The following is a 71,739-nucleotide window of genomic DNA, read 5'->3' on the forward strand; positions in this document are numbered from 1 at the left end:
TAGAGCGCATACCTTCGCATATCACAAGATTGGGCATTAAATTATGAACATTTTGGCATTAGTTGCATGCCAATTGGATATAAATTGACCGTGCTATGGTAAAAAGAAGATTTTGACCTTTTCATGACCTTGACCTTTGACCCGATCGATCCCAAAATCTAATTAAATGGTCCCTGGATAATAACCAATCATCCCACCAAATTTCATGCGATTCAAGAAGATGTTGACCTTTTTCATGACCTTGACCTTTGACCCGATCGATCCCAAAATCTAATCAAATGGTCCCCGGATAATAACCAATCATCCCACCAAATTTCATGCGATTCGGGACTTCCCCTCTGAGCTCAGCAGCAGTCTGGAGGTTCATGCGGTTTGTGGTGGAGGTGATCACTCGTCTATAATAATGTTATCTCCCTCCGTCAGCCACAAACCCTCCACAGTATATTCTCTAAAGTGCAATTGTCCCAACTGTTTTGTGGGAAATCACAACTTGATTAGACTGCAAAGTAGTTCTCACCCAAAACATTGAATCTGTGCTCATTGAAACCCACATTATTGTCAGCAAATGAAAGGGAAAAGTTGTTGTGTCATTCATTGTGTGAACCATAGACGTTTGTTCACCATGGCAGCCAAGCCTAGAAATGTTTCTTATATTCTATATTTGTGTTGACACTCTGAGTGCTCCCATCATTGTGAAAGGTGTCTAGCTAAATGCTACAGGCTACTTTGTGGAGGATTGTGTTACATGTATTGTTAGCACAAAAAACAAAATCCGTGCCACAAAAAGAGGAAGAAAAGCTCTACAATGTATTCAGCCATCTCACTGAGTGTAGCCTATACAATCTGCAATATAACTGAAAAGGCACCTGCAGAAATCATAAATAAAGGCTTATCCTTATGATCAATTAGACTACCCTCTAGAAAACAGTATAGAAAAAGAGAATTATATATACAGTATATATATATATATATATATTATAGACCAAGGCAAGTGTATTGGCTGTTTGGCTAACTCCATGTAGCTTATCTCTGATCTATGAACTATAAGAGCGCCTCCTGGTTAATGTGAATGAAGTGAAAATAATGTGCACTGCAGACTGAATGGCGGTTTTGGTGGAATCTGGTGTCTGTTTGAACCGTATATGTGTGAAACACTGCCAGCAGGATCCAGTTTGACAATTCTGATTGGAAAAGACGTTTCAAGGGACTCCGCTAAGTGAAACCACATGCCGCTTCTAGCAGAGAGTGAAGTGCACATCTGTACACGATAAGGCGAAACAGTGTGAAGCGTGATGATAAAAGGCAACGCACTGATTGGTCAAAGCAAGAACCATTAAGGGCAATTTCCAACTTTACCAAACTGCCCTACAAAATATTTTTGATGGTGAAATTGAAAAGTAAGACGCATGTATCTGGGATATTTACCTAAAACATTGTCAAAAAAAAGACAAATATTTAATAAATGTACTTCTGGTGGCTGGCAAGACTCTCACCAGGAAATGGTTACTTGAAAGTCCTACTCTGAATACACGGATGGACGTTAATGGAGATTTACAACAAGCAGAAGTTTGGCTTCTGACTACAAGCTAGAAAAGTTTTGGCATATTGGAAAAATAAATACATGAATGTACAATCGAGAATGTACAATAGAAAATAAATCACTCCCTAGTTATATATTGTTCTCTTTTGTGCTGTTTATCCTCTGTTTCACACGCCTTTCTATGGACTAAAAATCTGCACGTGCAATGTCGATTGTTTGACAGACATCTGAGAGAGAGAGAGAGAGAGAGAGAGAGAGAGAGAGAGAGAGAGAGAGAGAGAGAGAGAGAGAGAGAGAGAGAGAGAGAGAGAGAGAGAGAGAGAGCGACTGCGTGCGCTTTTATTTTGAAAGCTGGCTGTATTTGTGTCTGCCGCCTCAAGTTGTCAGCCTGTTGCTGAGCGGCTCACTCAGACTGAGCGCACCTCGTCAATGGACGGAGCCATTAAGGATTTGCCTGACTGACTTTTATCGGCTTTTTATTTTAGGATGCTATCGGACCGGGTTTGCTTCTGATTCAACAAAGGCTCCTTTCAACGAGCCACCTCTGAGCCGCCGTTCCGCATCCCGGAAGCCGGGGCCCAGGGGACCTCCAGGTGCGTGTGTATCCACGTGTGTGATGAGTTGGCGCGCTCTGATGAATACATTTTGTATTTCGCAAAGTTTCTTCTTGGTTCCTATTAATGGTGACCCACGTGGCTGTGGCTACAGCTTTTGGACTTTAAGATATTTGTCCAGCAGCACTTTCACTTTTGTTCAGGTGCGTAAGTTGCTCAGTGCAATGGACGCTTTCCTTGATATATGTTGTATATGGATGCGCCGATGAGGTTTAGGTGTTGTTCAGCCTGCACAGAGTCAATGCAAACCCCAGTGGACACTTCACAGAGTTTGTATCAGCAGTCATAAATCATGCCCATAGGATTATGAGAACCCATCATAGGAGTGTGTGTGTGTGTGTGTGTGTGTGTGTGTGTGTGTGTGTGTGTGTGTGTGTGTGTGTGTGTGTGTGTGTGTGTGTGTGTGTGTGTGTGTGTGTGTGTGTGTGTGTGTGTGTGTGTGTGTGTGTGTGTGTGTGTGTGTGGGTTTCATAATTCAGAAGTAACCTCGCCATGCAGCTTGTTAAACAAGCTGAGACAAGCCAACACCGAAGCCAGTGGAAATCAGATAATCCTAAAATGCGGTTTAATAAATTGAAATCTACATTTTGGAGATTTAGGTTAATAGAAAAACATTTTCTTCATTGGTTAGCTCAAATGTCCACTGTATTTCTGTTTAGGATGACCCTGACTTTGTCAATGTCAAATTACAGTTTTTGAGAAAATGAAATGCAAATCAGCTTTAAGTGGCATGAATTCATAAAAATAAATCCTGAAGATGTTATAAGTGTGAAGTCTGAAACGGCTCTTGGTTAAGATGATTCCTGCTGTGTCCAGAGCGATTTTACTTCAGTTTTTGAGCCAATTAAAGGGAAAGTCAGCTCAAATTCTGCTATTCAGAATTTCCTCATATTTCAACATTGATTACATGAATTAATTTCACTGGATTCTTATGTATGATGACGCTTACTATATCCATGTCTATTTTCATGTGATTTTACTGTACAGTGTTTTTACAAAATCTAAAGGGAAATTCTTTAACTCTTTATTCTAACAGTATAAACGTCAAGCTTCCAGCTTCTCCTGCATTGTAATTGCGATATCAGCGTCTTTGGATAATACAGTTAAACTTAAAACTCTCCCAGTTAAACATTTACAAGTTTTCAGGTTTTTCAGCAGTATAGTGTAATGCTTTGGGGCTTTAAGATTTGTAAGACATTTCGGTATTTTCAGCCATGCTTTTTGATTCATTTCAGCTGTCGGCATCCTAATGCATTTTCTGCAGACAATTAAATGGGAATTTTGGGCTTGAATATGCAAATGCTGCCAGGTATTTTCTCTTGTCTGTGCTGCTGACTCTAAAAGGCAAAAGCCTTTATTACAGCAGAATTCGAGGTCCAGCCTATATGTGACTCGTATAGGCCCAGATCTGTTCAATGCCTGTTTCAGGCAACAGAAGGTCAAGAGGAAATTAGAGGAGAACCACATTGAGCCAGGCCAATTAGTGTTTGGAAGGACCAGTTTGAGGTCATTCAATTCAATTCAATTCAGTTTATTCTGAATAGCCCATTATTACAAATTCTCCTCAGAGGGCTTTACAATCTGTACACACCTCACATCGGATGAAGAAAAACTCCCAAGAAATAGAAAAACCCTTTCATAGGGAAAAAAGTGAAGAACCCTTCAGGAGAGCAACAGAGGAGGATCCCTCTGCAGGATGGACAGAACAATAGATGCCATGTGACCAGAAGGAATCATGACAGAGTTACAACACATTCAATGAGTATGACAGTGTATGAATAGTTGGTAGTAGGCATGGACCACGATCCAGACCTCCATGATTCATCAGGCAGATGGAGGTAGAGAGGAGTGGGCGGGGCATCATCAGCGCCATGGCATCAGACCCAGACAGGTCCAATGGACCTGATGAGACGTGAAGTCACAAGGAAAAAAAAGGTCATGACACTATTTCTTTTGGACCCAGGCTGCGTGCTTGGTTTCAGGGCACTGCTGATCGATAAGGTCATGGTGATAATAATCACCCTAAACTTCTCGTTTTCATTACCTTAAAATTAGGCTTTTGTATACATGAAGCGGTTTCTCCTCACCAGGTTCGCCGTGTTTCTACAGAAGGGACAAACCAAACACACTCTCTAGTAAGAGCCTTTTCAGCCTTTTCACATTGTACCTGAAGGCCACGGCCGTTGTCCGACACACTAGGAGATGCATTGGTGAGAGGAAGGGTGTTCAGTTCCTCAGCTGCGTGGCGAGGTGGCCACACACGCTGCGACGATAATGCACATACCGTTCCATTGTGGCCAGCTGTGAAAAACGAACAGGCGGTTCTCAGTCATTTGTTGATCTTTGCATCTCGGCTGGATGCCGCGCCATGACGTCACTGGTGGCACACTCACCAACCAGGAAGTGATTGAGTTTGTCTAATGACTGAGGCGCCATGTGCAGTTGTGGAGCGCTGAAATGAGCTTTCAAACGCTAGATGATAAGGAAGGTAAATATTGAGAGAGAAATAAACAGGACAGGCAGGGAAGGAATCACATATCATGAGATGGTTCGTTGTCTGGATGAATAAAGCATGTACGTATGAGGGAAAGACTTCACACGTCATCAGTATGTTGCTTTGACGTGTTCCCATGATGTTCTGTCCCGAAATAGACACTTTTGCTTTCAGGGGTTGTGACAAAGCGGTGCCTTCACTGGTGATCAGTCAGCTGACAGTAGCTCCTGTGTGTTTCCCACCACAACTTCAGAAGCATTGCTGAGCTGTGATTTGACTGGAGATTGGAACATTTTATTTATTTATGTTATTGATGAGACACGCGGTAGGTGTGTTGCTCTGAAAGTCTGAATCATCTTTTACAAGTCGCGTCTGGTGTGATCGGCCTTTTAGGCAAGTGGGCGTGAAGGACTTCACAGGATCCTGGAGCTCCACATTAACTTTCTTTGGTTATTTGCCCATAAGTCTTGTGGATCGAGCCTTTTCTGTTATCTTTGGTCAGCAGTGGCTTTCGCCTTGGAACTCTCCCATGGATGCCATTTTTGCCCAGTCTCTTTCTTATTATTAAATCATGAACACTGACCTTAACTGAGGCAAGGGATGCGTCTAGTTATTTAGATGTTGTTCTGGGCTCTTTTATGACCATGGAAGGCCGGCCCCTCCCTGGAAGTCTTCTCCATTTGTGGATAGTGGCTCTCACTGTGGTTTGCTGGAGTCCCAAACTCTTAGAAAGGGCTTTGTAACCCTTTCCAGAATGAGACATGTCAACTTTGTTTCTTATATGTTCTTTAATTTCTTTAGCAGCAGAAGTCCAACCGTCCTTCTTTGCTTTTTAAGATCTTCTAGTCAACCTCACTTTGCTGTTTAAATGATTATTGATTCAACAGGCCTGGCAGTGATCAGTCTGGGTGTGGCCAGTAACATTTTACTAAGCTTTCCAAGACATGTGGTTAATCAGATTCATTAATTCTCCCCATAGGGCTAGTTAGATTACCCTTAATAAATGAAATCATCATTTAACAATTGTATTCACATCTAATGTTACAATTTGTTTGATGATCTGAATCATTTCAGTGACAAATATGCAACACAAATAAAAATCAGGAAGGGGGCAAATACGTTTTCACACATATATATATATATATATATATATATATATATGCATACACTGTAAATATATATACTTTTGTTTAACTGTTGGCTTATTTATTTATCTGGCTCCCTGACTGGTTTGTGTGTCTTGTTTTCAGACTGTCAGCAACAGGGAGACAGCAGAAGAGCCACGAGAGCCATAAAACCCGGGATCTGTCTCTGCCGACATGTTCCAGAAATGCTCAACAGTGCAATGAAGACCTGATAAACCAATAACTCATGAGTGTCCCACCGAACACACACACTGGAAAGTTGCAGACATCAGTGTTGTGTGTGTGGCCGGCCCCGTGTGTTTGTGTTTTCACACTGTGCTCAAGATAAAGCACTGTGGAGGACTTGCGCTCAAGAGTATGGTCCAACTGTCCACCTCAGTCTACCTGCTGGGAGGCCTTTTGGGTAAGAAACACCTGCATGTGTTTGTGCTTGTGTGTCTGTGTTGTGGCTCCTCCCACTGCAGTTGGTGCTGAGCTGAATTTAGTTTTTGTCCATGGTGTAAAAATGTAATTGTATGTCTGAGTCGCTTGCATACATATATATATATATTAGGGCTGTCAGCGTTAACGCGTTAATCTATGCGATTAATTTGGCCGCGTTAACTCACTAAAATATTTTAACGCAATTAACGCAAGTTTTTTTTTTTTTTTTAAACCGCGGCAGTACGGTTTGACACTGTTTCCGTTTTTAAAACAATCATTTCTCCGCGAAAATAAGGAGCAGAAATCAGTTTAAACTCGTGGATGAATCAGTCGGGTTTCCTCCTGCTCCTCCTTCCTCCCGTCTCCCCCTCTGACACACAGAGGAACGGAGGGCGACGTGTCGGGTGACGCGGCGCGGAAAGAACGCGACACACGAAACCTTCAACGTGATTGGTCAATCCGTTTGTCTGTCAACATTTCGGGGGAAAAAAACAACCAATGAACACTCAGTAAATCACAAAGGACCTCCCACCTCACAGGTTAGGGTCATTTAGCAGCCTGTCAGTCAGAGAACCAGAGGACACGGCGCGAGGACAATGAGGCTCATTTCAGAGCTGAGATTGTTCTGGAATGTTTGATGTATAACACGTGGGGGTGTGTCACATGCAAAAGACTTTAAACGTTGAATTTAATTTATTTTGTAAAATGTATAAAATGCCCCCAGCCTCCAGAGGGTTAACGTGACATATTTGAATGTCAGTCAGTTACCAAGGCCACTGGTTCTGCTGTTCAGTGTTAAAGATGACAGGACCAATGGGGTCTCAATATACTTTTAAAAAAAAACTAATCTGATGTTTCACTGAAGAAACAATTTATCATCCACGATATTAAATACCTCGCTGGCACTGTATATGTAGGAGCCTCTTTGAAAACACAGCTCTGTGTGAAGTTTTGTCTTTAAAAAGAATGAACTTTTAACTTTGAACTTTTAATTGCGATTAATCGCAATTTCAAAATGTGCGATTAATTAGTTAATTTTTTTTAATCGATTGACAGCCCTAATATATATATATATACACACACACACATACATGCATACACAAATACATGCATACACACATACATGCATACACAAATACATGCATACACACACACATACACACATATATACATAGATTCACACACATACACACACATACACACACACACACATGCACACACGCATACACACATACACACACATACATACACATGCACACACACACAAACACATATACACATACAAACATATACATACACACACACACATATACATACATACATACGCACATTTTTACATCATTAAATTAATTGTCTTACATTGGCTACTGTATTATGGAAAAATCATTGAGGATGTCTGTGAATGATTAGTGCGGTCTGCAATCAGGATGGTAGATATTTCACCCTGCAATGTCCAGTTTGTTATGTATTCACATATTTATTGGTATTCATACTTCTGGCGTTTCTGGATAAGATAATTACCACTTCAATTTGACTTGAGCCACACGATGCCCATCTTACAGTAAGATAAAGTGCTACTGTAAAGGCAAAAGTGGAGCAGCTGAGATTACCATCCTCGTACCCGTCCTCGGGAATATTTTTAATCATATTAGTTTTCGGTGCTCTAAAGCTTTGGCCTAGTGTGTGTGTGTAAACCTAGCAAAAGATACGTGTTTTAAAATGGAAACGTAGTCGTGTGGACATGGCCTAAGAGTCAGAGTCAGAGCTTTGTTGATGAGCCCAACTGCAAATGGAAATATACTGTTTATGTTGCATTAGATGTTGGTCCTGATGGTCCGCAGCCTCCTGCTCAAAGCATGAAGTCAATGGGGTCATGGGGAATGGGCTCGGTGTCCCACTGTCTTTCAGAGCGACCGTTAAACACGAGTGTCGGGGGCTTTAGGCTTGTAGTTGGTTATCCGTCTGGGACCTCTCCAGACAGAAGCAGAGTCACTTGCTGAGAGCGGTTTCTCCATACGGTCGTTGAGTATCTCTCACTCGCTATTTAAACCTGTCCTTGTCCCCACTCCTAAATGCTCATTTTGCAACCGTAGCTGTCTGAGTTTCTGATGATACACAGCCATCTTTATCCCATTCCCAGCTCCTCCATGGGTTGGCGGTGCATCTTCCACCACAACAACGGTCCATGCCCCGCAGTCTAGGCTCCTTTACTGACCTCCTTGCCTCGTGACATAAAATAGTGCTGTTTTTCGTGGAGACTAATGGGGTTTGAATAGTAAAAATAAATTGTACCTATCTGTTAAGAAATGTGTCCTATTGATGATCACATACAAACACTGAAATGGAAAATTCCACTTAACACTTGTCTTTTTTTGCAAAATTGCTGAGAAGCCCTTTTATTTTGCTGCAGGAACCGAGATTAGGAGAATTCAGATTGCCTCTCAATGGCTCACAAAATATCCACGTTGAGCAGTAGCAGTGGCCTCGTCCACCACAACAACAAGAAGATCCTCATAAATGATCCTTACAAAGCTCATGGTGTGTTCTGGATTTTATACATTATTCAGAACAGTATCCTTCCTAAAAGCCAGCAGCACCGCTGACATAAACAAAAGCATTCTGAGTAGCAAGTAGTAGTTCTAAGAGGTCAATTAATACCATATTCCACAAATAAACAACAAGGAGGAAAGAGCAAGAGAACAATTTCTACAGCAGGAAGTGAAAGGACTGGATACCCGAGCCTCTCAAATGCTTCACAGACATGTTTGTGAGTGGGCTATAAAAAAAATGCTTTTTAAAAAGTGCAAGTGCATTTTTCTGTGACAACGCCGTCGGTCAGGACTGTTTTTAAACATAACAGTGACGTTATTAACAGGGACTATCGTCTCGCTAATGACATGTCTAATTAGACTTGACTTTCCCCTGTAAGTCATTGGCTGCAGTATTTCTTTTCTTTGTCCTAAGAACCTGCCTGGACTCCGCAGTGAGGCTGTAGGCCAGGGAATTAGATCCTAATTCTGTTTTATAAAGAACAGGGGAGTCATGAGACATGCAAAATAAACATGCATTCTTTTAGCAGTGTCACTTCCATACTTTCTTTCATTTGCAGATCAGCAACATAAACATAAATTAAACTCGTATCAAAACAGAACATCCTGGCTTTCTCTTTTACATGTGGTCTACATGCGATCTTAAATGCGATCCTGATATGCCCTTCTGCTCTCTTGCCAAACACACCTGGCTGTACTCAGGTGTCGTCCACATATAGCCAACGTCATCACCGCATCACCATCGTTATCATCATAAACATATCAACAGTATTGTAGTGGCCATTTGTCCAAAAAACTCAAATAAAACTATAAATCAAATTGCCACTGATGCACCGTGTGGTATTTTTTTTAGTTGACGCAGCCAAAAGAAAGTAATGTTTATTTCCGGATGTCATTATTCTTATAATTTATTTACTAAACAAACAAAAAGAACAAACAAAAACCCATAGGTCAGCCCGGTGCATGCTGGTCCTGAAGCTACCCACACCTACATGTAACCACAGTGTTATCCAATCAGCAACCCAATCCTAAAACTAAATATATTGAAACAACAATCACAATGAACTAAACTAAACTAAAACAATCATAAGAAAAAAGCTCTTCTAACAAATCTAAATATAAACTAAATAAACAATGAATAATCAATATCACTTTACAATAAAACAAAATACAAATGTCAAAATAAATAGCTCCAACAAGAATATCAGCATAATTTGATCTATGGGCAGTAGCACAATTACAATGTTCCCACATGGAGGAGATACAGTATCGATAAACACTAATCAGTGTGATGGCTTCTGCAGGTCGTGTGCCTGCTTCCTTCGTTTGGTTGTATTATTTACACACACGTGACCGGGACATCCCCATTGGGCAGTGTGAAAAGTAAAAATACAAATGATGGCGAATGCAATCTCATCTTCTGTGTCTTCCGGCTTGTGTAGGCCTGTTTCTGCCGTCACCTGTCCTGATGGCGCCGACACCAGCCAGCATGTGCACCCCCTTGAGGACGCTCAACGACAGCCTCAGCCACAGGCGGCGCTACATGGTGAGAGAACAATGGCGGCGGTGCACGCGTGTCTCAGTTGTTTTGGAGGCGAGCTTCAATACGCGCTCTCTAAATATCAGCGTCTGGCTCTGAAGCTTCTGTATCCGAGGGTCTTTTTATAGAAGCGTTGTCCACTTCTACGCAAGTTGGTGATTTCCAGCCAACGGGACATATAGAGAAGACAACAATAATCAGAAAACAAATAAACAGCAAGAGATTTTCCACAACAAATAAAACATTGATTTTTGTAACAATGCAACTTAACCCTCCCCCCGCCTTTGGGTCATTTTGACCCGATTCAATGTTTCACCCTCCTGTTACCTTTATATTTACTAACATATTTTACCCTTTGGGTTCAATTTGACGCCAGCAATTAAAACCTCCAGAAAATTATTAGAATTAATATTGTTTTCCAAGTTTAAGTGTGAGGCACTTTATGTTTGTTTGTTGACTACCGAAAGAACACCGACATTAAACATTGAATGGGGTCAAATTAATCCTAAAGGTAAGGGGGGTATTGATTCGTCAGGTGAAATGACCCTAAGGCAACACAAGGGTTAAAGGGACTCATCAATTCTATTTGCCAGATATTGTACTCGCCTGAGAGAGAAAACATAATTATATGTATTCTTTGCCAGTAGTGTGAGGTGCAAGAAGTGACAAATGTTTCACTGCAACACATGTCATATTCACCCATGTGGAGATCATTCGTAGCTGGTCCAGATGAGTCATTATGGTGATGATCATGACACATTAATCCCTTATTACCCTGATTCAGCATTTTTTTAATGTTTTGCTTTAGTTAGTAAATGTTATAGTCAATGAACCAAAGAAAAAAAAGGTATTAAGCTGTCAGAGTTAAGACATGTCTCTCTCTCGCTCTCTCTCCATTACAGAAGCACAACTTCCCCATCAACTACACCATCAGGGTTCATCATAAGGAAATCTTTAAACTGTCAGACATCAACAGAATGGTACATTTTCCTTTCAGAGGTCAAGTGTTCTCACATGGAGCTTTTTTTGTGCCTTAGAAGTCTCACAATGTCAGACTGTCTGACTTCATGAAAACACCAACACCTGGTCAGTTGAATGGGTTCCTCTTTGTCACAAAGTTCTGGCTAACTGCAATTGAACCTGCATAACCACAATGTACCTGTTGTGTCTTCCCTTTATATATATATATATATATATATATATACAATTTAGTGTTTGAGAAATCCAAATTAATTGGTCAATTTTAACATTTTTCTTCGTGTCTCACGTTCACATAACTGATAACATCTATCTCCTCTGCTTAACACATCAGAGGCTACAGGTGGAGCAGTTGGATGCCCTGGTTCTCCAGCGGTTGTGGTTCCAGGTCAACCAAGGCGTGTTAAAAAAGGTACAAATAATAGTACAAATGTTATTATTTTAGTGCCCCTTTTCCTTCTCTCCAAACAGTTGTCCAAATGAACTGCAGTTTATTGAGTGTGGCCATTGATATTTCTTAACATAAAGCATGTGTCGTCTGCTATAAAAAGTGTATTTAAATTGGTTGATGGTCATAAAATGCTCACGGCTGAAGCATAAGCACCACACAGCCGTTCACTGCACAAATCAAACGCTGTTCGGATAGAAAAATAGCTTTTGACATGTTATAAAATGCAGTTTTCAGTTGAATCAAAAGGACCACGCCTTAATGAAAAAGTGTTGCGGCACCCACACATGTCGTAGAATAGCATGTGCCGCTCAGCTGCTGACAACGACAGACATGTTGAATTAGTGTTGCTCTCTCAACTCTGTATGTGTCTCCAAACCCCCACAGGGCTTGAACATATGTAATCATTAGAATCCAGTGGGAACTGACTGCAAATAACCACCAGTTGTGTTAGTTTAACTGGGTTTGGTGTTGGCTGCTCTCTCCGGTGGGTTCTCCTGGTGCCCACACTGCATGCCATGAACACTTACAGGACGTGTGCTTTCCCACGATGCCAAGTAAAGTAGCACTTCCCAAAAAAATATCACCAGCTTTAAGCCACACTTCAGCGCACTTAACCTAATAGTGAGTGGTGCAAAATCATCATTAACCCCAGGTGACGCCAATTAGGCCTCCACCGGGCACCGCTCACTGAGCGCCCCCCATCCCCCCCTGCAGCTGAGCCTAACCACGCCCCACCACCACAGTGCTCAGAGCTGACGAAGTCACTCGATTCCTCCCAGTCTCCTGCGCCACACCAGTAGAGCGGTTGACAGCAATGCAGCTGCTTTTCCAAACACCAATAATCAACAAAAAGGTTGATTTCGTTAGATTCATCGCATGTTGTCAGGACAATGATTCCAATTTTTGTTTGATTTTTGTGTCTCACTTATTTGTTCTGTATCTTGTAATTTGAAAAAGAAGCTGAGCTTGAATAGAGAGACAACTATTTGCATGAGAGACAACCTTCCCAAACTAAAAATAATAAACACTATCGCCTCTCAGGTGTGTCACATCAGTGACTAATTGAAGGACGGCTCTTTTTAAAAACTTTTTTTTGTACTATGCTGATTGTATTAATTTAATTAAATGTTGTGAGATTTGTAGGCTCCACTGACTTTTTCCCCCAAATTTGTTATTAAATACATTACCTTATAGTGCATTTCCTGAATTGGGAATTCCAATCCCTTACCCGTATCCAAGTTTTTTCTCCTTTTTCACAACACATGTTGTATTGTCTAAATATAATCTGGAAAATGGAGAAGACATTTGTTGGGGTTGTCTGCGTTTTTTAAGTTTGACGGCATCCTTTTGTGTTTTTAATTTTCAGATCATCCGAGTGATGCCGAAGAGACATCCTTCACGGCCGTACACCACGGAGTTGGAAAGACGCTTTAGGGATGCAGAGGGGGTCTTTGTACAGTCACATCCCACCGAGGTAAGCTCCACTTCATACAGCTGTACCACAGCTGTATTTTATATATTTTCAAAAAAGTGAATTCCTCTCAGACGGTAGAATCTCACAGCACAGTGTATTCACATGTGTCTTCATCGACATGTGTTAAACCATGCTGGCCCAATAGTAGTAGCAATTTAAAAATGACATTACATTTTTAATCATTACTTCATTAAGTCTCCCCCAGACAGCTTACGTGGCTATTTTTCTGTGTGTGTGTGTGTGTGTGTGTGTGTGTGTGCAGGTGTTTCAGCGGGAGCTTCCAGAGACGATCCAGGACACTTGGGATCATTTAACAGAGGAGACCGACAGAGTGCCGGAGTCCAGCTGGCGGTTTGCTCCCCCGAAGTTACTTCTGGACAACTTCTGCCACACCATGCACTGCCTCTTCAGCGAGTGCTTCGCCGGCACAGAAGCGCAGCAGCACTGTGAGTACAACAAAGGTGACACGGCAGACTGTAACTTAAAATATAGAAGATGGTTTCTAATGTGACTGGACTATAATAGCAGAGCCTAACACACTAGAAGATAACTATTTAAAGCAAATAACAACAACTCTAAACACTCCAAGCAGAACATCCTGCTATCAAAGGGTCCTTCTACATGCTGGGTCAGCCATTGGCCAACACACACAATGATGTGCCTGGGGTCACATGTGGGGTCACATGTGGGGTCACATGTGAGGTCACATGTGGGGTCACATGTGGGGTCATTTCTTCATGCATGTCATCAGCAACCAAATAGTGCCGGATTAGATTTGACAGAACAGAATTTAGCTGACAGTCAGGACAGTGCCTACTTGTCTTGGAGGATGTTGTTAACTGTTTATTAGATTTCATTCATACCTGAGTCATCTTATAGTTATAATAACTATACGCATGTTATAATCAGCATACAGTTACAATAATGATACTCGTACAGTGATCATACATGACAGTGACCTTCTCCTTTGTTTTCCTAATGAATATTCCTAACTAATTATCATATATTTCTTTTGTATACATTTATAACATAGATATTTTTATTTACACGTGTGTGTGTGAGTATATTTATATATTAAAAAAACATTACAACTCTCCACCATGATACTTTTGTACTTTTACTGAGGTGGCATCCTCTGGCCCATCGCAAACAAGATGTCGTTTTCCCAAAGCTTCACTGCCTTTAAAACTTCTAACCCCCCCCCCCCCCCCCCCCGGACACAGATTGAATGTCTGAATGGAAAATACTGAAATGGAAATGTTATAACTAGTTCCAGACAAACATCCTACAACTATTTTAAAAAGCTCACAAAATGGGGCCCGTGCAGATTTCATTCTAGACTTCATCCTCTATGTATTTGGTGTATCTGTGTGTGTATGTTTGTTTGTGGTGTGCATGTGTATTTGTGTTATTTATTCATAAGGATTATTTAGTCATGTTCCTTAGTGTTCCTTGTGTTTTTTTTCTGTGTAAACAAATGTGCTTTACTAGCACATACAATTAGTCGGAAGTCTGCTTCTGGTATGTAAATTACCGAGATAACAATGCAATGCAGGGATCTACGTCTCTGGGATTTAGGCACAATATTGTAAACAACACCAAGTTGTGCAGTTTATCAAGAACAGCTGCGACTGCTTTTACTGTGACTCCTCAAACTCAAAGAGAGTAAAGTTGTGTTTAAGTGGAGGACCTCTGAGTAGCCCACGGTTCATATCCATAAATCATGCCAGGCATAACATAGCGAAACTAGAATGGGCACTCGGTAGAGCGCATACCTTCGCATATCACAAGATTGGGCATTGAATTATGAACATTTTGGCATTAGTTGCATGCCAATTGGACAAAAATGTATCGTGCTATGGTAAAAAAAGAGTTTGACCTTTCCATAACCTTGACCTTGACCTTTGACTCGATTGATCCCAAAATCTAATCAAATGGTCCCCGGATAATAACCAATCATCCCACCAAATTTCATGCGATTCAAGAACATTTTGACCTGTTCATGACCTTTGACCTTGACCTTTGACCCGATCGATCCCAAAATCTAGTCAACTGGTCCCCGGATAATAAACAATCATCCCACCAAATTTCATGCGATTCGGTTCAATTCTTTTTGAGTTCTGCGAAAGATTTTGACCTGTTCATGACCTTTGACCTTTGACCCGATCGATCCCAAAATCTCATCAACTGGTCCCCGGATAATAAACAATCATCCCACCAAATTTCATGCGATTCGGTTCAATACTTTTTGAGTTTTGCGAATAACACGCATACAAATAAATAAATAAATAAATACACGGCGATCAAAACATAACCTTCCGGCATTTTCAATGCGAAGGTAATGATGGAAGATTTACGAGAGTGACTCAAGTTTCTCTCCTTGTCTTCTTTTCAGACTGCGTTGTTTCCCATTTGAGGAAAGGCAGACAGACAGTCTTGCATACCGAGAGCTGAGAAGAGGCCCGTGGGTCCAAGGCGTCCCTGTCGATAATGAGGGGTTGCTATTATCCCTTGAGCAATAGAGGGAGGGGTGCCATTCTGATTTATGAACATCAACAAGTCTTTCCCAAATCCATCAAGATTTTCTTGATGATATGATGAAGACACTCTGCAACGCAGTATGATATTGTATGCACAGCAACGATAGTCGCAGTGATTTCATGAGCATATGGACTTTCTGCTCAAATGTGGTAGTAAACACTCAAACTCTAAAGATCTTCCAAATATCTGTCTTAGGAAGCTTAAGTTTGTTTCTTTCAGTGGCAGCTCATGATGCTTTCATACTTGGGTTTCAATTGTTGGACATCAATGAGCTCGAGCAAGCGCAATGTATATGAACTGGACTTCTACTACTGTCTCCTTGGTTTAATGTTTTTGAAATTACATTTATTTTGTATTATTCAGTGAAACAAGACTTAAATTAATACATTGGGAGACATGGCAAGATTGAAACATGCATTGGGTACAGTGTAGAAGTTAAAGCTCCAAACCCAGGGTGTGGGGTGTGTGTGTTGGAGCCGGGCGGTCTTTATCCACCGGTGTCAGTTGTTGACATTTCTTACCTGCAGCTCACTTTAGAGCGTTATTATCTGGATCTGTGCGTCGGCCCACATTGCATATCGAATAGCTGTCAGAACAAGTTGGAATTCATTTTGAAGTCATGTATTTTTTCTACTTATGTAAGGAGAATTTTTTTCTTCAAATGATTATTTTGATGACTAAATTACCTGTTAAAATCTTCAGTAATTATCAACAGCATTTCCAATATGAAGTGTTGTTACAGTCCCATTTGTTTAAAGTTTATAATCAGTTCCCAAATCTATTTGTTCTCTTAATTCAGTTATTCTCCTAATAAATACATTTGTCTTAAATATTTAAATTTTCTATTATATTCTATTGGTTTTGAGGGTTTTTCAGTTGTTCTTTAAAGAAGTTCAGCTCTAAACATGCTATAAAGGAAAGCTGTGAAAGTTTAACCGGAGAATCAAGATCCAAATCTATTTAACATTCAACATAAAATATTTTACTTCAAAGCAAATCTGTTTCTTTTATCGTGGTTTTCTGTAGGAAATTGCCTCTCAGGTTGCGTCAGCTTTACAGTTTTATTTATTTCCACTCAAGCAATTAAACTTGATGCCATCTTAGGGCTCGATCACACCAGACGCGACTCTAAAGAACGCAGCCGCACCAAAAATGCCTTGTCAAAAACCTGCCGGGCAAAACAGCGCGGTGCACCTGTGGAGCGGACCTGCGTGCGCAACCAACCGTTAATTTTGGGTTCGAGATATTTAAAAAAAAGAAAGGAAAGAGTATGGCGAACACCACCATCTATTCCATGAGTTGTGTCTCATGGCGAGGCTTTCAGTTGCACTTCCGACCCAGCAGGAGTCAGTTTGAGTCGTGTTTAGATTTAGAATTATAAAGATCTTCGTAATTAAATACCGCTAATATAATATATAATATGAGGTTCTCCACGGGAAAACAGGAAGGAAAGCCTCCTGCTTGATTCGATTGGCTGCTTTGGCCGAGTGTGACGTTGATGAGCTGTGCTCCTCCGCGCCTCGCGCTTAAAGTTGAGAATATTTCAACTTTTAACCGCGCCTGAAAAACGCAAGAAACCCGCCGCGTGGCATTTAAAAGGCGCGACTTTCAGACGTACCAGAGGGAATCAATGGTTTTGCGGGCGACGCGTTTTTGAGAGGCGCGTCTGATGTGATCGAGCCCTTAGGAATAGATTATATTCGTACATATCACATAGATCATACTTTAGTTTAAGAGGCACTTTGATTATGGCGCTCAACATATAAAGGATAATGCAAATCTATGAAAGAACTTGCGTCAGGCCTTGTGCATATGAAGGACACTGTAGGCCTTCTTTGGGTCTTTTGAACATTTGGGCCTCACGATTATTTGCTCGCCACTTCACGCCTGCAATGTGCCGACTTTTATCTTGATGTGTCTGGTTCAATGCCTGCAAATCCTGACTTGCTGGTTTAGTCAGTATATAGTGTATCGTTCAGGGTTAAGAGTACACGCATACTAAGTATTTCTGTTAAAAATGTCATTACATGGTAACTAACTACTATGTTGTAAGATGTCTGTGTTAGTCAAAAATAAAAGATAGACATTCAATCAAAAATCAACAACAAATAAAATGTACAAAGTAGCTGTAGTTGTATTTTGCATTCCATGAAAGAGCACACTACACAATGTAAATGTCATGTGGTGTTTCATGTATAATCTTCAGGTATTTATCGCAAATAAAGTCTTTGTGTCACTCTTCAGGGGGAGAATGTTTAATGATTATGTTACACAGCAATTGCTTGAGAAGGAACTTTAGCGGGGGAGCTTTAATGATGTCATCAATAATACAAGTATTGGTGTATTATTAAATGCTACCCATATATTTGTATTGTCCTTAATCATGGTTGTCTGTTTGTAAAGCGAAGAGCATTTAAAGATGTATTCAAAGAAACCTTATTGTGAACATAAAGTGCTATTTCCCAAAGCTGACTGCAACAACAGAGATAATAAATGCAAACACGTGAATGGTGGCTGTCTGTGGTCTTTAGAAACAGTTTTTGTTAATACATAAGATATTGAATGTATTTATTTTTTTAATGTATTATGCCATGTGATAATACTTTAATGAAAGAAATATTAAATAGCTATTTTTATCAACCAACCCTGTGTCCAGTCATTATTCAAGTGCTTCATTAAATATGCTGCCATCATTATTTGAATGTGTCCAATTATATTTTGCATAATAAATTCAGGTTTGATCTGTTTACTAATTAGACGAAGCTCTATTTTACTTTCTACCTTGGAGGTAAATAGAGTTTGGTCCTTAATTCAGTTTTGGCAGGAAGAAGAGATTTGTGTAACAACTTAAGCTTTACTGATTAAAGGGTGGGTCTGCTGTTGTCTTGAGCCCGCTTAGTTTCTATTGCTGGGTATTCCACTAATTTAAAGGTTTTTTAGGCGGCAGTAACATGACTTGGAGGATAAAGACATAGGAGTCTTGCGTTTGAGTCTTTCTGGGGTGGCTGAGTGAAATAGTCACTGCGAGCTAAACACTCAACAAAGTTTGCTGCTGGCTCCTCAATGGTGGAACGAGCTCCCCACTGACATCAGTACAGAATAAAGTCTCTATATTTTCCGTAGTTTCTTGATTATTGTTGTTTTGAATTTGTACTCATGGTTGAATGCACTCATTGCAAGTCACTTTGGATTAGCTAAACATGTAATGTAATGTATCATCTGTGAAATGTACTTCTTATGCAGCATATTGGACCCTGTCAGATCATATTATCTTGTAATAGTATTGCTCATGTATTAACATGTAAGTGACATTTTAATGGTGTATTTTATAAACTGATCTTTTATTTGTATGTACAATCTCTAAAGTACCAAGCAGCCTATGGACAAAATCTAGAAAACACAATAATTTCATATGAAATGTGGGGGATATTAGCAGGTACAAGTATCTCATCACTTGAAACAGAGCAGCATTACAAAAGAAAGGAAAGGAAAATAAAATCAGAAGGCTCATCTAACTCATTGGACGAATCGCAAATTGTTTTGCAGGAATAACGTAGTTTGTCCATGTGTACTTGCCGTAGCCTAACCAGAGTACACCAGAAGTAAAAGGCTGCCTCAGTAATAGCGGAAACATCCTAAATCTACCCTTTCGGAGTAAAGAACGGCGACTTTCACATGACTGGAGAAAAAAGAAAAAAAACACGTTTTAATTTCAGAAACAATATCCTTAAACCCGTGGGTCGTTTAAACCCGTAGTAAGCTCAATTACGTGTTTGGCTGGTCAGTGAGCCTTTTATTTTGAAAAACACGACGCGGAAGTCTTATGTTTACTCTCGCCTGGTCCGTTGGACTGCGTACAGGAGTTGTGTCATAGGCAGCAACCTGGTCCCTGGATACAACGGATAATGGCACCCGGCGGTGGAATCCAGATACCGAGCCGCCTCCCGCTGCTGCTGACCCACGAAGGGGTGCTCCTCCCCGGCTCCACCGTGAGGTTCAGCGTGGACTCTCCGCGGAACATGCACCTGGTCAGCCAGCGGCTGCTGAAGGGGACGTCTCTGAGAAGCACAATCATAGGAGTGATCCCCAACACCAGAGACCCAGATCACGACACCGACGACCTGCCCTCCCTGCACAAGTAATAACTACTCATTAAGTCAAATAACTCAAAGGTGGGGGGGGGGGCATACCAGGTGTCAGCTACAGGACCTCCAACCGGGGATCAGGACCCCTGCACCTGGTTTCTCAAATGTGCTTGAGAAACCTCGTCAGGCTTCTAATTAAATATATTAAATTAAACAATTTGAGAAGTGAAAGCAAAGCCAAAACCGAGACAGACATATTTTAGACATACATGTTTGTCATTAGGGAACAACTTGTCCCAGTTCAAAGTTCGAGATTTATAAGGTCTTAGGTCTTTAGCTGGCCTGTCAGAGGCCTGTCGGAGTGTAACATTATTTGGTGTGTGTGTAAAAGGACTGTCAGTTCACTTCATATTCAATCATATCTGTATTTTCCTCTTCTTCACAGGTCTTTTGTTTAATGACAGAACGTTTCGAATTTCTTAATTTGTTCTAAAAAAAAAAATCATGATACAGTCATGTTTGCCGATTGCAACCGATTATTAATGATTTACTTTCACATATAATATCTATTTATATGTGTCATTTTTAAAGACACACGGGGCAAATAAGTCCTTTGTTGGGCAGTTTATGAATATCTTAATGTTCGTGGATAAACAAAAATACAATGTTTGTATGTTAAAATACTCCATGTCCAGTATTTTATGTATTATATATTACAGTTTAGCAGTACAGTTACAGTTTAGCAGTGGCACAGCGAGGTGGACTTCAACCTTTCACCAGCTGTCTACCAGGTCAGTGTGGTTACCAAGTAGTAATTGTTTGTCTCTGGACAGTTTGTCTCTCTTTCAACCAACGTCACTGGAAAAGTACCGTTTGGCAACGAAGGCCCCCCAGGTTGGCATTTCATTGCTCCTAAATAGCTTGTTCAGTTCGATGAAAGGCTATAAGACTGCTGATGGGGGAACCTTTAAACGAAAAGAAAGGTGACAATCTGTCGCCCGTGTTCCTGTGGTTTACATTCTTGTGAGGGGAAAGAGGTTGAATGCTGGTTATCCAAATCCTCTGTTTCCTTTCAACAGTACGACTGTCTTCAAAAGGTTGTTACTCTCCGTTGGCTTCCACTTCACATTAACCTCAGAAATTAATGTCCAAACCACTGCAGGCCCATAATGGGAAACACATATTGCATGCTAGAAGTAGCATCATGTCATGCTCACACACAGCTGTATTTAAGGCCCTTGAGCTTATAATGACTATTTGAGCAGTGCCACTAAAAGATTTCCCAATTTTGTGTCAGTAAACCGTGGTAATCTCACATTACAGTGCTGGAGGCACATGATATATATAACGAGTCCCAAATTACAACCTATAGTTGGTTTTCCTGGAAGAGTAAAGAAAACAAATGCTTCACTTGGAGGAGAAATAAGCACTCTGCCCTTTGAGGACGTGGGACTCACATTAGAGACCACCACATACGACAGCACACCACTGGTTAGAATAACGTTGTCTGATCCGAAACAAGATAGATGACCTTGACCATCAGTTAATGCTGCTGTGAAGCCCGGGACAGGCTTCCTCCAATGAGTCGCCTGTCATGTCTCACTCTCACTTTCTCTGTTTCTGTCTCTGTAGAATCGGTACAGCAGGGATAGCGGTGCAGGTGGTGGGCAGCAACTGGCCAAAGCCCCACTACACCCTCCTCATCACTGGATTGTGCCGCTTCAGGGTGTCAAGTCTGCTAAAGGAGCGACCCTTTGTCCTGGCAGAGGTAGTAAACTTTATTTAAAAAATCAGACAATAGTTCATTTAATCGGCAACCCCATCATTCTTATAATGTCTCACGGAAAACGCCCTGTGGGGAACAAAACTGGGACCCGTTCATAGAGAAGTTGGCCCATAGTGTACTTGATGTCTCCTAATCACTTCTTTCCATCTAATACGAGTCACCCAGTCAAAGTCGGTAAATCTGATCACCGCAACTTGTATTAGCCGGTACTTAAAGGTGCGCTGTGGAGTTTTTGTGCGGGCAAAAAACAAACAACCAGCATTTGTCGTGTCCTTTCACTCCCTTTCTTGCACGTGTACATATGCGTCTATGTGCGATTCCATGATGCAACCTAAGCGGGACCCATTTTGTAAAAACAATCCTAAAAGGTACCTTACATCTCCTCATGATGCATTTTCCAATAAAACAGAGACGCAGGTTCATTCCTGTTTTTGTTTTGGGGGCGTCCTGACTCACAGCTTCCTTTTCTTTGCCAGTATCAGACAGAAACACCTTTCACGCAATATGTAACATACACAAGTGGATGATATTAAAGTGTGCCTCTCTAATTGTAAAATGAATTGCAGGTGGAGCAGTTGGATAAACTGGAGCATTACATAACCCCAGTAACGGAGCGGGCCACGGCCGAAGATGGAGATCTCGGGGAGCTGTCCTACAATTTCTACCAGGCTGCTGTAAAGGTGTGTGTGTGTATGTATGTATGTATGTATGCATGTATGTAGGGCTGCAACAACGAATCGATAAAAATCGATTATTAAAATAGTGGCAACTAATTTCATTTTCGATTCGTTGTGTCGCGTGATTATTACGGCACTCAATAAGTCGCGGAGTATTAAAAAAAGTTAACTTGATCGCAGAGCGGCGCAGGAGAAACCAGAGCGGAGCGGTAAAAGAGGACAGAACGCTGCGTTGTGGGATCACTGGTCCCAAAATAACCAGTAATGGATTTTGTATTCCTTTCCAAAAGCCCCTTTGTGTTACTATTGGACATCTGTCCTTCAACCCTGTCCTTATATGTACGCTTACCCTGTTTGACTATAGCTTGTAATTACTTTTGGGTAGTTTTAATCCTGTCTGTCTTAATTGCCGCTGAGAAAAGCAGTTTTCTTTTTATTTATAGCAGCTTTAACCTCCCTCGTCACCCGAGATTTATTCATAGGAAACGTTTTTATTTTTTTACAGGGTATGGTAGTCTCCACACAGTAATTAATATAACTGATGACTTTGTCAGAGATGCTGTGCAGATCCTTGTCATCCTCGAGAAGCAAAGGCCAGACCGTGCAATCAAGGAACCCTCTTAACATTTCACACGTAGCCTCCATCCATCTAGGGATGTCATAAATGTGTGTGTGTGTGTGAGAGAAATTCAATAACTTGTCATGATGTGTGTGTAGCTGTTAGGTATGTTGGACATGTCCGTTCCAGTGGTGGCTAAGTTCAAGCGTCTGTTGGACAGTCTGCCCAGAGAAACTCTTCCTGATGTGGTCGCCTCCATGATCCGCACCTCGAACAAGGAAAAGCTCCAGGTGAGGTGAACGATGGGATCTGTGTTTGGTGTTTTTAAAGCGTTCACAGCATCTCAGATGGAACACATATCTAACAATTGATGTGGTACTAGAGCAACGAGCCGATCGCGGGGAGCACGTGTGCGATGGAGCAGATTCAGGGACAACTTCCCCGAGGGGATTGCGCCGCGAATAAATAAAATAAGAAACCACATCATTTTCAAACCGCGCTCTCGGTGTGCCTGCGCTATTTGCATGTATTTTAAAAAAGTAATCAACATTATAGATTGTGGTTTGAATGAGATTAGAATAAGAGAAATGAATAATGGTAATTCTTAATTATTTTAACCACATATATGTTTGTATGTTGCAAAGTATTAGCCCTCTAATTTAGTGCTTACGTATTTCTATTTTGACTTTATACCTCTACTCCGATACATTTCAAAAGGAAATATTCTACCCTTTTCTATGTATTTGTACGAGTATATACTATGTTGCAAAATTGGCCTGTTTCTATGCAAATGAGCCTCATATCAAAAACAACCCAATTCACGAGATCAGCGCTAATAGCCAGTCAGTTACAGCGATGTATCAGTTGGTGGTCGCTGATGTAAGGCGAGTCATACACAGACCTTTCTTTGACCACGGCGGCATGGAATGATATTTGTCTTTCTTTTTTCCTCCTTTCTTTTCTTTTGCTTCGTCATGTTGTTTTACATCTCTCACAGACAGACTGAGATATGAAACCCAAAATAAGGTTGCTCTCTGTCTATTTCAATTCCTTGACTGAAGCTTTGAGGAGTTGGTCAGGACCAGTGGCGGTGCGTCCATAGGGGGCGCTAGGGCGCCGCCCCTCTTAAAATTTTGAGATGAAAAAAAAAGAAGAACAAAAAAATATAATATATACTTTCAAAAAACATTATTTTCCAAATAATTTAAATAATATACCGTGTTTACGCGCTAAATGTGTGTGGGAGACGGTAAGCCTGTCAACAACCACTTGAGTGAAATGTGACCAAAAATAATATATCGCCATTCATCATCACTGAGAGAAGCCCCGCCCCCATTTAGGGGCGCCGGCCCAACGTGTGTGTGCGGCAGCGAGCAAACATTTCACCGTCGTTTTTTACAATATTCTACTCAAAACCTCTTTTCTTCTCATTCTTGAGTGCTATTTTAACCGCGCTGCCCAACTGCGCCCCCCCCCCCAAAAAAAATCACCAGCTGCCACTGGTCAGGGCCTGTATGTTTTTCCTTGTTCTCTCTGCCATATTCTTGACGTTTATTCCACGTCGATAATTGCAAACGGACGCAAAAACTGTCAAATTGCATCAGCTGTAAAACTGTTCTGGCACTCGGACCTTGAGATGGTTTTCTGTGAACTCGCCAGTATCCCTGGGTTACATCTGTGGGGGGAGGGGTGTGTTGGAATATCTGCCACCTTCTTTTTCTTAAAGCTAATACCGAATGGCTCAAGCTAGGACAACAAAGTGAAATACGACATACATCAGAATAGGCTTAATGTAAAGATTAAGATTTTCCCTGAGGTGAATTTATTTTGAAGGAATGTCTTTGTATTTCCACGTGCGCTGTAAAGCTCCTGGATGCGCTGACCTTGGAGGAGCGATTTAAGAAGGCTCTGCCCTTGTTGAGCAGACAGATAGAGGGACTGAAGCTGCTGAAGAAAACCAGGAAGTCAAGTCCTAACAATGAGAAGAGGGTAACACACATGTGCATTTGCCTTTTCAACCATGTCTGTATGTATATGCCTGTTGACCTCTCTGCGTCTGTTCAGGTGCCATCGGTGCGTAAAGGTGGCGTCTTACGGCAGTTCAGCCGAGATGAGGAGGCTGAAGATGAGGATGATGATGACACTGCAGTCTTGGAGAAGAAGATCCACGAGGCCAAGATGCCTGAAGCTGCGTTCAAAGTTTGCCTCAAAGAGCTCAAGAGGTGAAGCTCTGTCACATGTGTTCTCTCTGTACTCATCAGCTGTAATTATTTGTAAAATGTAATTATTTAACACCTGATATTTAAAATATGCCTTATTTGCAGTAGCTTTTCTGGGCAAACTTAACCTTTTGATTGCACAAGTTTGAAAATTGAACACCCGGCCCCTCCTCCTCTGGTCCATAGGCTGACCTGTGTTTGGGTTCATCTCATTTATCTGTCTGCAGGATGAAGAAGATGCCTCAGTCCATGCCAGAATTTGCCCTGACCAGAAACTACTTGGATTTGATGGTAGAGTTGCCATGGAGCAGAAGCACCACAGGTAAACAAAGCTGAAGGTCCAGGTCCACAAGCCACACACAGTATTTCACATGCCTCAGGTACCCAGCCTCAGGTACCCAGCCTCAGGTACTGCTTCAGGTAACTAGCCTCATGTTGTAGTGCTACGTCATGCCTTAACCCAGCGGTGCCCAACCTTTTTTGAGCCAGGACCCGTTCCGTGTCAGAAATTATTTTTCACGGACCGGCCATAGAAATATGACGTAACTAGAATGGGCACTCGGTAGAGCGCATACCTTCGCATATCACAAGATTGGGCATTGAATTATGAACATTTTGGCATTAGTTGCATGCCAATTGGACAAAAATGTTTCGTGCTATGGTAAAAAAAAAGATTTTGACCTTTCCGTGACCTTGACCTTTGACCCGATTGATCCCAAAATCTAATCAAATGGTCCCCGGATAATAACCAATCATCCCACCAAATTTCATGCGATTCGGTTCAATACTTTTTGAGTTCTGCGAGTAACACGCATACAGATAAATAAATACACGGCGATCAAAACATAACCTTCCGCATTTTCAATGCGAAGGTAATAAATATGACGCCATAAAATTATACGACCGGCATAGAGTGCAAAAATACAACTCACCATTACGCCGAATTACTTGTTTATCTGCAACGAGCCGCTGATGGGAGACGAGACACCGACCTGTGTTTGTTACGTCCGCTCCTAACTGAGTTCTGGTCGCCGTCATTGCAGAACACCGGCAGAAGTGTTGCGTGAAATGTCCCTTTAAGGCCACCGTCATTTGCCATCTCGATCAGATCTTCTGGCTCGGACGGGCTCGATTCACCGGGTGTGTTTGTTTACAAATGGTTCGTGGGTCTATTATTTTGCAGTCGGGTCTTTTGTGGTTGAAGTACAGCTTGAACTCTTTTCAAAGCCTCTTCCACCGGTCAACGTGTGAAACATGTAGAATGTTCCTCTGTTCACCCACACAGCAGCGACTTTATCACCCAACTTGAAAACACTTGTCATTTCCCTGAAGTGACCGAGTTCATTGAGCAGGTGAATATGTTGAATATGTTTTAAGACCCGTTCTTTCTGACTGAAGCAGCGGGTTCGGTGCGTGAGACTCTCCTGCAGCGATAAACCCGAACTTTAAGACTCCTGAACGCAGCTTTGTTTTGAGGCTTTTCTTCTTCTTCTTCTGTCTCTTTGTTGGCCGTTCCCCTCGCCAGAGAAGCTTTCGCTACCTTGTGGTTTGTTAGAGCTCGTGCCTTTGCAAGCTTTTTTTCCGTATTACGTGACCTCTAGAGATGAGTCACGTATTTCCAGTCCTTTTTTCAAAATAAAATATTTTTCCGACTTTTTATTTATTCACTTTTTCTCTGCGGCCCAGTACCGGTCCGCGGCCCGGAGGCTGGAGACCGCTGCCTTAAACGGTCTCCAATATTTAAACTCAATCGGCCTCTGCTTTGCTGATTTTGCTTTGAAGCGTCTCTGTTGTCTGTGGACTCACCAAATTAATGTGATGGATTGATACAGATTTATAAATTAAACGTTAAATAACACGGTCAAATAATAAAATGTCACGTCCACTTCGATGAAAGAAAGGATTAAATCGTTTTGATACATTCACTACCCATCTCATACTCATTTAAACCCTAAACTCGGATTACGCCGATGCGTCCACAGTGCAGTCATTCATACGGAAATTCTGCTGCACTAATCAATATTAATATCATGACGACGTGTAATGTAAAAGACTTCTCTTCTCTAGACTCGCTACACAGAGGCTCATGTTTGTCTCCACTTCAATGGCCCATTTGTGTGAAACCATGGTGCTTGTAACACATTACATTTCAGGAACTAACTAATTGTGGGCCAAATGTAAGCGCGTTTCGGTCCCTCCCGCTGTTCTTCTTCCCGTAGGCGTCTCCCGGCTTACTGGCCGGTGACGTGATCGTCCACTTCCGTTTCCCCGAAGGTTGATTCGGTTTCCACTTTTCCTTTGGCGTGGTTCTTTTGCCGTCCCCACCGCTGCAGCCTAAACTCACGAGCCATGTTCAACTGAATGGGAGGAAACCCGAGAGCAGCCTCACAAGTGTTTTTAGTTTTACCAGCTCACAACTTTTACTGTCTCACCACTGTCATTCAATCTCATCCAGTTAAAGTCAAAAACAACGTGTGTGTTTATCTGTTTTGCTCACACAAGAGTCATACACACTTTAAAAGCTGATGCTATGTCAGTGGTGCGTTTGCAGCTTGTTCTGCTGCCCCTTCCCCGTAAAAATGTTTCGTACTTTAGTAGTTGAGTACTTTACTTCTCGCTCATGTTCAAATGTGAAACCAGAAGGTGATTCCATAAAAATTCCTCGGCAATGATGTCTCCCCACCAGAAGCCAAACAGAGATATAGTGTATCTGAATGTCAGTTCCCTGCTGATGTGCTTTGCGAGAGAGAAAAAACAACTTTCAAGTAATCTTGTTTCTAGTCTCCTCTTCTCCCTGTCTTTGCCTTAACTAATGCAAATGTTCTCTCTCTCTCTCTCTCATCCGTCCCAACCAACACACACTCCTCAGACTGCCTGGACATCCCAGCTGCTCGCACTCTATTGGACAACGATCACTACGCCATGGACAAGCTGAAGCGGCGCGTGCTGGAGTACCTGGCCGTCCGGCAGCTGAAGACGTCTCTGAAGGTGCGTCTCATCGATCAGAACATCAGAAAGACACACATCCAGCGGGTTTGTTTGATGTACCTCATATGTACCTTCATCCCCTTGGTTTTGTCTCTAGGGACCCATCCTTTGCTTTGTGGGGCCCCCGGGAGTTGGTAAGACCAGTGTCGGACGCTCCATAGCTAGGACCCTGGGCAGAGAGTTCTACCGCATCTCTTTGGGAGGCGTCTGTGACCAGTCTGACATCCGTGGACACAGGTATACATCAGAGATGGCGTCTCTACCGGAGAGTCTATAGCAGCAGTACTAGTGGACAACACGGATATGGATGACGTATTATTACATAGAAGCATATACATTAAATTTAAATATACAATAAGTCCTGAGTTGTCTCAAATCTATTGATTTACTGTCTGAAATTAGATGAGAGTTCTGAAAACTCAATCTACTGCAGGTGTGTCTTTCTCAGCGAGTGGTTCTCTAGCTGCAGAACGCGGGCAGTGAAGCTCTGGAGGTGGCGATGTGGCTGCAGTGTGAGTCTGTTGTTTGGATGGGGCTCACACAGCGAGCTGCTCAGTGGAACGTGAGCTCCCGAGATGAAAGTTCATTGATTGCATTTTTAAATACACTCCGATCAAAATATATTTAATTCTCTTCGAAGATAAAGTGGTGCGATAAAATGCATTTTTGCAGTTTTTTAAAATGCCTTTTTTAGCTAGACGCCGTGGTTGATACACGCTTTAGAGATTTTTAAATAATTGCTAACAAGTGTTAACCTCTACTCAAATTGTTGACACAGAAACACACCTGCACTGCACGATCAGCAACACGGTTGGTTCTTCTCAAAACCACGTTGTGTTCATGGAACACCGACAAATATTTAAAATACCAAAAATACTTTTCTCTATCAAAACGTGGCCGAGCCAACTCGACATCACACAGATCTTTCAAAAGACAAGCAGATGTTTTCAAACCCAGAGGCACGAATAGTCGAGCATAACAAAACCACTTTCAAAACAGTGTACGCCTTAAACGTCTATTCTCACACTATATGAAACACAATTTTTCCTTTGACCATTCAAAAGTGTTTGAGTCATTTATACTTCATAGAAATTACACTGTAAATAATCATTGACAGAATTGCTGCAGTAATAGCAAGAAAATCCAACATCAGTTCCAAATGTGTAAAACATTAAATACTCAATTTAGAAAAGGCAAAGAAGAGGAAATCAAGTTCACAAGTTCTCGAGTGTTCGTCCTCCACGTTACATCTGATGCCATCGCTCGCAAAGTTCTCTTTTACTCAATTTTCTGCTATTTCTCAACATTTGAATCTGTAATGTGATATTGGTTCAGCTTGTTGTTTAACCCTCCTGTCGCCTTCGGGTCAATTTGACCCGATTCAATGTTTAATGTCGGTGTTCTTTCGGGAGTCAACAAACAAACATAAAGTACCTCACACTTAAACTTGGAAAACAATATTAATTCTAATAATTTTCTGGAGATTTTAATAGCTGGGGTCATATTGACCTCAAGGGTAAAATATGTTAGTAAATATAAAGGTAACAGGAGGGTTAAACATTGAATCGGTCATATTGACCCGAAGGCGACAGGAGGGTTAAGTAAAGAGCACAACATGTGTTGCGTTCGTGCTGCGGTCAACAACAGGTGGCCAGGCTGTCAAATTACAATCAACTCGATCAATTACGCTGCGACCTCAGTCAGAGGTCAGATAGGGGTCATCTGTTCTGATGGAAAGTGCAACCCTGTTAATCTTGAATTAATTGAAGACATGTTAACTGGATACACACATCTACACTTTAGCACACAGAGCATCAGGGGGGGGGGGGGGGGGGCACAGTGTTGGTGTTTCAAATTACAACTCAAGTAAAGTTAACACGCACAACAACATCCCAGTGAACTGGAGATACACACACAGACACAAACACACACACAGACACACACATACACACACACACATACACACATACACACACACATGCACACACACACATACACACAGTTACACAAAACACACAGACACACACATGCACACACATACATACACATACACACACGGACACATACACACAGTTACACACACATGCACACACAGACACACACAAACATACACACACACAGACACACACTCATACACACACACACACAGTGTCTTTTGTAAAGAGTCATGGGAGTTCGCATCACAAAGCTCGCCTTTGACGCTTTCATCTTTAAAGTTCCCGCCGCCTGCGTCGCAGCTCTGCCTCTGATCGTTGCCACGTGGCGATGCGACGCCAGAGCAGGGCAGCGCGTCGACAGATGGGAATCTTCTCTGCTGTCACTCTTCATCCCCGTGAGATTGATTCCAATCGTTCTCGTCCCTCTCCAGGCGGACCTATGTCGGGAGCATGCCCGGACGCATTATCAACGGTCTGAAGACGGTGGCTGTAAATAATCCCGTGTTCCTCCTGGACGAGGTGGACAAGCTGGGGAAGAGTCTGCAGGGAGACCCCGCGGCCGCCCTGCTGGAGGTCAGCGGGAGGAGCATCTGGGAAAGAGGATTAGACATGTGAAGAGTGTACACGAGTCTAGATGTTGACATCAGTATCAGATCTGTTCTCTACCTCAACATGTGCATGCTTCCTTAATCTGCCGGAAGACCAGAACCGTATAATTCATCAGAAGCATTTTAGTGTTTATATATAATTTTTTTTTTGTGTGTGTTTCTTCTGTGAACCAACCAACGAATTGAGATGAATTAAATACATTTTGACTAAACACTCAAAACCCACCCAATGAAACCGTCCCTATGCATCCCCCGTAGGTACTGGACCCGGAGCAGAACCACAGCTTCACAGACCATTACCTCAACGTGGCCTTTGACCTCTCCCAGGTGCTCTTTATTGCCACTGCAAACACCACGGCGACCATTCCCCCTGCCCTGCTGGACAGGATGGAGGTGCTGCAGGTCCAAGGTGAGTTTAAGCCCCGAGACTCACTCCCAGGACTCATCTGGGCACTTTCAATGTGACCTTGAAGCCAAACTCTTGTTCTGGGGACGATTCCCAAACTGTGGGTGCCTCTGTATTCTAGAGGTTTCTGCAGTGTAATCAAAGCGACTCTGTGTGAACTCAACCTGAAGTTTGTCCAAGATCGCAACAGACCTGGAGAATAGATACTAAGTGAGAACGTTAAGGAGACGAACAAACTGTCTGATTCGTTACTTTATGACCTACAGTCAGGCGCAGAGATTTCTTTGAAACACATGCTGCATCGTTTGTGTTCCTCTATATTTCACACAGTAACATTCAGGATCTGTGCACCTCCTAAACGCACCGTAGCAGCTACGGCGCCCTGCAACTGGGGGTTTATTTGATGTTAGTTCATTTTTCGTACAGTGTGAAGACGGGGATGACACGGACGTGGTGAGTGAAGGAAACACGACACGAATGAAATAGAACAACAACCAAAAACTAAAACACACAAAGAAACAACAGGAGCAGTTTGCATGTACGACGCAAACTCAATCTGAACAAATATAGACGCCCAGTTTTGAACCGAAGAAGAATGCAACGAACAATACAATATCTCATGTTCGTCACTTTAGATACTTACTACTTTTAAACAGTTCCTCGTGATTCCAACACTGTTATGAGAGCGGAGTTCTTTTTTCGTGTCATGAGATATTATGTTTGACTGCTTCTGAGGGAAGACTTGATGATCAAAGCGTGTGCGTCGGTGTTTCAGGGTACACTCAGGAGGAGAAGGTGGAGATCGCTCACCGCCATCTGATCCCAAACCAGCTGGAGCAGCATGGGTTAACACCGCAGCAGCTGCATATACCACAGGACACCACACGCGCTCTAATCAGCAGGTACACACACATATGCATCATGCTTCTTTTAAAGCTGCCCCAAGAAACGTTCCTTTCCTCCTGACTGTGCGGCCCCTGTGGAGGAGAGCGGTAGTGTTTCTGATTCCCTTCAGAAAAGTTAACTTTTCTGCAGCAGGATCGGACGGGCTGCTCCGTGCAGTCCTGGTTCTGGTTGTTCCTCCGGTGAGCCCAGCAGTACGCCCAGTGGCACTGAAATAGAAACTAGAACATTTTACTTCTGGTCATCGGAGTGTCCGAGAGTGAGTCGTTAAGGTGTCGCGTGGTTTGTCAGTGCTTCTAACTTCTCAACCCGAGAGTAACTTTTAGAAAAGAAATAGAAAGAAATGCACAGTTGTATTGATCCCTGTGGGGAAATCTCTGTGTGCCCGGCGATCAACTGGAGGTTCAGTGCCTTGCTCAAGGACACTTAAACATTCAACTAAGGGGAGAGCGGGGATCGAACCGGCCACCTTGTGGATACGGGATGACCGCTCTGCCCCATGAGCTACAGTCAACCCCTTTTAATAGTAATATTTATAATAACAACAGTCTGTTTAAACTTTCTACGGTGTATCGGCAAACATGGAGCTGCTGGTTCACAGGCTCTGTGTGCTGCCTGCAGCAGGTGACTACAGGTTTACTCCTGATCTCTTCATAACAACAGGAAACAGAAGAGTTCCATGTGGTCTGGGAAGTCAAAGTGAATAAAAGTGTCCCTAGTATGTATCATTCTAATGATCTGCTGTTTGTGTGTGTGTGTGTGTGCTTGTTGTTGTAGTTACACCCGTGAGGCGGGTGTGCGCTCCCTCGAGAGGAAGTTCGGGGCCGTCTGCAGAGCGGTGGCTGTGAAGGTCGCTGAAGGTCACGGAGTCATCGCGACGGAGGCTCCGACCGCCGAGTGTCCGGCGCAGCAGACGGGTGAGACCCCGGCTCTCTCCGGGATGTTTGGACGGGTGGGAGGCAGAGGGGCAAATACCTGCACTCGCAATACTACACCACCATCGACTAACATGGACATGCTCACACACAATGAGGTTCATCAATAGGAATGAAGTTCCAGTCAGGTTGAAAGGGAATCAGCCAGTGACCAGATGTGTCCACTGCAGAGTATTAAAGGTGCAGTTTCAGTTCTTGAGAAAGAGACTCCAGGAAAGAGGAGAGTGTGTGTCGTCTCTCTGAGCCGTCAGCGTTCTGCTTCTCTCACTATGTGTGTTCTCCTGATTTGGTTATTCTTCACACTCTGCAGCCACTTCCACAAACATAGATGTCAATGTTTTTCCTTTTGATTTCCCCTCCAACATGTGATGAGAGTTTGTATTCAGATGACGGTGTGATTGCTGCAGGTCTTCACAATTCAAAATGCAATACATTTAATTCCACGTGTGCTCAGACAAGGCCGCCCCCCCGGAGATGCCCATAGTGATCGACAGCGTTGCCCTGAAGGACATCCTGGGTCTTCCTCCGTTTGAAATGGAGGTAGGCGACACGCCAACAATTGGAGAGACCTGTGTAGAATTTCCTCCTTTTTCTTTCTTTCTTTCTTTGGCAGTCTGTAAAGCTCCCACAACTCATTCATGTAAAGGCGAGTGGTGGAAATAACTGAGCTCCACAGCAGCTGCTGTGCACACAGCCAGAATAATGCAGCAGAGGCTCAGCCCGTATGATAGGAAACGCAAGGCAGCTGTTTTCTCTTTTTCACCCCTTAGTTTTCTCTTCAAAGTGTCTTTCATCGAACTCGTCTTTGTTCTCCCCACATGTCTCATCTTTTCATCTCACCCTGGCTCTTCGGTCTTCGCTATTAAATAATTTTTTGCTTATCAGTTATTCCTGAATGTTTGAAGCCCTCCTTGAATTATTCCACCAACTACAGGTTAACAGATGTGTGTGTGTGTGTGTGTGTGTGTAAGGTGTCTGAGAGGCTCACCCTGCCAGGTGTGGCGGTGGGTCTGGCCTGGACGCCACTCGGTGGGGAGATTCTGTTCGTGGAGGCCAGTCGGATGGAGGGAGAAGGTCAGCTAACTTTGACCGGTCAGCTTGGAGACGTTATGAAGGAATCCGCCCATCTGGCTATCAGCTGGCTCCGAGCGAACGCTAAAACCTACCAGCTGACCAACAGTGAGTTCACACCGATATAGAAACTGTACGTGCCGGCGGTTAAAGAGTTAAAAAGGCTCATTGACGTGCATTTGAACAGTGGTGGGCGGTCCAGACCCGCTGGAAGGGACCGACATCCACCTCCACTTCCCAGCTGGAGCCGTCACCAAGGATGGCCCCTCTGCAGGTGTTACCATAGTAACCTGCCTAGCCTCACTGTTTAGCGGCCGATTGGTCAGATCAGACGTCGCCATGACGGGAGAGATCACGCTGAGAGGGCTGGTGCTGCCGGTGAGTTTCAACAGGTCGAATGTTTTGATTCCCAAAAGACATGTGCACCCGGTTATAAGCGACTGGATTGGTCTGTGTTCCTCAGGTGGGCGGGATCAAGGACAAGGTGCTGGCGGCCCACAGGGCGGGAGTGAAGTGCGTCATCCTTCCCCTGCGCAACAAGAAGGACCTGGAGGAGCTTCCAGCCAATGTCCGGGCCGACCTGGACTTTGTCCCCGCCGCCAACCTGGACCAGGTGCTGAACGCCGCCTTCGATGGGGGGTTTCCAGGGACGGCCGGCGCCCACACCCAGCCTCAGCTGACCAGCAAACTGTAACACGCCGATGAAAACACACACACAGTCATCGTGTCATGTGACGGCTGTGTTCCTCAATAGACCAAACAGAGAAGTAATTTGAGATAAATTAAGCAACAATCTGTTGTGTGAGGTTGTCCTGGTTTTCACATCATATTGTGAATCACATATTGTGAATGTGATGGTGTAAATGCATTGAAATGATATGGTGGGCAAAAAGGAAACGGGATGGACCCAAATGCAGAGAGACACAGGGGTAGAAGCATGAATAACAGTGATTTTAATAAACATATCCAAATCAAAATGTACAAAGTAGGGGAGCCATGAATGACTATCGGAAAAACCCAACCGGCAAACCAGGATGGGCAAAATGACCCAACACAGGATCCGGTAATGCCGACATGTCCACAAGCAACACCGACAGGAACATAGCAGAGGAGTCAACAACCAGAAGACACACACACGGGATCACAGGGGGGGAAACATGAAGGCTGCGGTCGAATAGTCAAAAATGTACCTCCTAATTGTCTATTCCTAACCACTCTTCCTTGACCTCTGTTGAAAACGTCTCAGGGGTCAAAGGGAAGATGGGACGGACAATTCATGAGGAGTTAGGAAAAGACCACGGTGGTATTCACATGTGCCTGTGTTCCCTATGCTAAAGCGGCTAATAAAGGAAGCATTGAAGCACCTTTCCTTTGCAGCTAGTGATTTGAACCGCTCTGATCGTGGCGGCCTCTTAGACACTCAGTGAGGAACCTTCAGAAGCAAAAGGGACGAGGTGACGACAGGAAGTCAAACAGCCACAGCACACAGGAGGCGTTTCAACTTCGACCGGTTGACTAGTCAAAAATAAAGCAAAACAAATAGTATGTTCAATTCAGTTTATATTATACAGCCCAATATCACAAATTCTCCTCAGGGCTTTACAATCTGTACACATACGACATCCCTGACCTTTGACCTCACATCGGATCAGGAAAAACTCCCAAGAAATAGCAAAAACCCTTCACAGGGAAAAAAGTGAAGAACCCTTCAGGAGAGCAACAGAGGAGGATCCCTCTCCAGGAGGGACAGAAGTATTTATGTGTATAGAGCCATTTAAAATCATACTATTATATTTTTCTATAAACAAAACTGATTTTCAGCACCATTTAAGGCCTGGAGTCCTGCGCATCATGTGTGGAGAGAAAATACTAAATAAAAAAGGTCAGACCAATCATTACTGTATCCATCAATAACAAACATAATAAAAAAGCCAGAAAACACCAACAACAATGAGTTCATTTTATGAAAAGGGGGCGTATCATGGAAAATGTACCTTCTTGGTGCTCGGGCACGTAGATATTATATTATATAAATACTATATTATAGTATCTGGATCGCATATCAAACTACAAACTGAGAAAAAGCAACCCAATCAGTTTTTTTGTGGGCTGCTTGGATCAGAAAATAGGTGAAAAAAAACATATTGTAATGTGAAAGATGAGTGGTGTTGAAGACTGAAGCAATAAGTCATTTTAGAAAAGACACAAATCTGATTTCATACGAAACATGATGCGCTTCTGTTCTACAAGACTTAAATTAGGAATTAAATAGGCTTGACATTTTGAAAGTGTTTTAGTATTCCTTCAGAAGTTCCCGTCCCTCAGAGAGAGATGTGTTAATTACCAGAGGGATGACTTTGTATCCCAGCTGAATTCAATCAGAGGCAGAACACACAAAAAGTCAACTCTGTGCCACAGATGGGATTTGTTTTTCACTTTTTCACCCCTGGAAATGAAACACCTACCCATGTAATCTGAAACACAAGCGTGCAGGGGTCCCCCCCTTTATTAAGACAGCCATGAAGGGTTGAATGCAAGGCCTTTTGCACAGACACCTATATAAAAGCAAAGAGCATCAAAAGAGTTCTGTGGGTATAGAGCTGCATGTGGGAATTATAGAAATATGCTTTTTTTTTTTGCAAGAAAATAAGCCGGGACATTGTTATAGCAATGTGAAGACGTGGGGATTCATTGTGTTTTTAATTTGCAAATGTAGAGCATGCAGATCCTTATGTGCCCGACAGTGATGAGTAGCTAAATATATACACCCAACATGCAATAACTGGTGTTGGCCACTAGAGGGCAGCGATAAGAAGCTGCAGACAAACCGACTCGGTAGGTTGTCATGATTTGGATTAAAATAACACTTTCTGGAAGAACATCCTGAAGGCAAAGCTCCCATGCGCCATTGGCGTCACCTTTTAACTGGTTATTGATCATAGTTGCTTTAAGTTTCAATGATGACAGCAAGGTGATTGTGTAATTATGCACGTGTGACCTCAACACTGTAATGACCTTGCAATGAAAGTATTGTAATCCACATTTCTTTTCCCAGGACAAACTATTTTTTAAAAACTAAAAACTGTTCCAGGATCAGAAAGCTTCTGAAAGTGCTAATTGCTTAAGTAAAACGAATTAGGGCTGCAACTAACGATTTTTTTGATAATCGATTAATCTGTTGAATATTTTTTAGATTAATCGGATTAACAAATGTAATATTCAACCCTTCATTCAAAACAGGGTTTGTACGGTCATGGAAAACCTTGTAAAGTCATGGAATTTTAAAATGGTTATTTCCAGATCTGGAAAAGTCCTGAAAAAAAATAAAATCCCAAAAGTTGTGGAAAAGTCATGTAAATGTGTTATATTCATATGTAAGGTCCTGACTTCTTTCTGTGATGATTGGCCTGAGATCAGACTGCGTTCCTGTTGGACATCTTCATCAACCAAGACTAAGAGACATAGAGTCAAAGAGTCAGACTAAGTATTCAGGCCTGCAGTGTGATAGAGGAGGATAGGAGGAGAAGAAGGATGGAGCCAAATCCAGACCAAATAGTTGTGTTCGTTTGAAACAAATGTGCACCAAAAGATTAAAGTGTTAGTCTTGAACTTTGAAGAATTCAACAATGTATTCGAAATAAAAATGTGTATGAAAAGTTGTGTTGGGTTGGGTTAAAAACAGCCAGTTTTCGGGTGAGCAGCGTGTCCCCTGGATGACCTTGAGTCTCCACTGAAGATGCAACACAACGTCAAGTCACAGCGGAGTCAGCGAGTTTCAACCCGTTCATTTCGATCTACATTTTCATGACCGCCAGAGAAATTGCTCCAATTAAAACAACCTAACCTTTAGCAACAACAGGGGTCATAAAACAGTTTATATTTACTACTCACACACACAGACACACAAGTGATCCGATGATTCCTCTTCCCGTAATACTCACCATGTCATATTCACTCCTGCCGGGGTAGAGGAGGTAGAGGGCAGCAGCGACGCAGCCTGAGACCACAATATTAACAAGCCTATGACCTCTACTACGACCCTGACAGATCCAACACGGTTTCAGTCACTCACCTGTACGGACGGGTCTGAATGCAGGAGCCCCGGGTTGCAGCCGACACCATGTGGGCCAGGCCGAAGTCGATGACTTTAAGCCTGTAAGGCTCCTGCGCGTGGTTCACTCACATACTATTGTCTACCTTGATGTCTGTGTATTATTCCAGCAGCCTTCAAGTGATCACGTGCATTGACAGGCTGAAAAGTTACTAAAGTCAGTCAGTTCATAATGCGATGTCCGATCAATATGCTTATTAATTCTGAACTGCGGTAGAACGTACCTGCGTGACAATGGCTCTGATTTCCTTCAGGAGGAGAGGTTGGAAGGATCTGTCCTCCAGGAAGTCATAACGACTTTTGTCCAGATGCTCAGACTCCAGACAGGTGTGGTGGTTGCAGGTGAACACCTGGTACCATTGAACCAGGTTGCTTTGGTCAGAGTCCAGCAGTTGAAGTGTCAACAGGACTTCCACCTGGGGATGCACAACGGGTCACAGACAGATGTCTTAGTATCGTGTTGTGGGCATTTCTTCAAATACAGTTGATGGAACAGCTGTCCAAAGCATTGTTGCACAAGTTTGACAAACTCTTTGATGTGCATGTCTCTCCTCCCTCTGCTTTGGCTGAAGAGCCCCGATTCCTCATCATTTTGATGGCTACCGTCTTGTTGTCGGCGACATTCGTGCACTTCACAACCGTGCCGAAGGTACCCTGCCCGACGACAGACTCCACCAGGTACCTGGAGGAGCCCGACTTCAGCAAGTCACCTTGACTACCCGGTTCTGATGGGATGGGGCGTCAGCCATGTTTAAAGCCAACAGGTGTGGCACCTGCTGCCAGGAACTCGAAGCTGAGAAGAGTGCAGATGTGGACACGACATTTAGTCACAATGTAACGCAACAGGAACATTTCCATGACGGTTGTGATGCGACAACAACCTGCAAAGGAAAGATACTCACCAAGTTCGGCAGACGTCGTCACTTGAATAATTTGGGATTTGGTGGGATTTTCTTCACCAAATGTTGTAAATAAATGCAAATAATATAAATAAATATATCACAAGTTCTGACGGATGTGAGTTGGTGGAAGATTCAAAGTTCACAAGTGAAGGTTTGGAGGTTCAGGTTGTTGCCGGTTGTTGCTCTCTCTCTCTGGGTTTCTGAAGGCTCTGATCACCAACACTGGGTCTCTCCAGCTCGGGCGTTCTCGTACCGATTTGTATAATCTGGACTGCAGAGGTGTCAAACTAATGTTCACCGTGGGCCACCTCAGCATCATGGTTTCACCTCAGAGAGCCGGTTATAACTTTAATTTCCAATTTAATTCAGTTTATTTTGCATAGCCCAATATCAAAAATTACAAATTTGCCTCATGGAGCTTTTTTAATCTTCACATAGGGCATCCCTGTCCCAGGACCTTACATCGGGTCAGGAATGTAAAGCAAGGTGAAAATTCACTTTACTTTTGGTGTGAACGTGTTTGAATAGACAGCACTCTAATGCATACAAAATCCCCTTCAAAATAAAAGCACAGGTTTTGTTTTCTTAACAGCAAAGACCCGCGACGCACTAAAAACTGGTCCGTGACCCACTTGTTGGGGGTCATATGCCTTTCAAGTCGTTGCGGGCCACATAAAATGACCTGGTGGGCCAGATCCGGCCCGCGGGCCTTGAGTGTGACGCCTGTGATCTCGAGGGTACGTATGTACTGTATGCAATAAATGTCTGTGTTACTACTCAACACCTTGTCATGGAGGTCTGGATCGTGGTCCATGCCTACTACCAACTATTCATACACTCTGTCATACTCATTGAATGTGTTGTAACTCTGTAATGATTCCTTCTGGTCACATGACATCTATTGTTCTGTCCATCCTAACCCTAACCCATACACGTATTATCTGAAACAATAGTATTGCCGTAATCACTATCCATCATAGCATCTATTTAAAGTATACTTATAATAATAAACACAAGCGGCATGGAGAGTCGCCCTGTGTGGAACAGTAGCCATGTTGGTGAGGAGGAGGAGGAGGCGGAGGAGGAGGAGGAGGAGGGACTTCACATCTGTAGTCACAGCTGCTCCGGACCAGCTGCTGATGATCAATAATCTGAGAGACAAAGAGCCAGCAGACACGACACCGACCCCTCGTAGACAAGAGGTGTTGGTACAATGGAATGTTGAGAACGATATATGTTAGAAATGGTTTAATGACAATCTTGCACATACAACTTAAAACATTAAGATTAAGACAACTTAAAAAGTAAATATTCAAAGTTACGACCAAATGAACAAATAAGTACGAGTATGCTAAAGTGTCATGTATATATTTAAAGTGAAGTGTAAATGCCAGTCAGTGGGGGCCTTGTTGATGACCCTGGACCAGAAGAAACTTCTTCTTCTTCTTTTTTCTCTTCTAAATACCAAACCATGACCGCTTTGTGCATTTCTTTACCACATCCTGTACTTTAAGGATTTCTTTTCGACGCGGTCCCATTCTGATGGGCATGATTCTCCACTGGTAAAGTTGCTATAAAACATAATTAAAAAGGTCATCGTAGGCTATAGCACACTATCAACATGTCATAGTAAAATATATCTGAAAGTTATCGTCCGCTATGTCCTTAAAAGTCACATCGCCGTATGATTAAGAACTAAATACGTAACGAGGCTTCATGGAGGAACATCAGAGCGCGATGACGCAGAACAACTGTGTTGTCAACACAAATGCAATAATGTCATCGAGCATGATTCAAATTCCAGTGACTGGATTGTTTTTGCACAGCTCAGATCAGACTGCAGACGTAAGCCACAAAGCAGACAGCTCTCGTTGAAGCGGATCAAAGATGGAGGCAGAGAACATGGAGTGGCACGTTCTACACAAGCTAAACGAAGGCCAGCTGAGACGCATGGTCAAAGGTCTCGTCGACCAACTGGAGACGATGAAAAACGTTCAGCGGGAAAATGTTAAACTCCAGACTCAAAATAATATTTACAAGTTAAAAGAAGAGGAACATGACGATAAGTCCCTCAAGAGAGAGATCTTTGACCTGAGAAAGCAGCTAAAGATGAAAGAAATGCGTGAATCCTCGAAGGACCCACAGCAACATGTCGTGAAGCTGGAGCAGCAGCCGGGAGCCACCGGCAGAGAGCTGCGGAGGCAGGCGGCCGACAGAGAGGGACGCCTCCAGCTCAGGAAGAACAACACAGAGCTCAGAGCGGCCATGAGCAAGCAGGAGAAGCAGCTGACGGGGAAAACACGCGTCCTCGAGCTGGAGGTGGAGAAACTTCAGCAGAAGACGAGCAGACTTCAGAGGAAGAATGAAGAACTTCAGAAGACAAAGAGCAAGCTTCAGGAGGAGACCGGCAAAGAGCGCGAGCGTGCAGCGGCCCAACAACAAAGAGCGCTGGCCACCGAGGAGAGATGCTCGCGGCTGGAGGAGCAGCTGGAACGGGCCTGGAGGGAGCTGCACATCAAGACGGCTACAAAGCAAAGGAGCGAGGCCGCCGACGTGGCCGCGCTGTACGACAAGCACATCGAGTTGGTGGGGAGGCTGATTGCCGAGCGCGCGCGTCTGGACTTGAAAGATGGGATGGTGAAGGAGCTGGAGGAGCGTAACAAGCAGCTGCTCGCGGCGAGGCCTTTGGAGGTGAACCCCGAGAGCCAGAGAGTCGGCCGGGAGCAGGGGAAGGAGATCCGGGCGCTGGCGGCGCAGGTGAAGATGCTCTACCTGAAGGCCGAAGAGGACGAGAGGGAGAGGGAGAGGCTGGTGGACGAGCTGGTGGCCGTCAAGAAGAGGTACCTGAATGGGAAAATGCAGAACACAGATTTGAGGGAGGCCTTGAGGAGAAGTGGAGCCAAGCAGGTGCCTGAGGAGAAGTCCAGCGGCCCGCCGCCCCGCCCCTCTGGGCTGCATTGATTCATATCAAAGTGTCTGTCCGTCTGTCAGAGAGTTGTGTTCCGTTGTTTTTGACATTGACATCTGAAAGACTTTCTGCCTTCTACCGATGTTTTATTAAACGGTCCTTTTCCTCGATGTTCTGGCCTCTGGTTCACATGTGAAAGTCACGAAAAGGATTATTTAAAACACCTATTCAGGTTTAGATCTCTAAAAACAAATTTACATAACAGATGGTTCCACTACAACAACCAGTGAAGTATAAAGAAAGAAATAATTAGCTATTGCTTTACTGTTTGCTATTTGTTAACACCGACATAAGGAACATGAGCTCACGGAGCACGTTCACAACCTTCTTCTCAGGTATTTGACATAATGCTGACTTATTGATACTGACCCGGCGAGGGTTGGAAGTCATGTTTTGCATTCCAGTCCAGACACACAATTCTGTGTGGGCAGAATCACCGACCACAGATACCTGATCCCGACGTCATGACACGACTGGCTCACAAACATCTGATCTGTTCCAGAGATACACACAGGTGTGTAAAAGGAAGGGTACATTTTTGCAGATCTAACAAGGTGATTCAATATATATAAATACATATTATAAAAATGTATCTATATATGTATGTATATATAATATACATAACATCCTAAAATAAGGAATCAGTATCAACCAAGGAAATGATCATTAATGTTTACTTAGTCATGCTTAATGCTACTTTAACTGTTTGCAGTCATAATATTGTTTATACTTATATTTGGTACTGATAATTAAAACCGTAAACCGTCCATCAAAAAATGAATTAAATCGCTTAGATTAATTTAGATGAAAACCAATGTTCAGGAATCCGATGCTCCTCAAGACGACATGTTGAAACACTTCAGGCGCGCCATCAGTTTAAAATGTCAACTTTACACACAACACACTGTTGGTGTAATGCTGGTTTCAGCCTCTAGGGGCTGCGATTTAGTCTCGGTGCAAAGCACCAAAGAGGCCATGCTCCCCCTGCTTAGTTTTAATTAGCAGCGTCGACACATTTAGCTGAAACTGTATTTTAACAAACATGGATAGGACCCAGAACTATTCCTCTCAACAACAAAAAGTAAAAATAAAGTTTACGGACAAATACATTTGTACTAATCAGTTTTGCATTGACGGTAAAAGAAAAGACACCAGGTATGAAAAAGATAGATTTATTTAATGACAAATTATTTAAAACAGAAAAAAGTAAAGGAGTTGAGGGAGAGCAGCAACATGACAGATTCCACGTGACGAGGAGGGGGAGGCGGTGGGCGGGACCTCCCCCCCCTCAGACCGTACAAAAAGAAAAGAGGAGGAACCACAAGAGGAGAGACAGAGATGAGGGACGGACCTTCAGGAGGACAACACGACTACAAGCACTCAAGTTTAGCCACAAGTTCTACAACTGCCTTTTGATTTCTCTTTTTTTAAAGTCATTACAAAATAAGATAGTTATGATAATCTCTATTTAATAATAACAATAGCAACAGTAGAAACTGTGCCTCCTTCGTGGTTGGGTGGTCAGTCGGTCAGTGGTCGAGGCTGGCAGACGGAGAACAAACGAAAGACGAGCGGAGAGAGACATGTCCATCTCACACACACACACACACACACATCAGGAGTTCTCTACTCATACAAAAAAAAACACAAATAAAATAATTAAAATTAAACACTTAAAAAATTAAAATAAACCCGAAAGAAATCCGACTTGACTGAAATGCAGTGTTTGTTTTTTCCTTGTCCTGAAAAAAAGAAGAAGCCCCCCCCCATCGAATACGCAGTGAACAATGCTCTGACACTCAATCCACTACGACACCTGCACACCAACTGTAATGAATGGTGTGTGTGTGTGTGTGTGTGTGGGACTCCAAGAAAAGAACAAACAAAATAAAATCCAGGGATGCTGAAGATGAGAGCGTTCCGAACTCCGTCCGGTGCGAGCGCAGAATCTGTTCTAAGAACTATCAACGACGACAGTCAACTAATTAAAGAGCGTCCGCTGATCAACCGTCAGCCCGGGGTGGGCCGCTGCGGACCGGCGGGGAACCGGCTGAGCCCGCACGGAATGTTCCGTCTACCGATGGCGACCCGGGACGCGACCGGGCGTCCGGGGTTCTGGGCGCCGCAGCTGTGCCCGTCTGCTGGGCGGTGGTTCTGGTCCCCGGCCATCGATGTGTATCCATGTCCGTCACGAGGCGACGCCGTGGAGCTTCTGGGTTCCAGTCCGAGCACACACACACACACACACACACACGTGAAGACAGCCACCCCGGTGGAACCACGGCCACGTCGTCGGCCGGTCAACCCGGGAGTAGCAGGAGGTCTGAGGGGTTCGGAGGTGGGTTACAAACGGTGTTAGGAGAACACTGACCGTCTGTGTTGGAACGCAGCTCGAGGGTCCCCCCCCGAGCGGAGCGGCCAGGGCCGAGCCGCGGCGTCAGAGACGTCTGGGGATGACGGAGAGGAACCGTAAACTGGTGGGGAAATCCCGTGAGACCCGTTTGACCTGAACAGCCTTTCAGTTGGTTTGTGTCTATTGACCAAGAAACAGGGCATGACCGCAGGTGCGTGCACAAGTCTCAAATGTATACGTTTGTGTACAGAAGTCCTTAGCCATCGCTACACAATTCTGTCCATGTGTTCACCCATTCCTCACTCACCCATTCCTCACTCACTCATCCATCTATCCATCCATCCATCCCACCCCCTGGGCATCCACGGCTGCCCGATCAGACAGTCCAGTTCCACATCTCAAGGGGTGAGGCAGAGAGGAGGGGGGTGGGGTGGGGTGGGGGTAGGGGCGCTGTGAGGTCACAACGGATTTGACACCCCTCCCCCCCCCCCCTGTAAAAAAAAAAAAGAGAGAATAAATGCCCCCTGACAATCCGTAACGTGTTTGCCCGTCTCCTCCCGTGGAGCGCTCCTAGCACATGGAGATGGTCACGTTGATGCCCAGGTTGCCGTTCTCCGCAAACAGCTGTGCGATGGACGTGTCGAACACCAGGCAGTCGCTGTTCATGATGGCGGTGGCGATGCCCTCGTGGATGGAGCGCGGCGTGGCCTCCCAGGTGAGGCGGCGCCGGTGCCCGTTGAGCTCCAGCCGGTAGGCAAAGTTCTCGGCCTGCTTGCGGGTCCCGATGAGCTGCACGATGGCAAAGAACTGCTGGTGGCCGTCGTACTTCTCCTGCTTCTCCAAGACCAGCATGAAGTGGAAGCCGAAGCACGACTGCATCATCACCCAGTCCACGGCGCCCGGCAGGTTGATGTCCGTGGCCAGGAACACGATGTCCTCCCCCTGGTGAGAGACACGCACACAGGTCCACCATCACGGGACGGCCTACAGCGGGACTTGAGCAATCTAAAGCAGCGCTAGCGGGAGTCATTCTCAAAATTAGCACACGCTCCTCCGACCGACGTCACTGTAAGTATAAGTATAAGTAGACTCTATATACAATAATAGTACACTCTAGTTCCTAAAAGCAGCTGAGGGGAGGAGCCAATGTCTGACCTGCAGCGTGGTGATGGACTTGTGCTGGTGCATCAGGTGGGGCATGACGGCGTCCAGGGAGCCCTGCCACTTGCAGGAGGCGCCGGGGCACGGGCACGAGTACGGCCGGAACTCGCACAGCTCCTCGTGCTCCGTCTTGTCGGTGTGGGGCAGCGTGACCTCGCAGCCCGAGGAGGCGTACTTGCAGGGGAAGAGGACCGAGTTGGCCACCTTCTCCATGGCGAGGTTCCTGATGGAGCCCAGGGGCCCTCGGCAGGTGGGGCAGCAGGTGAGCTTGGGCCGGCAGTTGGAGCACACCTGGGAAGGGACACACGAGAGCGGTTACCATAGTGACCGGAATGTCCCGCACTCCGGTTGGCTAATAACAAACGCATCGGTACGAGAAGTCGCCACGTACCAGGTGCCCGGACTGGCACTGCAGGATGGGGGGGAGGACATAGTCGAAGCAGACGGGGCACTCGAACAGACTGGCCAGGTCACTGTTGGAGGCGGTGGTGCCCGACAGGGTGGGCACGCGCTGGGAGGGGGGGCACTTGGAGGTTCCTGTGGGCAGCGCGGTGGCAGTCTGGCGACTCATTTCTGAGGAGAGGAAGGACAACGCTCCGCGTTAGAGAGCAGGAGGCGGACCTGCGGCACGTCGATGAGCTTCGGCCGCCACGCCTCCGGCCAGAAAGGACAACACTAAGATGTTACCGTTGAGAGTTTTTTGTGTTCTACAAATGTTGAAAAGCCCATTCTAGATTTACCTTCTCATTTCGCCCCATTGAACACGTTCAGGGCGACGGGGAACACGCGCTCCCTCGCCTCCTCTGCTTTCCCCAGTCGCACTAGTCAAGTTCACACGATCACGGCAAACCTATTTATCATTATTATCTTCTTACATCTCGTCACGGACTCGCAGCAATAGAAGTCAAGAGTCCGCTGCGTGCGTCGGCCATAAAGTGGCGTCACACTACCGCACTTTAGTGTCTGCGGTAGGCGACGTTACATCTGCAGCGACAGATTCAACCCTCTCCCCGTTTGGGAGTCGAGACGCTGCAACTGCAGGCATGTGGATTTTATTTGGAGCATCTGCACTCCCCTTTTTATTCTAGGAGGAGGGGGGGGGGTAGAACATCTTTCCATGCCTCGATGTGAGCATGATCGTTTCTGCAGTCGGAGCTTTCCGTGTGCAACACGTCTATTAACGTCACGGAACGAGGCCGAGTGGCAGACCTTCCTGGTCACATATACATAAAAGCAAGAAAAGAAAAGAACCCAACGCCAGACACTAAAGTGAACTCAGATGTGTGTGTGTGTGTGTGTGCCGTTTCCCCATCTCCTTGGTAACGGGCTCGTGTTTAAGTACGGGGTGGCCTGTGGAGCAGAGAGGATGAGAGTGGAAATGATGGGCGGGAGAATGGGCATGCGATGAGGAACGAGGGCAGAAGGAGGGAGGGAGGGGGGTGTTGGGAGAGGAATGAGACATTTGGAAATATACGGGGAAGACGGACAAAAAGACAGGAACATGAGAAACGGAGGGAGGGTTCAGAGGACACTGGAGGAGAGAAAAGGAAGCAAATAGAAGAGTAGATGGTAGTACGAGTGGGAGAGACAAGAAGAGGCGAGTCAGGTGGTGAGACAGCGCAGCAATATGTACACACAGCTCAACAGCTGGGAACACGCAGCCAACACTCCAGGAATAACTCGGCAATCTGTCAACGCTGCTCATTAGAAAACATGAAGAAAACCAACTCCAGTGTTAAAGAGAGGGGAGTGGAGGAGTGTCACGGTGGTCTGTGCATGAGGAGCACTGTGCTGATTGAAAGACATTCTTAAGCCATTTTAGGAGATTCATTGACCACTTTTATGATTAGCAATTCACATAATTTGTTTTACGTTTAAAAAAATAAATATATATATATATAATAAAAAGCACAGTTAGGTCAGTTTAGTTTCCTAAACACAGCACCACAAACTAAGTACGTTTTTATGATGCTGCTTTAAACCTTCAAATGTCAGTGATTTATGATTTCACGTTGACACTTTGGTTCGCCCTTTAACCAAAAGTGATACTTTTATCTATTCTACATCATCCGAACCTGCACTTCCTTTTATTAAACATCTAGCTTAGCATCGGGCGGGTCGCTGCTCGCCAGGGCGTCTGTTGGCTGGCCCGGACGAAGGAGAGCGTGAGCTAGTCGCTACCGTGTCCGCCGGCTTGTGAACACATCAGCGGTGGTGGAGGTAACGCCTCGGCAGCTATAAATAAGCGTCTTAGCTGGCGCGCATGGCTAGCACGCGATCAGCGGCGCTAAGAGCAGCGTGACCAAATCAGCTCGGGACATTCCGCTCGGTGTCACGGTCAGCGAGCACGCGGGACGGGAACAACCGTACGGGCCGCTGCCATCAGAACTGGTGGCACAGAGTCATTCGCTGGAGATGGGAAGTTTTACGGAGACCGGCGATTCCAAATGCAAAATATTCATTTAAGAAATGGGTTAATAATAGTCGGGGGGGGGGGGGGTCAGTTATTACACCGTGAAGCATCCAGGCTCAGTCAGCAGAACGGCTAAACGTACTGGACTGAACGAGAACACTGGAGGCCCGAGAGGGGCCAGCTCTACAGGCTGAGAGCTGAGAGACGTTGGAGCTGCCACGCCCCGGCGGGAGAGAAGTCACGTGTGGTTTCAAGTGACCCGTGTGATATTATAAATCGCAATTTAAGATCGCACTTTAAAAGAAGAAAAAGGAAGGAGATCATCCGCCATCAATTTCCCCCGGTGCACGGGGCGGTTTGATCGATTCACTTCAATCATCGCTTCCGATTGGCTCTGAGCTGATGGTCGGATAGCTATGAGGTCATCAAAAACAAGGATGTGAATCTTCCTTTGCTGGAAGAAACGCATGCCAAATTGTTTTCTTGGCGGTTAAGAATTACTTCCGACCCAAGAGTTTCCTGGCTCACACTCGTTTGGCAGCGTGTCGCGAGACAACAAGCAGCAGCAAGTGAGCAGCGCCAGTGCGCCTTTTGTTGACAGCAGGTGGCTTCAAAAAGGCTTTTACAGGCTGAATTCACGGTCCACGTGGTTCTGAGTTTGTGGACATTGAGAACCGGCAGCACGTTCTCCAACAGACTGATTCAGGAGAACGTTCCTGCCAACTGCAATAAGACTTTATAGTAAACCACCTCTGGCCAGACACTCCTCAAACTGACCATCAATACACCTCGCAGCGCTCTCACTTCATAAACACTGAAAGTACATTTAAACGTCATTTTGTCATACTTTATATTAAAATGTTATGTTTACTCTGTAGCCTTGCTTGCTGCAACAATCACATGGCCTCCCGAAGATTAATACAGTATACATCCATCCATCCATCAGGAATGATACTTCTCCAGAGGACCGTGACAACTAAAGGAAAGACAGTCAACAGAAGGTGAGCAAGAGGAGGCGCTGAAGGCATGAGCTCAGAGGGGGAGGGGGCGACCAAGAGTGAGTCAGCTAACCAGGCACACACACACACACACACACACAGACAGAGAGAGACAGAGAGAGAGAGCACCGAGCTGCTCCGTGTCAGGATGACGACGGGAAGCAGCACACATGGAGGGGGGAGGGTCGTGGAGGCAGCTCGTGGCAGAGAGAGACGTCTTGCTGCACAGCTCTCTCTGCGCTGGAGGAAGAGGACGTGGTGCCGCACCAACTGGGACGCTCGACAGATGAAGTCAAATACCAACCTTCGTCCATAAGATTTCCAAATAAGGCTTTTGTCTTCTCTTGAAATGTGGTGACCTCTGAAAAGAGAGAAAAAGAAGGTAAACAAACAGGACTGAGGAACAAAGGCTGGGAATCATAACAAACACAGAAACCGGCGAAACCGAGCTGAACACGCCCCCGCAGAGCGACGGCGCCCTGGTTCCGTCGCGTCCGACAGCGCGTACGAGTTCACAGAGAAACGAGCTCCGGTTGACATGGTGGCACAAGTCTGAAGTTCGTGGTCGTCTTCTCCGCCGGGGAGATACCGGGGAAGGCAAGTGCCCGTGTGCACTCTGAGCAGCGCTCGTGAAAAGGCGTTTAAGCCACTTCCTGGCCCACTAATGCATCGCGCATTAGACCAGAGGTTAAAGGAACAGCCCGCTGTGCAGTCTGGACTCCACACAGCTCCGGTCATTCATATTTCACGAAGAGGGCGCCGCTGCATCGGCGCGTTGCGGCTCCCGAGTGCCGGGCCAGGATCGTCTTATGCCGACGCGTCACTTTCCAGAAGTGAGTGAACAGTGGACACGCTTCCTGGGAACTTTCTGATCACATGAGCTCCCGTGCGCCAAAGACGATGTCATCCTGACCGCAGTCTGTGCCACGTCTGTCCATCAAGCGGCGACTTCAAAACGCGTGGTGGCAATTTGAACATGAAACCTAGTTAAATACATTTTTTTTAAACATGTTGATAACATGTAAACCCTTAACCAGTCCGCCGGTTTCCCTTCTCTACTTGCAACGCGGTTTTAAAACCACACCCCAGCGGACTAAAGTATATTTTCCAAAACAGTCTCCCTGCATGGCTCTGGAGGTCAATTTGTTGCTGGAAGAAACGGAGCTCGAGTAACGTGGTGCCCATTTAAACGTCACACACTGTCAGCGCATTCGTTCTACGTCAGGAGAGAAGCACCAACGAGGAGGTGTACGCAGAGACATTACATTTCAGCAACATCGAGAAAAAAGCAAACAAAAGGCATCTTTGCTCAATCCAACGCGATGCTCGGCTGCTTCATGCGCCGCAGGTGGCCGACAAACTGCCGACGCCAGAGCGGCTCCTTCGTCTCTTATGCCTCTCAACAAAACAAAAAAACAACAAAAAAGGTGAAACACCTTTACACGAGCGATATCTATATCAGGCGATAACAGAATAGCACACGACCGCCAACCCGGCGGCCGCAGTGGAGACTGACCGGGGAGAGTGGCTGCCATGCGTCCACCGCGACGCACGCCACACCGCGGCCGCCAACCCTCCAGACGCGGTTGCCGTGTCCTGTGAGAAATTATGGATTCAACAGTCGTGCATTTGGTTATTGTTGCAGCCAAACTTCAACAGCAACCCTACAAGCAAGGCACTGATCGGTTAACGATGGTCGGCTATCGGTCAGAAGTCTCTCCACTGCAGCTGAATGAAGAAACACCGTCCAGAGGGTAACTTACACCTCATGGTTTTAACTTTCAAAGATAGTGATTGATCTAATTTAGAGGAGCTTAATATTAACATTTTTATTAATTTATGCGATTTTGACCCCTTGGCTAACACTGAAAAGTCTTTAGGCAAACACACACACCTTAATTGCCGAGTTGTATTATTGAGTGCATGTAAACGGAGCCGCTGTTGCACACACAACGCATCGGTCATGGAGGGAACGTGAGATCGGTTTGGAAGCACCAACAAGGAACCCATTCAAGCTCGCCAGGATCATTCCGTCATCGACTCAGCGGTTCGCGGTTTGACCCGTTACCTTGAGAAGATCAACTCGCTGCCAGAAGAGCCAAACCTTTTCTTTCGTGCCAAAAGGAACACATAAACTGTTTTTGCGCTGCTTCTCTACCACCTGAGTCAGAGTTCCTCCTGGTGGCTCAGGCAGCTTCAATATTATGTTATTACTTTGCACTTTTTTTTACAAAAAAGAGTGGCAGTGTATTGCCCAGTAAGGCCTGTCTAATACCTACATGTTTAATATGCATTTAATTATTTATTTAACGGCGCACAATTGTATTTATTGCTTTTATTTGAGCTACGTTTCATTTATTTACAATATTGAGATATAATTAATAATATTAATTATTAAATGTTTGTATTACAATGCCTGAATATTCTTAAAGATTGAAAGTGCATTGCTCTTTGAAAGAATCTTCTTGCATCATTATTATAGTGCCTTAATAGTTATAAGAACGACAATAATAAAGTTTATCACAATTTATTCTGGGGCGATATGCAACTAAAGTAGTCATGGTCCCAGGCCTCATGGGTTCACAGCATCTCCAGGGGGCGGGGTTTACCACTCGTCCATCTGACCAAAGCACATTCAACATGATTTAAGGTTTACTTTAAGTCATCAGGTTGACAAACTAAAAACACAGTCACACTGAATGAATGATGAACAATTGATAATAAAAACAACACCAAAAGGAGGGGAATGTTCAGTCAATTATACACTGAAGCCGAGAAAAGGGAGCATAAAACTAAAAGAAAAATAACTAAAAGGGAACGAAACAAGGAGCAAGGAAGTAGGAAGGGAAGCACACAGATAAAAGATAAGGCTGCGGAAGAGATTATATATATATATATATATGCTCCACTCACAACCCACTCTTTTCTCTCTCACACACACACACGACAGTGTTCATACACTCGGACTCAGAGAATGTACAATGCACAGAGGCACGCACGCTCAAAGCTTCTTCTGTACCCGGACAAGCCAGTCAACACACAGCACGCACACTTTTTACTCTCCGAGCTCCCTGTGAACAAAAGTATGAATTCATGAACAGCTGGGCTGAGCGCCGGCATTGACGACGTCTTCAAAAACGCCTCAGCTGCAGCTCCAAGGTCTGCTAAAGATAACGCACGAGGCCCGGCGGGGGGGAAAGAGAGCCGAGTCTTCCCAGGACACGCGCGTCGTCTTTATAAAAGCCCGTTCACCTTCAGCCCTGCGCACGCTCCTGGTGGCGACGCACGGGAAGAGTCCGGACCAGGAGTTCCAGGGCGGCGCTTGCAGTGCTACGCTAGCCGGCTTGGATTTCACCTGGCCCACAGACGTGGGGGTGGAGCCCTCACGCGGACCCTCGTCGCCATATTTCTTCTGCCTTTTCCATGGAAACCGCACCGCTGCCCAGAACACACCACAAGGCAGGGGGTCACATTTCTCCCTCCCGTTCCCCCATTTGGGAAGCATAAGCTCGGGAGGGGCTGGGAGAGCGGTCACAGGAGAAGGAGGGGAGGGTCAAGAGCAGAGCGACAGAGCAGATAACCCCAACACCGAATAACAGCCCGCCGAGAGGGAGGGGCGGAAAACCCGAGCGCCGATGTGTGCGTGTCCGTGGCGCTGACAGCAGATGTCGTGGAAAGTGTGCGAGCAGCTCGTCAGTGTGTGTTCACCATGCCGCTCCCTGCCCCTCCCAACCACCGGGACCGAATGACAACAGCAGACGCTTTTAGCCAAGTCACTGCAGCCCGGCCTCGTCACGGGATGACTTTCCTTTCACAGAAGTTCCCCCCCCAGAGACGGGTCTTCGGGGTCGGTTCGCCGCTACATCCTCTTCCAACATCATCGTCCAAAACGAGCGGGTTCGGAGCGCAAGAAGCTCGATTCCCACGGCAAAAACAGAGGGCTGGTTTCTAAGAGAAAGAAATTGTGTACGAGTTGCTGGAAGAACAATCCTTTGGCCGCTTTGGAAAACAAAGCCCTGCTCTCTCTCTCTCTGTTTCCCCAGTGGCAGGAGAGAAGGCTGTGGAGCTCGCAGATGGGGAAAAAAAAGAAAATAAAGAAAAAAGGGAAAGTCCCAAAGTAACTCTCCTTTCTGACTTTTTTTCCCCTCCTCCCTTTTCCCTCCTGTGTGTTGCTTCTTTTCAAGCCATGTTGTTTCTGTCCCCTGGAGGCTGGACGGTGTCACTGCTGCTGGGCGTGTGTTTCTGTGCAGGACGGAGAGCTCAGCAAGCATCCAATGTTAGTCCAATCAGAGCACGCTCACCCCCCTCGACAGCTACAGCCAAACACATAACCTCCTCCTCTTCTTCTTTTGTTCACACAGCGCATGACTCAATTCTTACTCATTGCATTTGCCCTGCTTTCATCTTTTGTCAGCATCTCTTCATTTCCCACACTTTCCTTTCCCGAACCAGCGTACAATTTTTTCCATTCTTTTTCCACGGTGGACATTCATTCCCTCCCTCCCTCCCTCCCTGTAAGTGTCATATGTCAGCCCAGTCCGGCTGGAGGCTGCACCACCAGCTGCCCTCACTGACGCCATACCTCACTTTCTTGCCTCCTCTTCTTTTCATTCAGCCCTCCTGTTGACCCCCCCGTCACGGGGCACTTTGGGAGTGCAGTGTGTGCGTTATCACAGAGTTCAGACGTTTCCAGAAATGATCCAATGGCCCTAGTTTGTAGATCAAAACAACGGCATCCATTTCTTAAATTCACATCCATCACGAGGATAAAAATGTTACGCGTTAACTTATTACTTTATATAATAAGTCTAGCTGTGCGCCCCTCCTGTGCTCCATCCATCGGCAGACTCACTAACCTGATCACACTTCTCACTCTCTAAACACACAAACACAACTGAGCTCGCCAGGAAAAGAAGCCCAAGTGAAACCACGATATCACCGAGAGCCAGAATCGGTCCGCAGACGATACGGTCAGAGCTAGCCTATAATGTGTACAAATGTGTACATTTAAAAAAGTGAAAGAATCAATGTGGTGCTCCTCAAGAGCAACAATAGGATGCCGGATCTATGAAATAAACGGTGCTATTGTAAACAATACGGTGCTCCTTTTCAAAGTCATACCGTTAACGGGATTTTTAAGTACTTTTATTGATTCTCTGAATTGGAAAGTACTCAAAAGCAAGTACTTGCACGGTGTGAAAAAAGCGAATACACACACTCGCGTGAAAAACACAGCGATGCAACGACCCGTGCGTCGGCGTTTCGTAAAGAGGGTCACATGCGTCTCCGTGAACCCAGGGGCGTGGCAAAGCGGTGGCGCTCGCCACAGTGAGGAGAATGGGCTGAACACCCTGCTTATTGGCTCGCCGCCCACGCCCAGAAGAGCCCCAAACACAGCACCCGCAGAGGAAAAGAGAGAAGACCCCTCACTGACGCAAATGACGTCGGTGAGGGGTCGGGGCTTATTTCCATTAATGCTTTCGAGTAATGTCGTTTCTTATCCGATTAACTGATAAATTAATCAACAGATTAATCGATTGTTAAAATAATCGTTTGTTGCAGCGCTAGAAGACAGGTACTTCTAGTGTGTGAAGCATTTGTAAATATTCTTACAAGTAACAAAGACATGCTCTATGTAGTCACAAAATCACAACAAACGCCGACCTTCTCTTGCAGAGGACCCAAAGAAATAGAAAGCGCAGACAAAAGTCACACACATCCCCACCAGTGCGTCTGGATCCGGGGTTCACAGCGACGTCGTTTGAGCCCCCGCGCTGTGGATGAACCAACAGGGAGAAAGCACCTTTAAACGCCATCTTAAAGGGGGAGAAAGGGGGCCGACTGCTGCATTCACTCTGCATCTGTTCACATTATCACCAGACAATATAAAACATAATGCAGTCACAAACCCAGCAGCAGAATATACATGTGCACAAAGAGAGCCCACTGTGACACACACACACACGGCAAATGTGTGTTATTAAAGGGGAAGGGCAGCAGATGCAACAATGAGCCATCTGGAGCTCGCAGGAGTTCATCACCAGAGACCTTTACGCTTCACCACCTACAGCCAGGGGTTCACACGGGGGGCCGGGCGGGAGAGACATTATCGACATCTTCAATGCACTTTTATCATGCAGATTAAGCATGACTGAACTGAAATTAAAGGGAGCAGGAGAGGCGAGTGAGAGATGTAAACAGCATGCCGGGGAGGTTGTAAAACATGCTGGAATAAGGTGGAGTGCAAGCCGACATTTCCATATGAAATGACCGCCGCTCGGCACGCGTTGACCTGATGCCATCTTCTCTTCCATTATCTGTTGAGAGAGGGCTTTTTGGGGGGATTTCATCAAGGCTTCGTTTGCATTTCAAAGAAAATATCACTTGTCAAACACGTGCCATTTAACAACGCTTTGGAAGATCTGATCGTCGCGCTCAAAGAGCTTTCGTTGGTGTCGATCTGTTCATCATTACAGAGTTCATCCTGCAGCGAAGTCTACAAAAAGCTGACTTTAACACACAAGTCATGTTTTCCTAATACAGAGTGCAGGTTTTTCCTGGGTCAAAATGGGTCTTCGGTGCTCCCAAAAAATATTTTTGCGGTCTGTGTTGCCATAATTAGCAGACATCTATGTATTTTTTTTTCTTCCATAAATAATGGAGGCTATGCTTGAGGAAATCATTTTGCTTCCACTTTAGATTAAAATAGATTAGTATAGTAGAATAGTATTCGTGCACGTCGGGCTGTTGAGTGACCAGCAGCTGGCCGCTCTGTCCATTCGCCTCACAGTTGCGTATTGATCACACAAGAAGACACGCTTATCAACTCGATTACTATTGATCAAAACAGAACGAGGGTTCGGCTGTAGCCTCCTTGAGACATACTATTGAGAACATATTCGCTGACATGCACGTGATGAACACAGGTTTTAGTTTTTTTCATCGCACTTTTTTTTGCCTGAGGCGCTCAGGAAAACGGCTTAGGCGCACGCCCACATTTTCTCTATGCAGGAAAAACCCTGGAATGACCCCTGCAGTACAGGTCAACGGGTCCATTTACAGCCTATGACAACCTTTCACATCTGTGCATGAGAGTTCAACAAAAGCAGCATTACAGTTCGGCGTCAATTCACTTTTAATGGAGGTACTCTACGCCGGGCTGGTATGGTATTAGAAGAAATGTAGGTTTGTTTAGTCTGCAGTTACAATTCCTTGTGATTCAGGTCCTGATGTTTGTTTATGAAGTAGTCGTACATGAAGCGGAGACACAAACATAGTTGTTAGGTTGTTCGTCGGCCTCCTCAGAAGATCAGACCTGCTTGCTGGTGCGCAGACTTTGTGAACTGTCTGAATGACAATATCTTTAGTAACTGTCCTCCGCTGTCCCTCGGTCTCAGGTTGCACAGTGGAGAGCCCCACACGAAGGACATGAAGCCAAGCGTGCACAATATCACGAGGAATGTGTGAAGCTCCGGTCCAGAATACATATATATTTTTTTAATGATACACGGATGATAAATAACACAGCAGCAGTTTCGTTTGGGTGTTAACTGACGTGACGTATTCTGTTTGTTAGTCGCATCTTTTCCACAGCAGGAGAAATAACAGTAACTGTGCAGCTCGTCACCAAGAAGAAGAGTCGAGATATCAGGGCAGAGGCAAAACTCAACAAACACAACATACAGAAGTGTGAAGCTTTTCGTGTGTGCATGTGTGGCATTGAGTTTCTCCGTGTACACACAGAGCAAAAAAAGCTAGCAGGGACTCCCTTTGGTATGAGTAACAGATCTAGAATTACCTCACCGATACAGAGGCTCCCTCGCTCGCTCCCTCCCTCCCTCCCTCCTCCCTCCCTCCCCCTCTCTTGCAGGAACAGCTGTCGTTCTCCTGAGGAGGAGCCCCGCTCCGCACAGAGCACATGTGCTGCTGCGCCGGTACAGAACAAGAAAAACGGGATGCCGACTAGCTGGGTCTGAGTCTCAGGCTCGGACAACCACACAGCAGGTTAAAAAGGTGTCGATAGAAATGTCCCGGTACACGTTAATAACGCACCTGAGCGAGAAATATAAAGAGGAGTTCAAAATGACGCGAGGGGCACTGCTATCGAGAGCCGACGGTGACGGTGCTAGGAAAGAAATGTAATCGTCAGCTTGATTCAATTCACCGTCATATAAACCTAAAGGTTTGTACACAAGTAGGATCATTAACCACAGAATTAAGTCTGCTTTACTCCACATACATCAAGTAAACATCCAACTGTTGTTAGTGCTGGCAGTGTTCATGCACATGCTTTGTTCTATAGAGCAAACAATTAGCTGAGGCCTTGTATTAATAATCAGGTCCAAAGGCGTGGCGTGTAGGTCACTGTTGACATGGTGCATTTCCTCGACAATTGAACAGTAACTCGGCTTTTGTTTTCCCTGCTGTCCCAAACACACACTGGTCTACGCATCGAACGGCTACTACAACCACTAACTGAGAACATGTCACTCCAGCTGAGGTATTTGGCTTTTTTTATCCAACCAGGCTGAAGAAAATATGAAATGGAAAACTAATACAGAGTATGAGAATTTCATGTGCGAGTCTTTGCCATCCGTAACATAAATCCTTGTCATCTTGTCATCATCCACATATGAAAACTGACCCTGTGGCGACATTACCAAACGACTAAGCCTCCCTAAAAGCTACAGAAAACCCTGAGGTCACAACAGGTTCATCTCTGCTGCTGCATCACAGACAACCAAACTGGAGACAGCTGTTCTTGACCCGACCACTCCAAGCTTCACCCATTCATACACTGATGGGAGGAGCCGCCTGCCCATCAGGACGAACCAGCAGTCACACCCCGGAGGCACAGCTACGGGAACGGTGTTTCGGGTTAAGTGTCTGGGGACGCATCATCTCAGGACAACCACATGGGCCGGCAGAGCCAGGGATCGAACCGCTGGGCCTCTGATTGAAGGACGGCCCGCGCACCGCTGAGCCACCGTGTTCATACGTCAACAACCCCTCGAATGTGCTGCAAGCGGTTATCAATTAAAAGAGGCGTCATTTCAGTGCTATTGGTAGTTTTAATGGCATCAGCAATATGAGTGACATCAAGGTTCTCCAGCTACAGTTTGACGATAGTCAACTCAGATCGACACGGGGTCTTCTCCCCAGTAGATTGGTTAGCAGAGCTCCTCTGTAGTCGTCTCGACTCTAAAGCTGTTCTGACAAGCTGCTTTGTTATAGACAAAGCACAGCTTGACCACATGTGAAATATGCTCGATATACGTTTGAAGACTCGTGTAATTTCCATTGATGAGATGCAGAAAGACCGAGATGTGGCTGCACTTGCCTAGCTGTCCATCTTGTTCGGATCATTACGTGGTCCTCGAAGACCGTCTCCCTTGCTCTTAAAACATTACGATCCCCACAAGCAGTCTTCATTTAGTGATTCAAAACATTAACCAACCAGGCTCACCAGCCTGTCCGATTGACTCAACACATTTAAAGTGTTCCAATATTCCCAAGTGTGAATACATCCTCTGCCATCTCTGCAGGGTGAACCCACAATGATGACACTTAGCTTAGAGTCTCTGCATATCGTGTCAGATTATTGGTCCACGAGTGAAAGCTGTCAGACAAACCTGGACTTAAATACATATAAATATGTGCCTTTTCTGTTGCTGCATGTATGCATCTGAAGCTTTTGCCAAGATGAAAACAATGCCATCACTTCAAAAAGTGAGCCGCTGATTCACATCGTGGCCCTGGACAACTGCACCATGTCCCGATGGTGACTTATTTAAAGTTGTATTTCCAGCATAGCTCCATCCCACCTCGACCCGAGCGCTTTAAGAACAACACACACGCTGTCGATGGGCTCCCTGACCTGACTCACGGTACTCGCGAGGTCCCACTGAGACACCATGTGTCGTTTTATTCTGACAGCAGAGTTAACACATCTGCAGGTTTCCATGGTAGCAACAAAACATGAACGCGAGCTGCTCATCTGTTGCACTCGCGATGCACCGATGAGACGAGCGCGTGATAAAGTCGATCAGAACCAACACCGGAACAATAACAGTCACCCATCCTCCCCTCTGAGACGGGTCAACCCCCCCGACACACACACACACGCACCGGTGAAGGTGGATCTCTGACAGCAGTGGTCGTTACTTTGAGTACAGATTGGTCACCACCTCGCTCCCGGGCAGCAGACACGAAACACGGTGGTGCCAGTAACGTTGAAACAACGCCGTTAGTGGGTTTCCGTTGACCTGAACTAACACGCATAGAAAGCAAAATGGCCTTGCGTGTCTGGCTGAGCAGGCAACGGCTGAGCCGCGCGAGCATCAGCCGTTGCCGACACACTAGGCCTCGTCTTGCCGTAAAGCAGTGGCCCCGGTAGCACAGCAGCTAGCTGCATCGGCGACTTGTTAGCTTAGCAAGTGTGCGAACAAGCCGAGCGACTGACACCTCGGCGGCGTTGCGCGTGCACAGCCCGGGGAGACGTTGACAACCGCGGAGCCGCGGGCTTCTCAATCGACTGGAAAGCGCGAGGGATGTGCGTGTTAGGAAACGTCACGACAAGAAGACAAGCGGAGCTACCGACACGGCTAGCCAGCTCTACCCCCACCCCCCAAGCACGGCTACCAGCCGACATTAGCACGGCGCTAATGAAGGAAGCTAACGTCTGCTACACCCGGGCTGTTGTTTCCCCACCACCACACACGACACCCGCTTACCTCGGACACAATATCTTTCCGTTCACTGCAATTCAATGAGCGCGAGCCGCGGAGTCCCTCCTAGTCGTCTTTCATGTGTTAGTTCGGTGTGTATATATTCACAGTGCTCCTGTAACAGGGAGACGAGACGCCAGGCTTTAAGTACCAGCCGCTCCGGAGCGCGCACAGTTGTTGAAGTTTGTCGCGGGAACGCGCCCTGCACGAATCCACAAATTGTACTTATTCATCCAAATTGACTATTCAAAAAAAATGATATCTATATATATATATATATATATATATGCAAACATTATCTGCCACGCGCTCAGCTTCTTACTTTGATATTGATTTGATAATTTTCACCCAACCCCCCAACAATTATGATTTATAATTTCATAAATAATCTCACCGAAACCCATGACACATGTGAATGCACGCACGCATGACCATCACACGTTCACACACACATTCACACACACACACACACACACACACACCTGCATTATCCCCAGATAATCGAGGTTGGCAAAGTATAATTAACTTTCCCATTTTGGCCTTCACTTCTCCAATTCATGATAACAAAATAAAAAACGCACGTGCTTAAACACCCACAATATATCTGAAGAAAATGACGGGTTGAGAGGCAAAAAGTCAATCAATGCATCTGCTTGTCTTGAAACAAGTGCCTTCATGTGCCGTATGGCTCCTTTGACATTGCATTAGGAAGCTGTCCTTATTTTCAACTGCAAGGTGACTGAAACTATGACACTTCATGGCTCAGCACTTGAGAATGAAGTCATGTGATTCAGACTTACATGTAACTGGGTGAGATTAGATTAAGAGGTCACGTTGCCTCCTCCATAGTAATCTGGATATAAGGGAGTACCAGTCCCTCCCACTACCACAAGTGTGTGTGTGTGTGTGGGGGGGGGGGGGGGGGGAGTGGCGACACAGGCTGGATTACAGAGAGGGATTGGTTATGTAAATGCATGCTCCCAGCAGGCGAGCAGCCGCCTGAGCGCATTGGAAGGCAAGAGAGACTCAGACAACGAGAAAAGTGAGAGAAGTAACAGACTTTTGTGAATGTGGGCTAAGCCAATTATCCTATCATCAACAACAGTGGCTCAGGGACTGTGAATGTACTTCTTACTGTAATCAGGCAGAGAGGAACATCATAAAGTAGACCACTGTAGAGTGTACAAATACCTCTTTTTACTAGGTGGAAATTATTCTGAAATGTGTGTCACCTCCTTATCTAATATAAGGATAACACATAACACATTTTGCTAAAGAATTATAGGTTGAGTAATACCTTGTTCCCCCTATGTGTGAATGTGTTCTCTTGCAGCATACCATATGTTAGCCACGCTAGCGCCAGGCTTTAGGGATGGCAATGACGGTCAGTCCACCATTGTGTTTGTCCAGACTGAAATATCGTTACAACAATAAAATGGATTGCTATGACATTTTTTCTCTGACATTCATGGTCTCCAGAGGATGGAGCCTATAACGTATTTTCGTAATGCCTAGACTTTCCCTCAAAAGCCACCATATGAAATATCTTGACAACAGCCGGATGGATGATTATGAAATATGGTGGATGTATTGATATTACACAGCGGATTAGTCCAAGTGCATTTAGAGATCCATTGAGTTTTCCTCCAGTTTCATCCATGTCTCAGAATGAGTTGTAACACCTTTGGTAAACCCCTCACTCTCTGCTTTATGCCAACATCCGGCCATTTTTGTCAAAGCACCGTCAAAGAGCTGCTGACATGGCTGTACATTCTTTGTCTTCGTTGTCCAATGTTTATTTCCCTTTCAAAATATGGAATTACAGCATGCACGCCTCCTCAGCATATAACACATTACACTACCTCTGCTATATTATATTAATAGTAGGGCTGTCAATCGATTAAAAAAAATTAACTAATTAATCGCACATTTTGAAATTAATTAATCGCGATTAATCGCAATTAAAAGTTAAAAGTTAAAAGTTCATTCTTTTTAAAGACCAAACTTCACACAGAGCTGTGTTTCAAAGAGGCTCCTACCTATAAAGTGCCAGCGAGGTATTTAATATTGTGGATGATAAATTGTTTCTTCAGTGAAACATCAGATTAGTAAAAAAAAAGAAGTAGGCCTATATTGAGACCCCATTGGTCCTGTCATCTTTAACGCTGAACAACAGCAGAACCAGTGGCCTTGGTAAACTGACTGACATTCAAATATGTCCTGTTCACCCTCTGGAGGCTGGGGGCATTTTCTCCATTTTACAAAAAAATTTAAATTCACCTTTTAAAGGCGTTTGCATATGACACATACCCACGTGTTATACATCAAACATTCCAGAACAATCTCAGCTCTATTCAATGAGGCTCAGTTGTCCTGGTGCCGTGTTCTCTGCTCTCTGACTGACAGGCTGCTATAGAGCCTCGCCGTGAGGTGGGAGGTCCTTTATGATTTACTGAGTGTTCATTGGTTGTTTTTTTCCCAAAATGTTGACAGACAAACGGATTGACCAATCACGTTGAAGGTTTCGTGTGACGAGTTCTTTCCGCGCCGCGTCACCCGACACGTCGCCCCTCCGTTCCTCTGTGTATCAGAGGGGGAGACGGGAGGAAGGAGGAGCAGGAGGAAACCCGACTGATTCATCCACGAGTTTAAACTGATTTCTGTTTCTTATTTTCGCGGAAAAATAATTGTTTTAAAAACGGAAACAGTGTTAAACCGTACTGCCGCGGTTTGACACTCGGTTTGAGTGTAAAAACTTCAACGAACACCGGAAGTAAACAAAGTTGCGTTATTTGCGTTAAAATATTTTAGTGCGTTAACGCGGCCAAATTAATCGCATAGATTAACGCGTTAACGCTGACAGCCCTAATTAATAGTAAGGCACGTTTTCCAAATTTAAGTTGTGCTTAACTGAATAATATACAATGCACTTGGTATGAAAACAAAGTAGAAAAAAAGAGTAAATAGAAGACTAGAGAATAAAACATGTTCATCATAAAAAAAAAAAGTAATGCTTATAAAGTGAATCTTTTAAAAGGGATAATCATTAGGGGTCTTTGTGATGATGAAATGAAAACAAACTGCAGAGAGAGAGGGGGGGGAGGAAGGCAGAGGGAGCGGGGTGATCCGAACCCAAGAGAATGTTAAGCTGCTATGTATGCGGCTGGAATCTCAATTTCTGGTCGCACATACCAACATGCATGTTGTTTTATTTATTTTTCCGCATCCAAATGATAAGAAGGAGGCAATGAGGGATGTTAGTGGAAAGGGAAAATGTGGAAGGGAGATAGTTGGAGGGGCAGAGGGGAGGTCAAGAAGATAGTCTAAGAGAAAGAGAGGAAGGAAGAGGGGAGACGGACGTGATGGAGGCATGGGAGAGGGTGAGGGGGGGGTGCAATGAAAGGAGAGAGTGAGTGAGAGCAGGCAGAAATGATCATCAGCTAATTCCAGACATAAAGTTGTCTGGCAGAGCTAGAAAAAAATCAATGCAAATTCTTAGCTGTGGGATTCTCCGGATCCTCACCAGGACTTGTGCACCGCTGAGATTCTTGTGGGAAACCCTGACAGGAGCGGCTTTCAACCTCTTGACCTTTGAACTCCACCTCCAGGATGCCGTCTGTCACCGCGGAGGTCAAACGTGGGAAACAGCGGATTGGGTCAGGAATGTGCGCGGCCTTTTGAAGCATTACTGTTTGGGTGCCACAGAACAAGAGCATCTTTCTCTGGATATGTTTGTTTATTTAGTTTTAGTCATTCTGCTTGTTGTCGCAGCTCGTATTGTAAAACTGTCAAAAGGACACTCCCATGTCTGTCAGCTAAGTATGAAGATACCCTGTGTTAGCAGTTAGCCTAGCATGTAAAACAAGACTGGTAAGGTGGTGGTGTGGGGGGGGGGGGCAACAGGGACAATATATGGTATTATAACTCGTGCGAGGTGCTGATAGGCCGGTTTTATTGCCTTTTGACAAAGCTAAGCTAGCTGTTCCCACCATGTTTTATGCTAAGCTAAGCTAACTGGCGGCAGCTTCCTTTTCATCACACAGACGTTCTCAGTCTTCTCATCTAACTCTCTTCATAAGCACATTTCCTCAAAACAATGTCCAACTATTCCTCTTCTCAGGGGCGGACTTGAGTCTGGTCGAGAACGTGCCAAAGTCCAAAAGGTGTCACATAACACACGAGGGGTTCCCACGCGAGGACACACTCAGGAAGATGTTAATTCTTTGGCACGAGAAGCTCTGCCCCACTTTCATTATGTCATGTGTTTCCCACCAGCCCAACGTCCTCTGGGCACCAGCGGACTTTACGATAGATTAATGTAATTATGTGATCATGAAATCCGGCTATGAAATTATGGTCTGCGGGGCAGTGATCAAAAGCACAAACAGTATATTGTCTGTGTCTTTTTAACTGTATACGGATCTGTGTGAGACACACACAAGAACACGGAGCAACAAGAAAGGAAATGGCCTGACTCAGACGTTGGCTTTGGCCTCATTAAGTGGACAAAAGCCACGACTCTGTAATCGGCACCAGTGTTTCCCCATGTTCTGCTTAGAAGTGGCGGCGGGAGGCACGATCACATCCTGCGCCCACAAGCCATACGGACTCCTATTTTTTGCGACGACAGAAAAAAGATGCCACACAATCATGACATGAGAAAACACATTTTAGATCTCAATTGAGGATAAACCCAGGCCAGACCAATGTTGCCTGTGTGTGTGTGTGTGTGTGTGTGTGTGTCTGCCTTTACTAATTATGCCCTGTTGCCCTTTGAAGACTTTCAAGTGATTTGTATTGTTTAAAAATATTTCTCATGAAAAAGTATTGTTATTTTCCTTAGTTTAAAAAAATAAAAATAAACAACATGTTACACTTTTAAAAAGAATTCATTAAAAAGTGAAAATGAAAATGAAAAAAGTTTTAAGGGGTGTCATATATAGACAATATAGAACCTAAAATATTCAATACAAAAGCACTTTGTTAAAGAGTGGTGTAGTCTAAAGGTGTGATGCTAAAAATTCATTGGGAGACAAAAACAAAAAATACTTTCTGTAATCCGGTGCAACAAGAAGTAACCTAAATCTGTCTCAAATTAGACTACCTGGCTTGCAGGGAATTCCCCCGAGCCACATTTTTGGGCTGAAGCAGACCTGTATGATTACCATCTGTATATATAAATATATTTTTCTTTCTGCGAACGAGGAATAATCCCTGGCCTCACACGATGTGTGCCTCTGCCTGAGTAGCCACCTGCATTTGCATAATGCAAGCCAGGTGTGCTCCGTAGCGCTGCCGCTGCTCTGCGTCGGCACGAGCCGCTTTGCATGGAGGCAAAGCGGCTGCAAGCTGGCGCTCCTTACACCTACAGGGCCTTTCAAGCCCTCCAGGAAGCCTCAGTCCAGCAGGATTGATTTCCTTTTTGCATCCCGTGTGTAAACATGAACACAACCTTTAACCCTCAGATTGTTTTTATTTGGGAGGATCTTAAATGTCTGTTTAATAAAGTATGGAAAAGGTTAAAAATAGAAGGAAAAACACCCAGTCTCATAAAAACTACCGTACAAGCTAAATATTTCACTTCCTCACAACATTTTGCAACGTATTTTTTTTAACGTGGGTGTCGGAGACGAGGTGGGATGGGGGATGGGGGATGCTGGTTGGTCGAAGGCCTTTCACAACCAAACCGATGTTTTCAGTTGGGCTCATTGGACCTCTGCTCAGGTTCACGTTGGGTGAAGCTGAGTTTCCTGATCAACTAAATGCAAAAAAGGTGAAGTTTGGTCCCGCCCCAAACAAAGCAAACAGAGTCAGGGAAGGAACAGTTAGCACACTGGAAACATGTGAGAGAGCATCATGGACGTAAAGCTGCTTTAGAGCTTTTTACTGGGTTTTTTCAAAGTACCTTTTGGGCTAAGAGGATCAACAGAAACGGGCGATAGAAAACATTGAGGCTTGAGAGGTTAGTGGTGGCCGGAGCAGTAACACAGCGCAGTGATTTTTGGGGTTTTGGGTTAATCAACCATGTTTAAACTGCCATTGTATTTCTTACTACTGGTCACCTTTATGAAGGTTGAGACAGTGTTATAAGATTATTCATCTAATATCACCACAAATCACGTATATATATCAAAATCCATTCAATTCAGTTCAGTTTATGTTGTACAGCCCCAAATCACAAACTACGAATTTGCCTCAGAGGGCTTTACAATCTGTACACATCGACATCCCTGACCTTTGACCTCATCTCGGATCAGAAAAAACTCCTCAAAAAAGGTGAAGAACCCTTCAGGAGAGCAACAGAGGAGGATCCCTCTCCAGGATGGACAGAAGAATAGATGTCATGTGACCAGAAGGAATCATTACAGAGTTACAACACATTTTATTTAATGTTCCACAGTTTTGGTATTATGGTGGTGAAACAATATTCAGTATGTTTTTTTTATACAAGTGATGAGGACCCTAATCAGGACATTTATTTGGGTTTTTAGACAAAGCTTAAAGACCCAAATAGTTTTAAAGGTCATATTTTAAATGAAAACCCCAGATTTAGTCAAAACATGTCAGACTGTCAAACTTTGCCAGACTAAAGGGATTATCCCAAATCCCTACTAAAATATAAACCTCATGAAAGCCAACTTTAAAACCAGTTATTCAGCCTCCAACTGACACACAGATAGCAAACAGCGTTTCTATACTACTTTATCACACTATAAAGATTGCTCACAGAGATGTGCCGTGCAATAAATCTAAATGAAAAAATAATGCACGTAAAAGAGCTAAAAAAAGATGGCAGCGTGCAGATTTGGAAAGTAAAGTCAAAGTCCTCATAACAACTAACATCTGGCCTTTGTTACAATAAACAAAGCCATATATTTAACTGTGTATGGGACTAGGCGGCTTCTGTCCAGTCAAAAATATAACAGAATCCAGCAATATATATGTACAAAAATAAACATGACAAATTGAATTTAATCAATCATTAAATTGAATGTAAAAAGTAATATAAAGTCTTTAATAAATTGGTAAAAAAAATGACAAAATACTTTTTTCAGAGCCATCTTTAAGTGCCGCGGTCTTCCTCAAACGCACATCTGAGGAACATTTTTGAAAAGATGTTCAAAACAAATTAATTTCTATACCTTCGGCAGATGGCAGTTTACCATCCATGTCTGCCCGAAACGTCATCGCCTCATCTCATCACAGTTTTTTGTAAAAGTGTCATGAGCGTGTGAATTTGTTTCGTAGCGGTCACGATGACCTTTGCTGACCTCCACTCAGTTCATCCTTGAGGGACGATGGTCTTTCGGGTCAAAGAAATCACGTCCAGGTTTTTTTCCCTCGAGAAGGCCCCGACCTGTCAGTGTGGGTCATCTACCGTATACCTGAGAGCATCTCCTATCCTGAGACAGCTGTGCATGTAGCAGCAGGCCGACCGCCTGTCTGCAGCACCGAGGACTCTACCGGTGGAAAAGAAATCACGGGCCACTTTAAAATAAAACCTGTCACCACAAACTGAAAGGGAGTAAACGGCACGGGACGGTGCGGGTCCATCATCTCTCAGGCTCCACAACAATCGGTCCACTTTCATGCACGTGAGCGGCCTGAGCTCAATGCGCACACTGCCCCCTAGTGGATAATACAAGCAAGTGACTCCGGCTGGTTGTGCTGTGGGAGGATTTCAATGTGAACGCTGAAGCAGTGTGTGTGTGAGAGAGAGAGAGAGAGAACCAGTGGCACATTAACCTGAGTGTTTTCACAGATTCACACCAACATATATACACACATACATGGACATACATATATATACACACACACACACACATATTCAGTTTATTTTATATAGCCCAATAACACAAATATGCCTCAGAGGGCTTTACAATCTGTACACATTGCCATCCCTGATCTTTGATGGAGGTCGAGAGGAGTGGGCGGGGCAACGACAGGGCCATGGCACCTGACCCAGCCAGGTCCAATGGACCCGATGAGACGTGAAGTCACAAGGACTCCGGAGAGGAAGCAGAGTTAGTAAGATGCAATCGAGAGATGAAAATTCATCCATAGAGAAGAGGAGAGAGGTGCTCAGTGCATCCTAAACGTCCCCAGCAGCATCTCTAGGGACCAGGTGGACCTGATTCAGCCGAACTATAAGACTATCAAGAGGAAAGTCTTGAGTCTACTCTCCATGAGGGGACTGTGTCTGCCTCCAGGACTGAAGCTGGTTCCATAAAAGAGGAGCTTGATAACTAAAGGCTCTGGCTCCCATCCTACTTTTTAAGACTCTAGGAACCACAAGTAGTCCCGCATTTGGTGAGCGCAGCTCTCTAGTGGGGCAATATGGTACTACAAGCTACTTAAGATGTGATGGTGCATCACCAATCAAGGCTTTGTAGTTCAGGAGAAGAATTTTAAATGTGATTCTACATATGCATCTTCTTAACTTTTGGTCGTCACAGTATTGTCACCTGGGAAAAAAGAATGAAAGGAACAATAATTTTGAACATGATCGCCGAGTAAACGAACAGCAAAATACGATCACAAAAAAATGTTTTATGGGAACTGCCGTATTTATTTCTTTTTCCCCCCACATACACAAGACCATATGTGCAACGTAGCCAAAAATGCATGTATTTACAAAAAGAACAGATTGATATACACAACAACTATAATACAAAAAGAGAAATCCTTCAGTAATCCTCACAACATGGCAAGTACAAACAGAACTTAATTTGAGACTCCTTGTAAAAGATTTGTGCAGATTCTTCTCCTTACAAGGAGATGAAATGTGTTTATATTACAAAACTCAGATGCGGCGGCCTGTATGCTCTGGGTGCATGAGGGGAAAGAAGAAAACGAAACCACCACAAGACCCGACGATTCAAGACTAGGTTTTTTCAGCACGGGGGTGACAGCAGCGAGCTTAAGTGGGGGGGGGGGGGGGGGGTGGTATAAAACCAGAGGAGAGTGAGGAGTTGATGATGTTTGTGATGAGAAGGGAGAGTGAGGGGAGGCAGGCCTTGACTAAGGAAGAGGGGATGGGGTCGATGGCGCAGGTGGAGGTCTTCATGCTGGAGTCAGGAGAGTCGACGTGTATGTTGACGTCACCGAGTAGCAGGATGGATGGAGAGATGGCGCAGAGTTCTGTGAGGAATTCAGATAGTTCAGAGGGGAAAGCAGGGTTCGGTTTAGGGGGTCGATAAATGGCTGCAGTAATCAGGGGTTTGGGACCAGACAGTTTAAAAACAAGGTGTTCGAACGAGGATGGAGCCGGGATGGTTATTGCAGTTGAGTTGATGTCATTTCGCATAATTGTGGCTATTCCACCACCACGCCCATGGAGGCGTGGCTTGTCAATGTATGAATATCCAGGGGGAGTGGTTTGATTTAATGAGAAGTAGTCATGTGGGGTTTGCCAGGTTTCAGTTAAACAGAGAAAGTCCAGATTATTGTCCGTGATGAATTCGTTGAGTAAGAGGCCCTTGTTGTTGATGGAACGGGTGTTGAACAGAGCAACCTTGAGGTGTGGGTGAATTTTGACATGCTGGGATGCTTTGGAAAGTGGGCGGAGCCAGGCAGCGCGCTCGTTCAGGTTGTTGTGGTGGGGACGTGCAGTAGTTGCGGTGATGCGATGTGCGGACCAGAGGGAGGGGATGAAATGAGTGAAGCGACCAGGCAGGGAGAAAATAAACTTTCTACGGGAGGCTCTGTGGATGTAACGGCGACGGCGGAGGAGTCCAAGTGCTGTGATGGCTGCAATGAACGGAGTAGCAGAGCAGTTGTTTAGTTTGAGGAGTTGTGAGGAGGAGTATTGTAGAGTCATGGCAGCCGGGGTGGTTGAAGTGGACGTGGTAGGTGAGAGGCTGGCTCGTTAGTAGCCGACGGCTAGCGGGAGACCGGCGGCCAGCCGGCTCGTTGTCCAGGGAGGAGGTATGAGGTAGAGAGCAGGAGAAGTGGCCGGCACGATCCGCAGCAGGCAGGCCGTCGGAGCTGAACCGCTGGGACCGAGGGCAGGAGTATCCGGTAGGAAGCCGGTAGGTTTGCGGGTAGCTGTCAGCGAGCGGGAGACAGCTAGATAGCCAGCAAGCCAGCTGTTCGTGGCAGTGGAGAGCAGGTGCGACAGGTAGCAAACAAAACAAAAATAACAAACAAAACAAAAAGAAATAGCGTGGGTGTGAATTTGGGAGAAGGTAAAACAAATAAAAACAAAAAGCGGACCAGACGGAGCGGCGTTCATTTTCGCCAGCGTCCCCCTCTGTAGACCGGAAGTCAAACTGAAAGGAAGATGTCGTACAGCTTTCTCTTCAGCACCGAGGTCTCGCCCGGGGCCCCCTGTGGTGGGGGCGAGGGCGAGGGGGGCGGGTGCCATTAATATCATTGTAGCGTTGTCAACCTATTCCCAAGCAAAATATTAAATTGAATTAAAATATTAGCCTTTTTATATCACCCAAAATATGACGATCCATAGACTTTGCAAATATTATGCAAATATTGATATATACTATTGATATTGAAGTATGCAGTAATATGACTTAATTTTTCTTTGTAGCTTCGGAGCAGCAGATAAGAGTCTCCTGCTGAAAATGATGAGCCCGACATTTGCAATGAGGAGGCCATGACGACAGAGACAGGTAGAGAGGATAACAGAGGAAACTATATGATTTAAAGTTATCTATTCTAAGAAAGAGCAGTATATGACAGTACTTGGTGAACCAATATGCATTGTTTGCTCAGAAGTGGGTGTAGTAAAGGAGTAAATCACCACTATATAATACTCATGCAGAAATATGATGACCATGCCAATGACGGCCCCCATGAGGTCTCACTCCAACAAATCTGGCCTACTGCCTAATCTGAGTCTGACACCCCTGCTATGCCCTTCTGCCTTTTTTTATGTTGTGCATATTTTTTGTTAACTTCTCATCTTAAGTGGATTATTATTGTTGTATTTAACCGTTACATTATTTGTTGTACCATGGTATTAATAAAAGAACTACAGGATAGTAAGAGCTGAACTGTTGCTTCATTTATCCAATTTCCACTACCATGAAAAAAGTGGGCTGGTCTTGAGCCTGAAATTCCCGGGCTGAAAAGTGGCCCCACTCCGGCCCTGTTCAACACCCACAATATATCTGAAGAAAATGACGGGTTGAGAGGCAAAAAGTCAATCAATGCATCTGCTTGTCTTGAAACAAGTGCCTTCATGTGCCGTATGGCTCCTTTGACATTGCATTAGGAAGCTGTCCTTATTTTCAACTGCAAGGTGACTGAAACTATGACACTTCATGGCTCAGCACTTGAGAATGAAGTCATGTGATTCAGATTTACTTAAACGTGTAACTGGGTGAGATTAGATTAAGAGGTCACGTTGCCTCCTCCATAGTAATCTGGATATAAGGGAGTACCAGTCCCTCCCACTACCACAAGTGTGTGTGTGTGTGTGTGGGGGGGGGGGGGGGGGGGAGTGGCGACACAGGCTGGATTACAGAGAGGGATTGGTTATGTAAATGCATGCTCCCAGCAGGCGAGCAGCCGCCTGAGCGCATTGGAAGGCAAGAGAGACTCAGACAACGAGAAAAGTGAGAGAAGTAACAGACTTTTGTGAATGTGGGCTAAGCCAATTATCCTATCATCAACAACAGTGGCTCAGGGACTGTGAATGTACTTCTTACTGTAATCAGGCAGAGAGGAACATCATAAAGTAGACCACTGTAGAGTGTACAAATACCTCTTTTTACTAGGTGGAAATTATTCTTAAATGTGTGTCACCTCCTTATCCAATATAAGGATAATACATAACACATTTTGCTAAAGAATTATAGGTTGAGTAATACCTTGTTCCCCCTATGTGTGAATATGTTCTCTTGCAGCATACCATATGTTAGCCACGCTAGCGCCAGGCTTTAGGGATGGCAATGACGGTCAGTCCACCATTGTGTTTGTCCAGACTGAACTATCGTTACAACAATAAAATGGATTGCTATGACATTTTTTCTCTGACATTCATGGTCTCCAGAGGATGGAGCCTATAACGTATTTTCGTAATGCCTAGACTTTCCCTCAACTTTCCCATATGAAATGTCTTGACAACAGCCGGATGGATGATTATGAAATATGGTGGATGTATTGATATTACACAGCGGATTAGTCCAAGTGCATTTAGAGATCCATTGAGTTTTCCTCCAG

The 71,739-nt window shown here is 44.7% G+C and overlaps 3 protein-coding genes across 7 annotated transcripts; 2 read left to right on the forward strand and 1 right to left on the reverse strand.

Moving 5' to 3' along the window:
- The first annotated feature begins 6,047 nt into the window (after positions 1-6,047).
- Positions 6,048-15,683, forward strand: il34 (interleukin 34). Its single transcript, XM_056417103.1, has 7 exons — positions 6,048-6,196; positions 10,208-10,311; positions 11,208-11,285; positions 11,618-11,695; positions 13,101-13,208; positions 13,471-13,654; positions 15,604-15,683. Exons 1-7 carry the CDS (start codon positions 6,151-6,153, stop codon positions 15,660-15,662), a joined length of 657 nt encoding a protein of 218 aa, XP_056273078.1. The 5' UTR covers positions 6,048-6,150; the 3' UTR covers positions 15,663-15,683.
- Positions 15,684-19,440: 3,757 nt separating this feature from the next.
- On the forward strand, positions 19,441-35,288 carry lonp2 (lon peptidase 2, peroxisomal). Its single transcript, XM_056417078.1, has 17 exons — positions 19,441-19,887; positions 21,467-21,602; positions 22,187-22,300; positions 23,015-23,146; positions 24,723-24,845; positions 24,921-25,078; positions 25,303-25,397; positions 27,945-28,063; positions 28,161-28,300; positions 30,432-30,573; positions 30,867-31,017; positions 31,790-31,916; positions 32,695-32,834; positions 33,307-33,392; positions 33,824-34,031; positions 34,111-34,301; positions 34,387-35,288. The coding sequence occupies exons 1-17, from the start codon at positions 19,655-19,657 to the stop codon at positions 34,615-34,617; spliced, it is 2,526 nt and encodes an 841-aa protein (XP_056273053.1). The 5' UTR covers positions 19,441-19,654; the 3' UTR covers positions 34,618-35,288.
- A 7,772-nt stretch (positions 35,289-43,060) lies between these two features.
- Positions 43,061-59,707, reverse strand: siah1 (siah E3 ubiquitin protein ligase 1). 5 transcript variants are annotated; one of them, XM_056417090.1, is made up of 6 exons: positions 59,563-59,707; positions 50,346-50,425; positions 49,134-49,190; positions 45,810-45,991; positions 45,413-45,709; positions 43,061-45,199 (listed from the first exon to the last, which is right to left on the reverse strand). In XM_056417090.1, the coding sequence occupies exons 2-6, from the start codon at positions 50,362-50,364 to the stop codon at positions 44,828-44,830; spliced, it is 927 nt and encodes a 308-aa protein (XP_056273065.1). In that variant the 5' UTR covers positions 50,365-50,425; positions 59,563-59,707; the 3' UTR covers positions 43,061-44,827. The 5 variants fall into 5 exon arrangements, with proteins under 5 accessions (XP_056273065.1, XP_056273064.1, XP_056273066.1 ...); XM_056417089.1 differs by lacking the exon at positions 59,563-59,707 and adding an exon at positions 52,082-52,159; XM_056417091.1 differs by lacking the exon at positions 50,346-50,425.
- Positions 59,708-71,739: the final 12,032 nt, after the last annotated feature.

The sequence above is a fragment of the Pseudoliparis swirei genome, chromosome 6 (genome assembly GCF_029220125.1).
Source record: "Pseudoliparis swirei isolate HS2019 ecotype Mariana Trench chromosome 6, NWPU_hadal_v1, whole genome shotgun sequence".
Lineage (NCBI taxonomy): Eukaryota > Metazoa > Chordata > Actinopteri > Perciformes > Liparidae > Pseudoliparis > Pseudoliparis swirei.

Bases quoted from the DNA above. Each gene is read 5' to 3' on its own strand.
- siah1 (XM_056417087.1), bottom strand. From the start codon at position 52,334: ATGCTTCCCAAATGGGGGAACGGGAGGGAGAAATGTGACCCCCTGCCT. The intron at 45,992-49,133 runs GTTGGTATTTGA...TCCTCTCCTCAG, and splicing joins TGGAAATCTTATGGACGAAG to AAATGAGTCGCCAGACTGCC. The intron at 45,710-45,809 runs GTACGTGGCGAC...GTCCCTTCCCAG, and splicing joins AGTGCCAGTCCGGGCACCTG to GTGTGCTCCAACTGCCGGCC.
- lonp2 (XM_056417078.1), top strand. From the start codon at position 19,655: ATGGCACCCGGCGGTGGAATCCAGATACCGAGCCGCCTCCCGCTGCTG. The intron at 23,147-24,722 runs GTGAGGTGAACG...TGCGCTGTAAAG, and splicing joins CGAACAAGGAAAAGCTCCAG to CTCCTGGATGCGCTGACCTT. The intron at 25,079-25,302 runs GTGAAGCTCTGT...ATCTGTCTGCAG, and splicing joins TGCCTCAAAGAGCTCAAGAG to GATGAAGAAGATGCCTCAGT.
- il34 (XM_056417103.1), top strand. From the start codon at position 6,151: ATGGTCCAACTGTCCACCTCAGTCTACCTGCTGGGAGGCCTTTTGG. The intron at 13,209-13,470 runs GTAAGCTCCACT...GTGTGTGTGCAG, and splicing joins TACAGTCACATCCCACCGAG to GTGTTTCAGCGGGAGCTTCC. The intron at 13,655-15,603 runs GTGAGTACAACA...TCTTCTTTTCAG, and splicing joins CACAGAAGCGCAGCAGCACT to ACTGCGTTGTTTCCCATTTG.